Here is a 72,089-nt window from a genome sequence, read left to right on the forward strand (position 1 = left end):
ACCCAAGAAGGTTTTTAATGGGGACGAGATAGGACTGTCTGGAACAGGATGCCAGACTACAGTTACATCAGTACGGAGGAAAAGTTGACACCAGGGTATAAAGCAGCAAAGAATAGGCTAACCTTGTTGTTTGGTGGCAATGCTTCCAGAGATAAGAAGCCAAAGCCTCTCTTAGTTTATCATTCAAAGAACCCAGGAGCCCTTGCGTTCAGTCTCTCAAACATAGCCAAGGGCTTTATTCCTGTTGTGTGGAAGAGTAGCCCCAAAGCCTGGGTTACATGGGCCATTTTACAAGGCTAGTTATTCCACCACTTTATCCCAAAGATATTGTTTGGAGAAGGAAATCCCATTCAATATATTTTGCTGCTCAACAATGCTCCAGGTTGCATTCATGAATGACTTTAACCCCAACATCAAAATAGTGCATCTGTGTCGGGAGAGGGCAAACTGACCAAGACGGGTGTTCAGAATCTCTCGCCCCACGTTTTGCAAATAACTGTAAAGCTGAGATTGTTTGTAGCACTGCGCATGTGCGTCATGAGGCACGTGCTCGGTCACAGGGTGCTCTGTGCTGTAGGGATATATGAGCTCCACTTAGAAAGCAGCAGTATTGTGTTGTGTTAGGTCATGCTACGGCTGCTGCTACAGCGGCTGCACCAGCCAGGAGACAGTGAACATGTCTGCAGTTTCTCCGGCTCCTCAAGTCTTCTTCCAGCCTCCTAGCTCACGCCTTGCCTACCCTGGGTCAGTGAACAGTGCACACAGTGACATGCAGCAATACAGCTGGCGCATCGAGGAGCGTGAAGAGCGATGCAGTCTGCCACTGAATACCATGCTGCTTGTCCAGCTTATGGAGCAGGGAGTTAGAGTGACTTTCAAGAATTCTTAATTATATCACAGTTTGCCTCTGGCAGTGTTCATTGGAAGGACTGATACTGAAGCTGAAACTCCAATACTTTGCCACCTCATGCGAAGAGCTGACTCATTTGAAAAGACCCTGATGCTGGGAAAAATTGAATGCAGGAGGAGAAGGGGACAACAGAGGATGAGATGGTTGGATGGCATCACCGACTCGATGGACATGAGTTTTAGTGAACTCCAGGAGTTGCTGATGGACAGGGAGGCCTGGCGTGCTGCAGTCCATGGGGTCGCAGAGAGTCGGACACAACTGAGAGACTGAACTGAACTGAGAATTAGGAACCAACATTGAAACACTTTTGGAAGGACTATAACATCTACAAGGCTATGAAAACATTGATTTTGCTTGCCTTCAAGTTACAGCTGTCACCATGAATGGAATTTGGAAGAACAATCACCCACAGTTTGTTCACGAGATTCACGGATTTGAGAAGGTGGATGAGGAGTTCAAACAGACCTTCAACAACTTAGTGACCATCAACCAGAAGCTGGAGCTAGGTCTGCACGAGGACAGCTTCATTGAGCTTCTTACTGGGCAATACAAGAAGCTTATGAGTGAAGACCTGGTAGAAATGGAGGCCCAGAGAAAGGACAGAGAGAGACAAGAAGAATAAGCAACAGAAGGGCCAAAGAGGTTCACAATGCAAGAAATGGCAAAAGGATGTTTTTACTTGAGGAGGCCCTTTTTTGAGGCACGGGACCAGAATGTAGGACGGTACTGGAACGTTGCAGCCACTGTTCACAATGCAGTCCAGCGCTAAGTTAAGTTCAGTCGCTCAGTCGTATCCGACTCTTTGCGACCCCATGAATCACAGCACACCAGGCCTCCCTGTCCATCACCAACTCCCGGAGTTCACCCAAACCCATGTCCATCGAGTCGGTGATGCCATCCAGCCATCTCACTCTCTGTTGTCCCCTTCTCCTCCCGCCCCCAATCCCTCCCAGCATCAAAGACCCATCAGAGTCTTTTCCAGTGAGTCAACTTGTCGCATGAGGTGGCCAGAGTATTGGAGTTTCAGCTTTAGCATCAGTCCTTCCAATGAACACCCAAGACTGATCTCCTTTAGGATGGACTGGTTGGATCTCCTTGCAGTCCAAGGGACTCTCAAGAGTCTTCTCCAGCACCACAGTTCAAAAGCATCAATTCTTTGGCAATAAGCTTTCTTCACAGTCCAACTCTCACATCCATACATGACCACTGGAAAAACCATAGCCTTGACTAGACGGACCTTGGTGGGCAAAGTAATGTCTCTGCTTTTTTTTTTTAATTTTTTATTGGAGGCTAATTATTTTACAATATTATATTGGTTGGTTTTGCCATATATTGACATGAATCCCTCCCAGTTGTAAATGAGTTCCCCCTCCTGAACCTCCCTCCCACCTCCCTCCTCCCTTTATCCTCCCTCTGGGTCATCCCCGCACTCCAGCCCCGAGCATCCTGTAATATTCATTGACCCTGAACTGGCGATTCGTTTCACATATGATAATATACATGTTTCAATGCCATTCTCTCAAATCATCCCACCCTCACCCTCTCCCACAGAGTCCCAAAGACTGTTCTATACATCTGTGTCTCTTTTGCTGTCTCGTACACAGGGTTATCATTTGCATCTTTCTAAATTCCATATATATGCGTTAGTATACTGTATTGGTGTTTTTCTTTCTGGCTTACTTCACTCTGTATAATAGGCTCTAGTTTCATCCACCTCATTAGAACTGATTCAAATGTATTCTTTTTAATGGCTGAATAATACTCCATTGTGTATATGTACCAAAGCTTTCTTATCCATTCGTCTGCAGATGGACATCTAGGTTGCTTCCATGTCCTGGCTATTATAAACAGTGCTGCAATGAACATTTGAGTACCTGTGTCTCTTTCAATTCTGGTTTCCTCGGTGTGTATGCCCAGGAGTGCGATTGCTGGATCATATGGCAGCTCTATTTCCAGTTTTTTGAGGAATCTCCACACTGTTCTCCATAGTAGTTGTACTAGTTTGCATTCCCACCAACAGTGTAAGAGGATTCCCTTCTCTCTGCACCCTCTCCAGCATGTATTGCATGTAGACTTTTGGATAGCAGCCATTCTGACTGGTATGAAATGGTATCTCATTGTGGTTTTGATTTGCATTTCTCTGATTATGGGGGATGTTGAGCATTTTTTCATGTGTTTGTTAGCCATCTTTATGTCTTCTTTGGAGAAATGTCTGTTTAGTTCTTTGGCCCATTTTTTGATTGGGTCGTTTATTTTTCTGGAATTGAGCTGCAGGAGCTGCTTGTATATTTTGGAGATTAATCATTTATCAGTTGCTTCATTTGCTATTATTTTCTCCCATTCTGAAGGCTATCTTTTCATCTTCCCTATAGTTTCCTTTGCTGTGCAGAAGCTTTTGATTTTAATTAGGTCCCATTTGTTTATTTTTGCTTTTATTTCCAATATTCTGGGAGGTGGGTCATGGAGGATCCTGCTGTGATTTATGTCGGAGAGTGTTTTGCCTATGTTCTCCTCTAGGAGTTTTATAGAATCTGGTCTTACATTTAGCTCTCTAATCCATTTTGAGTTTATTTTGGTGTATGGTGTTAGGAAGTGTTCTAGTTTCATTCTTTTACAAGCGGCTGACCAGTTTTCCCAGCACCACTTGTTATAGAGACTGTCTTTTCTCCATTTTATATTCTTATCTCCATTGTCAAAGATAAGGTGTCCATAGGTGCGTGGATTTATCTCTGGGCTTTCTATTTTGTTCCATTGATCTATATTTCTGTCTTTATGCCAGTACCATACTGTCTTGATGACTGTGGCTTTGTAGTAGAGCCTGAAGTCCGGCAGGTTAATTCCCCCAGTTCCATTCTTCTTTCTCAAGATTGCTTTGGCTATTCGAGGTTTTTTGTATTTCCATACACATTGTGAGATTATTTGTTCTATTTCTGTGAAAAATATCGTTGGTAGCTTGATAGGGATTGCATTGAATGTATAAATTACTTTGGGTAGTATACTCATTTTTACAATATTTATTCTTCCAATCCACAAACACAGTATATTTCTCTATCTATTAGTGTCCTCTGATTACTTCCACTAGTGTTTTGTAGTTTTCTATGTATAAGTCTTTTGTTTCCTTAGGTAGATATATTCCTAAGTATTTAATTCTTTTCGTTGCAACAGTGAATGGAATAGTTTCCTTAATTTCTCCTTCTATTTTCTCATTATTAGTGTATAGGAATGCAAGGGATTTAGTGTGTGGATTTTATATCCTACAACTTTACTATAATCATTGATTAGCTTTAGTAGTTTTCTGGTAGAGTCTCTAGGGTTTTCTGTGTAGAGGATCATGTCATCAGCAAACAGTGAAAGTTTTACTTCTTCTTTTCCAATTTGTATTCCTTTTATGTCTTTTTCTGCTCTGATTGCTGTAGCCAAAACTTCCAGAACTATGTTGAATAGTAGTGGTGAGAGTGGGCACCCTTGTCTTGTTCCTGACATTAGGGGAAATGCTTTCAGTTTTTCACCATTGAGGATAATGTTTGCTGTGGGTTTGTCATATATAGCTTTTATTATGTTGAGATATGTCCCTTCTATTCCCACTTTCTGGAGGGTTTTTATCAAAAATGGATGTTGAATTTTATCGAAGGCTTTCTCTGCATCTATTGAGATAATCATATGATTTTTATGTTTCAGTTTGTTAATGTGGTGTATTACGTTGATTGATTTGTGGATATTGAAGAATCCTTGCATTCCTGGGATAAAGCCCACTTGGTCATGATGTATGATCTTCTTAATGTGTTGTTGGATTCTGATTGCTAGAATTTTGTTAAGGATTTTTGCATCTATGTTCATCAGTGATATTGGCCTGTAGTTTTCTTTTTTTGCGGGGTCTTTACCAGGTTTTGGGATTAGGGTGATGGTGGCCTCATAGAATGAGTTTGGAAGTTTCCCTTCCTCAGCAATTTTCTGGAAGAGTTTGAGTAGAATAGGTGTTAGCTCTTCTCTAAATTTTTGGTAGAATTCAGCTGTGAAGCCGTCTGGACCTGGGCTTTTGTTTGCTGGAAGATTTCTGATTACAGTCTCTAGTTCCGTGCTTGTGATGGGTCTATTCAGATTTTCTATTTCTTCCTGGTTCAGTTTTGGAAAGTTGTACTTTTCTAGGAGTTTGTCCATTTCTTCCTGGTTATTCATTTTATTGCCGTATAATTGCTGATAGTATTCTCTAATAATCCTTTGTATTTCTGTGTTGTCAGTTGTGATCTCTCCATTTTCATTTCTAATTTTATTGATTTGGTTCTTCTCCCTTTGTTTCCTGATGAGTCTGGCTAGTGGTTTGTCAGTTTTATTTACCTTCTCAAAGAACCAGCTTTTGGCTTTGTCGATTTTTGCTATGGTCTCTTTTGTTTCTTTTGCATTTATCTCTGCCCTAATTTTTACGATTTCTTTCCTTCTACTAACCCTGGGGTTCTTCATTTCTTCCTTTTCTAGTTGCTTTAGATGTAGAGTTAGGTTATTTAGTTGACTTTTTTCTAGTTTCTTGAGGTATGCCTGTATTGCTATGAACTTCCCCCTTAGCACTGCTTTTACAGTGTCCCAGAGGTTCTGGGTTGTTGTGTTTTCATTTTCATTCACTTCTATGCATATTTTGATTTCTCTTTTGATTTCTTCTATGATTTGTTCATTATTCAGCAGCGTGTTGTTCACCCTCCATATGTTGGCATTTTTAATAGTTTTTCTCCTGTAATTGAGATCTAATCTTACTGCATTGTGGTCAGAAAAGATGCTTGGAATGATTTCAATTTTTTTGAATTTACCAAGGCTAGATTTATGGCCCAGAATGTGATCTATCCTGGAAAAGGTTCCGTGTGTGCTTGCGAAAAAGGTGAAATTCATTGTTTTGGGGTGAAATGTCCTATAGATATCTATTAGGTCTAACTGGTCTATTGTATCATTTAAAGTTTGTGTTTCTTTGTTAATTTTATGTTTATTTGATCTATCCATAGATGTAAATGGGGTATTAAAGTCTCCGACTATTATTTCATTGTTGTTAATTTCCCCTTACATACTTGTTAGTAATTGTCTTACATATTGCGGTGCTCCTATGTTGGGTGCATAAATATTTATAATTGTTATATCTTCTTCTTGGATTGATCCTTTGATCATTATGTAGTTTCCTTCTTTGTCTCTTTTCACAGCCTTTGTTTTAAAGTCTATTTTATCTGATATGAGTATTGCTACTCCTGCTTTCTTTTGGTCTCTATTTGCATGGAATATATTTTTCCAGCCCTTCACTGTCAGTCTGTATGTGTCCCTCGTTTTGAGGTGGGTCTCTTGTAGACAACATATATGGGGGTCTTGTTTTTGTATCCATTCAGCCAGCCTTTGTCTTTTGGTTGGGGCATTCAACCCATTTACGTTTAAGGTAATTATTGATAAGTACGATCCTGTAGCCATTTTCTTTATTGCTTTGGGTTCGAGTTTATACACCCTTTCTGTGTTTCCTGTCTAGAGAAGATCCTTTAGCTGGTTTGGTGATGCTGAATTCTCTCAGCTTTTGCTTGTCTGTAAAGCTTTTGATTTCTCCTTCATATCTGAATGAGATCCTTGCTGGGTACAGTAATCTGGGCTGTAGGTTATTTTCTTTCATCACTTTAAGTATGTCTTGCCATTCCCTCCTGGCCTGAAAGTTTCTGTTGAAAGATCAGCTGTTATCCTTATGGGAATCCCCTCGTGTGTTATTTGCTACTTTTCCCTTGCTGCTTTTAATATTTGTTCTTTGTGTTTGATCTTTGTTAATTTGATTAATAGGTGTCTTGGAGTATTTCGCCTTGGGTTTATCCTGTTGGGGACTCTCTGGGTTTCTTGGACTTCGGTGATTATTTCTTTCCCGATTTTAGGGAAGTTTTCAACTATTATCTCCTCAAGTATTCTCTCATGGTCTTTCTTTTTGTCTTCTTCTTCTGAGACTCCTATGATTCGAATGTTGGAGCATTTAACATTGTCCCAGAGGTCTCTAATATTGTCCTCATTTCTTTTAATTCGTTTTTCTTTTTTCCTCTCTGTTTCATTTATTTCTACCATTCTATCTTATAGCTCGCTTATCCTGTCTTCTGCCTCTGTTATTCTACTGTTTGTTCCCTCCAGAGTGTTTTTGATCTCATCTATGGCATTATTCATTGTATATTGACTCCTTTTTATTTCCTCTAAGTCCTTATTAAATCTTTCTTCCATCTTCTCAATCGTTTTCTCCAGGTTATTTATCTGTAACTCCATTTTGCTTTCAAGATTTTGACTCATTTTCACCACCAGAATTCGAAGTTCTTTATCAGGTGGATTCCCTATATCTTCCTCTTTTGTTTGTGTTGGTGGGCATTTATCCTGTTCCTTTACTCGCTGGGTATTTCTCTGCCTCTTCATCTTGCTTATAGTGCTTTGCTTGGGGTGGCCTTTCCCTCTTCTGGCCGTTTGTGGAGTTCTCTTTATTATGTAGTTTCCTCGTTGTGTGTGGGGTTGGACAGGTGACTTGTCAAAGTTCCCTGGTTAGGGCAGCTTGTGTCGGTATTCTGGTGGGTGGAGCTGGATTTCCTCTCTCTGGAGTGCAATGAAGTGTCCAGTAATGAGTTATGAGATGTCAGTGGGTTTGGAGTGACTTTGGGCAGCCTGTATATTGAAACTCGGCTATTTTCCTGTGTTGCTGGAGAATTTGCGTGGTATGTCTTGCTCTGGAACTTGTTGACCCTTGGGTGGTGCTTGGTTTTAGTGTAGGTATGGAGATGTTTGATGAGCCCCTATGGATTAATGTTTCCTGGAGTCAGGAGTTCTCTGGTGTTCTCAGGATTTGGGCTTAAGCCTCTTGCCTCTGGTTTTTGGTCTTATTCTTGGAGTAGCCTCTAGACGTCTCTATCTGTCATTTCCAAGGTGGTTCCCTCTGTTTTAGCTTCTGTTTGCTGGTCTCTTCAGTGTCTAATTTCCGCCCTGATACTAGGGGGTGGGTGGACACTTTTTAAGGCTCAGTTGTTCAGTCCTGTTCTGGGAAGGGAGGAACGCTGCAGACGAATATCTCTGGCATCTGTGGGGAGTGCTTGCAGCATCTTGGCCACACTGGGTTTGCCCCGGCTCACAGCACGTATGCTGTCCCAGTCTACACTGCACAGGCTCTAGGTTGCTCTGCCGGAAACTGTCCGAGGCCGGCGCTCTGTATGCACTTCCCAGGTCTGAGCGGCTCAAGTTCAGGTTCTCGGGTACTCCACAAAGGTGCAGACTTGGTTGGGCCTGCGTTTTGTGCCTTCCCTGGTCCGAGCAGCTCAGGGGACCAGGTGTTTGGTGAGTGCGGTCGCTGCAACTTATCGCCTCCCCAGTCCCTGCCACTCGGTTTTCTGGGTGTACAACCGGAGCACCTTCTCAGGGGGATATCGACCGGCCCGAGCCCAAGAGGTCCTGATTAGCAACAAGCCTGCCTGCAGTTTGTATCGGATGCCTTTCTGGGCCTGAGGTTGCCCGCTCTGGCTCTGGCTGCCCTCCCTGCCTGTCTCCGCGGGGGATGGGGGATGGGCCAACGGCAGCCGGCTCGCTCTGCTCAGTCCTTTATTCTGTGAGCGGGGCTGGCAGAGTCTTAGGTTAGAGATTTCCACCTTTTCGTGGGGAAGCTATCCAAGTCTGCTTTGCTATCCCCAGTTCTCTCAGATTGCCCTCGTGGCATTCAAGCCCAGTCCTCTCTCTAAGCAGTTCAGCCGGCTCCTCCCTGCCCAGCCCCCGCTTGCTAATGGCGTATGCAGGCGTCTGTGCTGCTTCTCCGCTGGGAGTTACCGTTTAGCGGGTAATCTTTTGAAGACAATGGGCTGCTTTTCTGGGTGCCTGATGTCCTCTGCCAGCATTCATAAGCTGTTTTGTGGACTTTACTCCACATTCAAATGTTCTTTTGATGAATTTGTGGGGGAGAGCGTGGTCTCGCCATCCTATTCCTCCACCATCTTGTTCCTTTTCCTGTCTCTGCTTTTTAATATGCTATCTAGGTTGGTCATAACTTTCCTTCCAAGGAGTAAGCATCTTTTAATTTCATGGCTGCAATCAGCATCCGCAGTGATTTTGGAGCCCCCCAAAATAAAGTCTGACACTGTTTCCACTGTTTCCCCATCTATTTCCCTTGAAGTGATGGGACCAGATGCCATGATCTTTGTTTTCTGAATGTTGAGCTTCAAGCCAACCTTTTCACTCTCCTCTTTCACTTTCATCAAGAGGCTTTTTAGTTCCTCTTCACTCTCTGCCATAAGGGTGTTGTCATCTGCATATCTGAGGTTATTGATATTTCTCCCGGCAATCCTGATTCCAGCTTGTGCTTCTTCCAGCCCAGCCTTCATCATGATGTACTCTGAATATAAGTTAAATAAGCAGGGTGACAGTATACAACCTATAGTCCAGCACTGCTGCTGCTGCTGCTGCTGCTAAGTCGCTTCAGTCGTGTCCGACTCTGTGCGACCCCATAGACGGCAGCCCACCAGGCTCTGCCGTCCCTGGGATTCTCCAGGCAAGAACACTGGAGTGGGTTGCCATTTCCTTCTCCAATGCATGAAAGTGAAAAGTGAAAGTGAAGTCACTCAGTCGTATCCGACTTTGCGACCCCATGGACTGCAGCCTACCAGGCTCCTCCGCCCATGGGATTTTCCAGGCATTCAGTTCAGTTCAGTTCAGTTCATTTCAGTCGCTAAGTCGTGTCCGACTCTCCGCAACCCCATGAATCACAGCACACCAGGCCTCCCTGTCCATCACTAACTCCCGGAGTTCACTCAAACTCATGTCTACAGAGTCAGTGATGCCATCCAGCCATCTCATTCTCTGTCGTCCCCTTCTCCTCCCGCCCCCAACCTTTCCCAGCTTCAGAGTCTTTTCCAGTGAGTCAACTCGTCGCATGAGGTGGCCAAAGTATTGCAGTTTCAGCTTTAGCATCAGTCCTTCCAATGAACACCGAGGATTGATCTCCCTTAGAATGGACTGGTTGTATCTCCTTGCAATACAAGGGACTCTCAAGAGTCTTCTCCAACACCACAGTTAAAAAGCATCTGGATGTCAAATATGATGAGAGGAAAAGATCTACTACCCAGGCATCACTGGATCAATTTTTCAAGCAGGTCGATGGGACTGAATCTGGCAGGGAACCGAAACCCGTGTTGTCAGTGTGAGGTGTGGGTGGGATTGAAGCCTGCCCTCTGCTCCCCGTTGCTGCTGATTCTCCAGCTCTACAGTCTCCCACCTCCTCTCCCTCCTACAGTCAGTATCTCTTCTTACCTGTTCCCTTGAATCGGCCTGTGTGCCAGCTGTCGTCCCTAGCTACTGTCCTTTTCAAGGTACTGTACTGTAAGGTTAAAAATGTTTTCTTTATTTCCTGTGTTTGTTTTTAATTTGTATGAAAAGTATTAAACACCTACAATAGTACTACATAGCCAATTGTGTTCATTGGGTACCTAGGCTTTCTTTGTTGGACTTTCCAAACAAATTGAACTTAGAAACTCACTCTTGGAACAGAACTTGTTCATAAGTACGGGACTTACTGTATGTATATATATGTATAAGCATATATATATATATATATGTATATATGGATAATATTTGGCCATAAGAAAAGAAGGAAATCTTGCCATTTGCAACAACATGGATGGATCTTAAGGAACTGTGCTAAATGAAATAAACCAGACCGATAGATAAATACTGTTTGATCTCACTTACACGTGAAATCTAAGAGACAAACAAGCAAAGCTCATAGAAAAAGAGATAGAGTTTGTACTTATCAAAAGCTCGGAGTTGAGAGAGAGGAAATTGAATGAAGGTGGCTGAGAGGTACAAAGATAAAGCTGTAAGAAAAAAACTTACAACTTTAGTTGTAAGCTGTAATATAAACCATAAGATAAACACTGTAAGTTGTAAGAAATAAATACTGGGCATATACAGAACAAAATAATGACTATAGTTAACATTGATGTAGACAGTGCTGCAGATGAACTGTATTTTGACTAACTGGTCTACTTTTCCTTTGACCTGTTTATCTGTTTATTGTATCAAGTTGCACTTTTTTTTTTTTTCAAACCATGACCTCAATCACTTTTGTACAAAGTGAGTTATAATAAAAATAATAATAGCTATGAATAACAACAATAAAGTTATAGCTCAGACTATTGGAAGAGGCCCTCAGAGTTCACCCAGTGTAACAGCTGAGATCCAGGGGAGGCAACTTAAGTTTGTGGCAGGCTCAGGTGAAAATCTGTAATTTTGGTTCTCTGTTTATAATACTCTCTCCCCTATTCCAGGATGCCCCTTGGGTTAGATGCCTCTGATTTTTCAGGGCAATGGTTCCTGCTATCATCCCAACAGCTGGAACCCTTCTATCCTCTGTCAGAATATCACTGGAAACCATGAAAACACCCTGACCTTTTCACAAGCATGAAAATTTTCTAAACAAAGATTCCCACGTGATGCTATCCAGGTAAACATGAAAGTTCAAATTTGGAGTTTCAAGACTGAATGATAGCAAAGATATCTTATACTGTAGTGAATTGTTCACACTTCATTCAGAGTTTGCAGTTGCACTCACATCCACCTTAGAAATCTGGGAATTGTTTAAGTATTCATAGCTGGCAAAAGAGAACAGGTGGAATCCGAAATTAAGGGATTAGCTCTATCCAAGAGGCCCTTATCAAAAGGAAACTCCCCTTATTCTCTGATAAAGATTTCCAAAGTGAACAGTGCCAAGAAGGTTTTTCCTCCTCCCACCTCCTATCAAAGATTGCATCTCTATTTTAAAAGTCTAATGATGCTGGCCTCTTTCTGGATCCATCTGTGCTATATCTGGAATCTCTGTGCCAAAAAGACTCACGGTCTGGTTTTATTCAATTGTACTTTGCTCTGTGCTTTCTTTTTATGTACACTTTAAATGGTTGTTTTGACCACAGTTCTCATCAAACAAAAGACATCTATCTTTTATCATTGGGAGACATTGAAAGGAATGTCCCTTAAGGAATGTCCCTTCTCTCCCTGCCTCCCAAAGCATTTAGAGCCATTATATAATGAGAAGAGAAATTCCACAGGGACCAACTACCATAAACATGTGCGGGTTAAGATATGTGAATGTATTTTATATTTGATATATTCAGTTCAATATCTGAAAGGGCTCAAGTAAATTTATGAGGCTCTATTGCAAGCAATGTGATTTTTATAGACTCCAGGGAAATATATTCTAACTTTTGCTTCTTCATATCAAATGTATATTGAAGAAAGGCAGCTCATCTTCTAAAGGCACCTGGTCAGACTAAAAGTCTAAGTATTTAAGCTCTATTTGAAGTATACTTCGATGTTTGAAATGCTTTCATTTTGCATAGGTCTTTTCTGTCACAAGGGCAAACATAGGTAGAAGTACCATCCAACAGTTTTAATATTAGTGATTTGAAAATGCAGCTTGCAATGATCTGGAGTCTAAGAATGATGAAATGAGTGAACCTGAAGCCTGTGTAGTCAGATGTACTCACATGAGCTCACCCTAGGATGGGTGGAGACAGCAATGCTAAGGGCAAAAGGAGGAGGCAAGCAGAAGACCACAGGGATGCAGTGTCTGCTGACCCTGGTTGATCAGAAGCATTGGAGGTATTGCAAGGAGGTTAAGGGAGCTATTTCTGGTCGACCTGCGTGAGTTTGGACCCCAGCTCCAGAAGTGTACAGATGTGTTCTCTCTAAGCTCTTTAACTCTCTTAAGTTCTTTAACCTCTCTAAGCTTGAAGCTCAACATTCAGAAAACAAAGATCATGGCATCTGGTCCCATCACTTCATGGGAAATAGATGGAAAAACAGTGGAAACAGTGTCAGACTTTATTTTTTGGGGCTCCAAAATCACTGCAGATGCTGATTGCAGCCAGGAAATTAAAAGACGCTTGCTCCTTGGAAGGAAAGTTATGACCAACCTTGATAGTATATTAAAAAGCAGAGACATTACCTTGCCAACAAAGGTCCGTCTAGTCAAGGCTATGGTTTTTCCCGTGGTCATGTATGGATGTGAGAGTTGGACTGTGAAGAAAGCTGATCGCCGAAGAATTGATGCTTTTGAACTGTGGTGTTGGAGAAGACTCTTGAGAGTCCCTTGGACTGCAAGGAGATCCAACCAGTCCATTCTAAAGGAGATCAATCCTGGGTGTTCATTGGAAGGACTGATGCTAAAGCTGAAACTGCAATACTTTGGCCACTTCATGCGACAAGTTGATTCACTGGAAAAGACTCTGAAGCTGGGAAAGGTTGGGGGCAGGAGGAGAAGGGGACGACAGAGAATGAGATGGCTGGATGGTATCACAGACTCGATGGACATGAGTTTGAGTGAACTCCGGGAGTTGGTGATGGACAGGGAGGCCTGGCGTGCTGTGATTCATGGTGTCATGGAGAGTCGGACACGACTGAGCGACTGAACTGAACTGAACTGAAGATTTCTTAGCCTCATCTGTAAAGTAGGAAAACAATAGTACTTCATAGTATTGTCAAGATTTAATAAGACGATACAGATAAAGTGCTTATTCGGAGCCACCCCTATAAAATGATGGTTAATTATGCAGATGCTAGCCTTGGGGTAAGTTTTAAACATAAACCCATCACTTAACATTTTGTGAAATTCTCTTTTAGTCTCAGTTTCCTCTTTGGGAATACGGAGATAATAAACATAAGGAGCATTTTTGTATGCAGAGTATATTAGAAAATTATAAAAAGTGCCTAATGTATACTGGAGTGGGTTGCCATTCCCTTCTCCAGGAGATCTTCCTGACCCAGGGATTGAACCCGGGTCTCCCGCATTGTAGGCAGACGCTTTACTGTCTGAGCCACCAGGGAAGTCTCAAAAATATTAAATGTGATTATATTTTTAGTGTTCCTAAAAATGTTACTTGGAAAGCATCTGGGACCAAAGAAATAGTGCTCACTTTCAGCTATTTGCTTATCTAGTTCCCACCATTCTAAGCCTGTTTGTTTTGTTCCCAGGAGAAAGAAGGTGTGCTTATTTTGACTGTGGAGAACAGGGAAGGTTCCACATTAGGTTTGCATCCTGATCCTGACCCTCCTGTCTATCAATACCTCCAGGATGGGGTGTGCATTGCCCTGCAAGCTGTGAAATCAGACAGGGCTACAGGTACATGCATTTTCCTGCCTGGTATCATGAAGGACTCTCCTTTGAATATCTGAATTGAAGAGGTCTTAGACGTTCCTCTTTATTCACAAATGTGGCCTCCACTGCTAGTGAGCAGCCGCCTGTGGCACAGCCCTTGACAAAGGTGATTTTACTGGACGATGAATCTTACTGAACGTTCCCACTAAGAACTCTATTGTCTGCCAGTGCATAGGGCTGAGGTACTGCCAGGTGTTCCAATGCTGAGATAAAACAATGCTGGACTTAATGTTATCAGTTTCATAAAGCATATGCTTGATGTCAGGAATGCTTATTCTTTAAAAAATACATGTGTTCGATAATACAGTGCCTTGACTTGTGGCATATTAAGCCCTTGAGCTCACAGATTCAATTGTGTTAACGTGATGAGCATCTTATACAAATGTTAGGCCTTCTCACTCGTCACCCAAGGACAACTTGAAACAGCAAGTCTGTATGTGCGTAGGGAGAGACTGAGGTGGCTCTGGGCAGGAGAGAGGGCGTGGTGCAAAAAGACATGAGGAGCTAGATTTAGGTACAGAATAATTTTCTAAAGGACTTTTACTGAGGTTCATAATCCATATAACTTGACCTTTTTTCCCAGAGAAAAAGGACCCATGATCTTGTGAAATTGGGTATATGCAAATTTTTCCCAAGTTTCTCGGCAGCAAAATTTGTTCTTTGGCCAATTTTGCCAAGGTAAGAGACCTTTCTATGTGTCTACTTTACGGCATGTCTTTCCAGGCTAGGAATGCAGCACAGAACGCTTTACATTAACCAAGCAATCAGATGGTAAAAGAATCACTTTGGCCACTCTCTGTGTGAAAGGAACATTTTCTGATGATAAAATAAGTAATTCCATATGTACATGAACTGTTAGTATTCGATTCCTGTTTCTCTTGTAATGTCCTTGGTCTTTTGTCTTTTGACTCAATTAGGTTCGTCTCAAGGGGATTAAAAAAAAGAAAAAGAAAGAAAGAAAAACAGACCACAGTTTAAGCCAAAACATTATAATACTGTCCACTCAACATATGGTGTTTATAGATCTTGAAAACAGAATCAGGAGGAATGCTTCAGATCAGAAAGGCTTTTTCCACATTAGGAGTGGTTTCAGTTTGTTAGCCTTTTAACTCTTTGGTCCTGGAATAGTATTTATTACAGCCAATAAAATGGTCAGTGAAATAAAGAGAAAATATTATATTTTGTTAAATAAGAAGTGTATACCTCCATTTTATGCAAATATGTCACTTTACTTTTTAGTTTATATGTATTACATAAAAATCCTCCCATATATGCGTGTATTCCACTCCTCTTTCAAGACACAATGTGAGAAGGTGAGGCCATGTCAGAAGCTGTGAGGGAGAGCTAGCTAGAAAATCTTTGCTCTGAGCCAGAGTAGTATGGCTGACCTTTGACTCCACAGGAAAGTCCGCCCCCTGTTCAAACCTTCTCGGTCTAGACAGCCCAGGACAGATGGTGCAAGCATTTCTGCCAAGCCAGCCGGTAAGAACAGGCAGGCAGACATCTGCAGGTGAAGGCCGGGAGGGAATCACGGCTGGAAGGTCATTGAAAGTCAATGCACAGAAAGCCTGTTTCCCCAGCAGCAGAAATTACCCGGTAAGACCTCAGCAGGTCCACATAGGCAGTAGGCCAAGGGCAATAGACACCAAATACTTCAGCTAGCCCAAGAAGGGCCTGGTGTCTATTAAAATCCCAAACACCTGAATTGCATCTGATACGAAGATTATAACAAGCTTCCACCTAAAGGTTCTGAGCGCCAAACAGCCCCGGGAAGGAGTATATTAGCACAATAAAATCACAGGGTGAGTTGTTTAAAGTCCCAATGCCCAGGGCATATCCCAGACCAATCAAGTCAGGATTTCTGGGGGAGGATCCAAGCATCAGTACCTATCTCTAAACAGCCCCTGCAGAGGGGAGGTTACAGACAGAAGGAGTACGTCTCAAAGCACAAAGCTGGAGTGTTTTGTTTTTTTTATATATGTATTATTTGGTTTTGGCTTCATGGGTCTCTGTTGCTGTGTGTGGGCTTTCTGTAGCTGTGGCGAGCCGGGGCTATGCTCTCGTTGTGCGCAGGCTTCTCATTGCGGTGGCTGCTTTTATTGTGGCCTGCTGGCTCTAAGGTGAGGCTCGGTAGTCTGGGCACATGGACTCCGTTACCTCGCAGCACGTGAAATCTTCCCAGACCAGAGATCGAACCCACGTCCCCTGTACTGGGTGATGGATCCTGAACCCCTGGACCATCAGGGAAGACCCTGGATTGTTTTTCAAGTGGCAAGTTAGGGGTGTAGTGACTGAGATCTGGACACCCACAATTAAAACTTAAGCCACTGGCGGTGGAGATGTCATCATTTCTCAAGAAATTATCTTTTCCGGGAAAGGGAATGGGGCTAAGAATCTAGACATCCGATTATTATAACCAAAATTCCCCAGTCACTTCAACAGAGAACCTCATTTCTGCTCAATGTATAACAGGAGAGTTGAATAGAGGGATCTCCAAGGTCCTCCCATACCTCCCATTTCTGTTGTCAAATGCTGGTGTATAATTTGCATAGTCTATTCATTTCTTTCTAAAAACTGCTAATTGATTTTTTCCTAATGATTACAGAATGAGAATATTATAATTTTATATTTTAAAGACTCTCTCCCACATTTCCAGGCACCATGTAATAGTAGATAAAACATTTTAAAATGTTTTATTCTCTGATAACTTCTATTTAACGTTGTATGGGAAATAATAACCAGTGCAACAAGGGAAGAAAAAGAATTTAAAGGATTGGGAAAAAGAAATAAAACTTAAAAAAATTTTTCAGATGATAGGATTGTTTACGTAGAAAATGCCAAGAATTAAAAAAAAAAAAGAAAGACTACTAGATTTAATAAGTATCTTTAGCAAGGTCTTAAAATATAAATGGACTTCCCTGGTGGCTCAGATGGTAACGTATCCACCTGCAGTGTGGGAGACCAAGGTTCAATTGCTGGGTTGGGAAGATCCCCTGGAGAAGGGAATGACAATGCATTCCAGTATTCTTGCTGGGAGAATCCCATGAACAGAGGAGCCTGATGGGCTACAGTCCTTGGGGTCTCAAAGAGTCAGACATGACTGAGTGACTAAGCAAACACACAAGATAGAAACATCATTTGTAATTTTTATTCAAGCACCCAAAAATTTCAAATTGAAAATTTAAAGTACTATTAAAATAGCATTCAAAAAATAGAAATAAACTAACAAAATCTGTATATTAAATCTTAACAGGGCTTCCTTTTTAGGGCTTCCCTGATGGCTCAGTGGTAAAGAATCCACCTGCCAAGGCAGGAGATGCGAGTTCGATGCCTGGGTCAAGAAGATCACCTGGAGAAGGAAATGGCAACCTACTCCATTATTTTGCCTGGAGAATCCCAGGAGCCTGGAGGGCTACAGTCCAGAATTGAACATGACTTAGAGAGTAAACAACAACAAATATAAAAAAGATTTGTCCGTTACAACTATAAAACATTAGTGAGAGTAATAAAAAAAGATATGGTATCCATGGTTTAGAAGGATCGATGTTATTAAGACATCAATTCTTCTCAAACTGATAGAGTCAATGAAATTCCAATCAATAATCCAGGAAACTTTTGTAGAAACTGAGAAGTTGACTTTGATGTTTATATGAAAAGAAACAGAGGACATAAGATAGCCAAAACAATTTTGAAAAGTTCCAAAGATTCACACTACCCGATTTCAAAACTTACTATAAAGCTTTAGGAATCAGTGCAGTGTGACAAGACACATTCAATTCAATAAATCTGAAGTGGGACTCAAAAAAAATCTAACAAATTTCCAACTGATGCTAGTACATACTGCCGGTTTGGAGAGTTCATTTTGAGGAAAAATGATTTAGAGGGTTTCCTGCATCTAATTTATGATTTTCTTAAGTTCAGATCTATATTGTTAGCTAAACCTAGTATGCAAAATAATGGAAATTTAGTGTCACAAAATGAACTGTATTGCTTGTTATTCCACCATAGTATTAAAGTACCTAAAATAATGATAAAGTTTTTATGTGTTTCAAACCATGTTTGCCATAACCCAGAATGTCTCTAATGTTGTCAAAAGTATTGAGAATGTGATCAAACTTTAAGTCTTTAAACAGACCACTGAAAGGTTATTGTAAAAATAGGACTAACTACTAACAAACCAATTCAGCAAAGTAATGAAACACTCAGGAATAAACTTAAACAATGAAGTAAAGTTATACACTGAAAACTATAAATGTGGAAAGAAATTAAAGATCCAATTCAATAGAAAGACATCCATGTTCCTGGATTGTAAAGCTTAACATTGTTAAGGTAGCTGCTGCTGCTGCTAAGTCACTTCAGTCGTGTCCAACTCTTGTGTGACCCCATAGATGGCAGCCCACCAGGCTTCTCCATCCATGGGATTTTCCAGGCAAGAGTACTGGAGTGGGTTGCCACTGCCTTCTCCGTGTTAAGGTAGCAATGCTCTATAAATTGATAAATTAGGAAACTAATTCTGAAATTTATGTGTAAATGCAAAAGAACCAGAATAGCCAAAAAATCTTGAAAAGGAAGAACAGTTTTGGAAGGTTTATATTCCCTAAATTAGGACCTAAATCAAATCCTTTACAATAATACAGTGGAAGTGATAAACAGATTAAAGGGATTAAATCTGATAGAGTGCCAGAAGAACTATTGACAGAGGTTTGTGACATGGTACAGGAGGCTGTGATCAAGACCACCCCCAAGGAAAACAAATACAAGAAAGCAAAATGGTTGTCTGAGGAGGCCTTACAAATAGCTGAGAAGAGAAGTTAAAGGCAAAGGAGAAAAGGAAAGATATACCCATCTGAATTCAGAGTTCTGAAGAATAGCAAGGAGAGATAAGAAAGCTTTCCTCAGAAATCAATGCAAAAAAAATAGACGAAAACTATAGAATGGAAAAGACTAGAGATCTCTTCAAGAAAATTAGAGCTCCCAAAGGACATTTTATGCGAAGATGGGCACAATAAAGGACAGAAATGGTATGGAACTAACAGCTGAAGATATTAAGAAGAGGTGGCAAGAATACACAGAACAATACAAAAGGAATCTTAATGACACAGAAAACCATGATGGTGTGATCACTCACCTTGAACCAGACATCTTGGAGTCTGAAGTCAAGTGGACCTCAGGAATCATCACTATGGACAAAGCTAGTGGAGATAATGGAATTCAAGCTGAGCTATTTCAAATCCTGAAAGATGATGCTGTTAAAGTGCTGCCAAAGCCTTTGACTGTGTGGACCACAACAAACTGTGGAAAATTCTTAAAGAGATGGGAATATCAGGCCAGCTAACCTGCCTACTGAGAAATCTGTATGCAGGTCAGGAAGCAACCGTTAGAACTGAACATGGGACAACAGACTGGTTCCAAATAGGGAAAAGAGTACGCCAAGGCTGTATACTGTCACCCTGTTTATTTAACTTATATGCAGAGTACATCATGAAAAATGCTGGGCTGGATGAAGCACAAGTTGGAATCAAGATGGCCAGGAGAAATATCAATAACCTCAGATATGCAGATGACACCATCCTTATGGCAGAAAGTGAAGAAGAACTAAAGAGTCTCTTGATGAAAGTGAAAAAGGAGAGTGAAAAAGTTGGCTTAAAACTCAACATTCAGAAAACTAAGATCATGGCATCTGGTCCCATCACTTCATGGAAAATAGAAGGGGAAACAATGGAAACAGTGTCAGACTTCATTTTTCTGGGCTCCAAAATCACTGCAGATGGTGATTCAGTTCAGTTCTGCAGCCATGAAATTAAAAGACGCTGACTCCTTGGAAGGAAAGTTATGACCAACCTAGACAGCATATTGAAAAGCAGAGACATTACTTTGCCAACAAAGGTCCGTAAGTCAAGGCTATGGTTTTTCCAGTGGTCATGTATGGATGTGAGAGTTGGACTGTGAAGAAGGCTGATCACTGAAGAATTGATGCTTTTGAACTGTGGTGTTGGAGAAGACTCTTGAGAGTCCCTTGGACTGCAAGGAAATCCAACTAGTCCATCTTAAAGGAGATCAGTCCTGGGTGTTCATTGGAAGGACTGATGCTGAAGCTGAAACTTCCATACTTTGGCCACCTGATGGGAAGAACTGACTCATCTGAAAAGACCCTGATGCTGGGAAAGATTGAAGGCAAGAAGAGAAGGGGACAGAGGATGAGATGGTTGGATGGCATCACTGGCTCGATGGATATGAGTTTGAGCAAGCTCCGGGAGTTGGTGATGGACAGGGAGGCCTGGCATGCTGCAGTCCATGGGGTCGCAAAGAGTCGGACATGATTGAGAGACTGAACTGAACATTTTCCAATTTCAAAACTTACTAGAGAACTATGGTAATCAAGAAAAAAAAAATGAAAGAAACAAAAAACATAGTACTAGCTTAAAAACAGACATATAGAAAAATGGAATATAACTGATAGTCCAGAAGTACACTCTCAGATTTACAACCAATTGATTTCTGACAAAGATGACAAGGCAATAGTTTTTTCAACAAATGGTGCTGGGACTGCTAGATATTCACATGAAAAATAATCAAGTCAGACCCTTCAGTTCAGTTCAGTTCAGTTCAGTCGCTCAGTCATGTCTGACTCTTTGCAACTCCATGAATCACAGCACGCCAGGCCTCCCTGTCCATCACCAACTCCCGGAGTTCACTCAAACTCATGTCCATAGAGTCGGTGATGCCATCCAACCATCTCATTCTCTGTTGTCCCCTTCTCCTCCCGCCCCCAATCCCTCCCAGCATCAGAATCTTTTCTAGTGAGTCAACTCGTCGCATGAGGTGGCCAAAGTATTGGAGTTTCAGTTTTAGCATCAGTCCTTCCAATGAACACCCAGGATTGATCTCCTCTAGAATGGACTGGTTACCTTACACCATATACAAAAATTAACTCAAACTAGATTGAAGAACTAAACCTAAGTGTCATAAGCTATAAAAATATTAGAATGAATGTTAGGTCTAAACCTTTGTTAGTTTGGATCAGATAATATTAGGTGTGGCACCAAAAACAGCAGCAACAACAACAAAAGCAAATAGGTAAACTGGAAATCATCAAAATTAAATACTTCTTGCTCCAAAGAACACTGTTAAGAAAGTGAAAAGATAACTCACAGGAGAATAATTTTGCAAATAATATATCTGATAAGGGACTTGTATCTAGACCATATAAAGAGCTAATAAAACTAAAAAAGACGATCCAATTAACAATAGGCAGGGGATCTGAATAGATAGCTCTCCAAAGAAGATATACAAATGTCCGAGAAGAGACTCAGTGTCATTAGCCAATATAGAAATAAAAATCAAAGCCCCAAGGAGAATACCACTTCACAGTCACTAGGAGGACTATCATTTCACACAGACACACACACACACAGAAAATAACGAGTAATAGGATATGGAGAAATTGTAAGCATTGCTGATGGGAATGCAAAATGCTGCAGCCACTTTGGAAACAGTCCAGCTGTTCCTTAAAAAGGTTAAACATTGAATTACTATATGATCCAACAATTCCATTCCTATGTATATACCTAATGGAAATTAAAATATATGTTCACATAAAAAGTTGTACACAAATGTTCTTAGCAGCATTCTTCATAATAGTCAAAAGATGAAAACAACCCAAATGTTTATCAACTGATAGAAGCAGTATACCCCTACACCAGAACGTCGGTCATCAATGAGAATAAATTATCGATACATGCTACAACATAATTGAACCTTGAAAACTATAGACTAAGCTAAATAATCAGTCTCAAAGGACCGTGTATTGTACAGAATTGGAAAATGTGTAGAATAAGAAAATCAATTGCTTAGGGATGGTGGAAATACCAGAGGATTAGGGAGCAGTGGCTAAGGGGTCCTGGGTTTCTTTTTTCAATTACTTACTTATTTTTAACTGGAGGATGTCCGCTTTACAGTGTCGTGTTAGCCTCTGCTGTGCGGCAGCGTGAACCAGCTGTGTGCACACACGCGCCCCTCCCTCTTGAGCGCCCTGCATCACGCCCCCGGGTCCCCGCGGAGCCCCGCGCTGAGCCCCGCGCTGTGGCAGCCCGCAGCTGTCCATGTCACGCCTGCTAGTGTGTGTGCGTCACTGCCACACCCTCAGTCCGTCCCACCCACTCCTCCCCACCTCCGTGTCCGCGAGTCCATTCTCTGCATCCGCGCCTCTGTTCCTGTCCTGCAAGGAGGTTCCCCAGTACCATTTGTTGATCCCATATATACCTATGAATACACCATAGTTTCAGGATTTCTTTTCAGCCAGCGGAAGTGTTCTACAATTGATTGGGGTGATGTATGCACAACTGTGAGTATACTGAAAGCTGTTGAATTTTACCCTCAAAACATGAATTGTGTAGTATATAAATTACACTTCGATGAAGCCTTTTAAAAGAAATTAGGGCTAATTTTGTTAAGGACATTGTTCTGAAATAAAATATATTAGACATTTTGCAGGTTATTCCATTTCTAATTCTCTTAGGAAACATGGTCTTATCACATTGAGTTGAGAATTTCTTGCTTAGTTAATCTTGTAGTCCTCGTAGCAAAGCTACAGTACCACATATTTCCACTATTTGTGCAAATAACCAGCCTTTGCCTCAAACGAATGTTTCTATTAACACTATGCCTAATTATTGAAAATAAACATGTGCAGATATGAGCTTCTGCTCACTGCCTCTCAACCTATCATTTCCTGCTGCTGGCTCCCTCGGAGGGGCCTTCGCTCACTGAGGCTTGCCAGGACCCTGATTTGTATGAACATGCCCTGGAGTATATCCTAAGAATTAAAATTGAAATAGTTCTCTTCATCGTCCTGATAAGAATCATAAACATATAATGCAATAAAACAAATAAGGAAAGTTCCATTCAAAATAAAGTGTTCAGTTTATGAAACAGTATATTTTTAAGATAACCCTTTTTAATCTGAAAAATACAAGCAGAATTCCAAAATCCCAAATCAATGCCCCAACACCAAAGTCATGGAGACTTGAGTGTGCATGACAGATTATTTAAATTAAAAAAAAATTAAATGACTTAAATAATTTCAACCAGCAAAACTGACACTTTCCGAGGTGTGGCAAGAACACGTTTTCTCCTTTTCGTTTTCCCTTTACGCTTTCAATGTTTTAATCAACTTCCTTTTCAATAGTTTATACTTCACATCATTTTTGGGCTGCAGTCTATGGGGTCACCAGAAGTCAGACACAACTGAGTGACTAACACTTCATTTATGACTGTATCACAAATTCCCAACACTTACTTTCACATTGTATTCTAATACTAGGGAGATTACCCATCATGACTAACTGGAAATTGTCCTGACAAACACACTGTCTTTGGAGGTTCTATCAAATAAAGCACAGATATCCTTTGTAACAGAAAATATGGAAGTCACTGTGTGGAAACCAGTACATGAGACAGAAATATATTTCACATATTCAATTCTATAGGTGTTCTACAATTAACATGAAAGAATTTAGTGAGAAATACATGTGAAGTGATGCTATAACTTACAAAGTATCAGACAAACTTTAGTTCCTACCAGTGGGAGTAACAGTAACAGTTTCTAAGAACATAATCATCATTCAGTCAGCTCAGTTCAGTTCAATCGCTCAGTCGTGTCCGACTCTTCGCGACCCCATAAATCACAGCACGCCAGGCCTCCCTGTCCATCACCAACTCCCGGAGTTCACTCAAACTCACGTCCATCGAGTCGGTGATGCCATCCAGCCATCTCATCCTCTGTCATCCCCTCTCCTCCCGCCTCCAATCCCTCCCAGCATCGGACTCTTTTTCAGTGAGTCAACTCGTCGCATGAGGTGGCCAAAGTATTGGATTTTCAGCTTTAGCATCAGTATTTGCAAAACTCCATGGTTTGAGGACCTCTTAAGACCAAAAGGCAATCTATAGAGTTTTAAGGATATGAAATTAGAGGTCAAATCAAATTACTCATATTGAAATTTTCCTAAAAAATAAATTGTATTGTTTCAGGATAATCCAGTGGTAAAAAGATCTTGTTATCACTGAACCATTGAGACTTAAGAAAGCATCAATAAACAGTGCTAAGTAGGTTCTCTTCCAAGGAAAAAGGTCCAGTCCCCGCTAACGAGTCTTCCATACAATACTGGGCCAGCTCTGATTTTAGTTCATTCACTGACTTCACAGCCACTGGATAAGACGTTCTTGTGAATTTCTGCAGTTTAATAACTGCAAAGGTTGATCAAAATGGGGTTTTTATACAGGCAGAACGCTCTTTGGGCTTCCCTGGTAGATCAGTTCGTAAAGAATTTGCCCACAAAGCAGGAGAACTTGGTTCAGTCCCTGGGTTGGGAATATCCCCTGGATGAGTGCATGGCAACCCACACCAGTATTCTTGCCTGGAGAATCCCCGTGGACAGAGGAGCCTGGCAGGCTACAGTCCATTGGGTTACAAAGAGTCAGACATGACTGAGTGACTAACAGCACAGCACAGCACAGCACACTCTCCCACATAAATCACAGAAAGATCCCCTATGACCCCCCTTCCAGCTTAATGGAAATAAAAACAAAATTAAACAAGTGGGACCTAATAAAACTTAAAAGCTTTTGTACAGCAAAGGAAACTATAAATAAGGTGAAAAGACAACCCTCAGAATGGGAGAAAATAATAGCAAATGAAACAACTGACAAAGGATTAATCTCCAAAATATATAAGCAGCTTATGCAACTCAACACCAGAAAAACAAACAACCCAATCAAAAAGTGGGTGGAAGACCTAAACAGATATTTCTCCAAAGACATACAGTTCGCTAATAAGCACATGAAAAGATGTTCAACTTTATTCATTATTAGAGAAGAGCAAACCAAAACTACAATGAGTTATCACCTCACACCGGGCAGAATGGCCATCATCAAAAAATCTACAAACAATAAATGCTGGAGAGGATGTGGAGAAAAGGGAACCCTCTTGCACTGTTGTAATATAATTTGGAATATGAATTGATATAGCCACTCTGGAAAACAGTATTCATTTCTGTCACTCAGTTGTGTCTGACTCTTTGTGACCCCATTAACCGCAGCATGCCAGGCCTCCCTGTCCATCACCAACTCGGAGTTTACCCAAACTTATGTCTATTGAGTTGGTGATGCCACCCAATGATCTCATCCTCTGTCGTCCCCTTTTCCTCCTGCCTTCAATCTTTCCCAGCATCAGGGACTTTTCAAATGAATCAGCTTTTGCATCAGGTGGCCAAAGTATTGGAATTTCAGCTTCAACATCAGACCTTCCAATGAATATTCAGGACTGATCTCCTTTAGGATGGACTGGTTGGATCTCCTTGCAGTCCAAGGGACTCTCAAGAGTCTTCTCCAGCACCACACTTCAAAAGCATCAATTCTTCGGCGATCAGCTTTCTTCACAGTCCAACTCTCACATCCATACATGACCACGGGAAAAACCATAGCCTTGACTAGACGGACCTTTGTTGGCAAAGTAATGTCTCTGCTTTTTAATTATGCTATCTAGGTTGGTCATAACTTTCTTTCCAAGGAGTAAGCGTCTTTTAATTTCATGGCTGCAATCACCATCTGCAGTGATTTTGGAGTCCCCAAAATTGTCAGCCACTGTTTCCCCTTTGATTTGCCATGAAGTGATGGGACCAGATGCCATGATCTTAGTTTTCTGAATGTTGAGCTTTAAGCCAACTTTTTCACTCTCCTCTTTCACTTTCTAACAGTATGGAGATTCCTTAAAAAAAAAAAAACAAACAGGAACAAAACTATCATATGATCCAACGATCCCACCAATGAGAATATAACCCTCAGAAAACCATAACTGAAAAATATACATGTACCCCAATGTTTATTGGAGCACTATATAATAGCAATGAGTTTGAGTGAACTCTGGGAGTTGGTGATGGACAGGGAGGCCTGGTGTGCTGCGATTCATGGAGTCGCAAAGAGTTGGACATGACTGGGTGACTGAACTTAACTGAATTGATATAATAGCTAGGACATGGAATCAACCTAGATGTTCATCAACAGGTAAATGGATAAATAAGCTGTGGTACATGTATCTGCTGGAATATTATTCAGCCATAAAAAGGAATTCATTTGAGTCAGTTCTAATGAGGTAGATCAACCTAGAGCTTATTATATATAGTGAAGTAAGTCAGAAAGAGAAAAACAAATATATTAACACATATATATGGCATCTAGACAGATGGTATTGATGAACCTATTTGCAGCATAGCAGTGGAGACTCAGACACAGAAAGCAGACTTGTGGACACAGTAGAGGAAGGAGAGGATGAAGCAAATTGAGAAAGTAGCAGTGAACTGCATACATCACCATTGGTAAAATAGACAGCCAGCGGGGATTTGCTGCAAGATGCAGGGAGCTCAAACTGGTGTTCCGTGACAGTCTAGAGGGGGGGGATGGGGTGGGCGGTGCGAACATACATATATCTATGGCTGATTCATGGCACAGCCAACCCAACGTTGTAAAGCAAATTATCCTCCAATTTAAAAACATATACATTAAATTTTTAAAATAAGATTTTAAAGTAAATACTTCAAGCACATTGAGAATGGATACCCTTTCTCTGTAATAATTGTTTTGTGGTCAGAAAGGCTTACCCCACTCCAGTACTCTTGCCTGGAAAATCCCATGGATGGAGGTGCCTGGTAGGCTTCTGTCCATAGGGTCGCTAAGAGTTGGATATGACTGAGCAACTAACTTCACTTTCACTTTTCATGCATTGAAGAAGGAAATGGCAACGCACTCCAGTGTTCTTGCCTGGAGAATTGTAAGAAATAAGTCCTCCTGGATTTCAACTGATCTCTCTTTCTTCTCCATGAGTTTACAGTTATGGATGATAGAGAATAATTTTTAAAACTCCCTTTTATACAAAAATAGAAGTAGAGCTGATAAACAACAATCTGGAGCCCTAAATTAGGAATCATTTTCAAGGTGGGTCAGTGGTAAAGAATCTGCCTGCCAATACAGGAGATACGGGTTCAATCCCGGGTGTGGGAAGATCCCATAAGCCCCTGAGCAACTAAGCCCATGCTCCACAACTATTAAGCCTATGTTCTAGAGCCCGGGACTGCAACTACTGAAGCCTGAGCACCCTAGAGCGCCATGCTCCACAGCAAGAGAAGCCACCACATGAGAAGGCCATGAGCTGCATCAAGAGTAGCCCCTGCTCCCTGAAAGTAGAGAAAGGCCTGCACAGCGATGAAGACCCAGCACAGCCAGAAAATAAAGCATTTAAAAATGCTTTGAGACCCATATACCCATATTTGTCTAGTATGTGCAAAGGAAAGGGTAGGTTGAGTAATAGGCCAGAAACCTATTCTTGTTTCTATTTTTTTAGCCAATTCTATAATTTGTTAAATTTAATTTTTCTGAGTTTTTTTTTAAACAAGCCTCCAATGATATAGCTTTCAGAATTAATGGTTTAATTTTTAGATTAAAGATGCTAAAAATGGTTGATCTACTACAGATCTGTAAGAAAAACTAAAAAAATAAACATTTTTATTTCTGCAATAATACAACATTTTATAGAAGTTAAGACTTCATAAGCTACAAGAAAAACAAATGTTTTATATATGTTAAAAGAGAAAACCAATGTTATTACACTGGCACAATGCCTTTTGCCACTTAACATTTTATTTTATATTTTAAAAAAGAGATCTTTGAGACTTACTTGGTCATAGGTATTTATCACCCTATTCCTACACAGAAAGGAAAATATAAGCAAAGTAAGTTCATTACGGCTTTGGTAAATATTGTCATTTGACAGGCAATTCTTTAGCACATACGTCAGTAGCAAACATAAGATGGGTTCTTCTTTGGGGGATCTTCGTTTATGAGATCCCAGAGGGCACGTCATCACTGCCTCGTAAGAAAGTGTGAAACTGGCTATTCCTCTGGGCATGGATATCTGCTTCAGTATATTGCATTTAGGCTTAACTGTTCTGTTTCTGTGTCTTTCTGTTAAGTAACTTTCAATGCCAAGTCATAATGTAATATTTTAATAATATTTGTATAGCATTTAAACTGAACATATGTATCAGACTTAATTGAAATAACAATAAGACTGGCAATAACCAAGTTCAAGCAACAGCTGCTGCTGCTGCTGCTAAATCACTTCAGTCGTGTCCGACTCTGTGCGACCCCATAGATGGTAGCCCACCAGGCTCCGTTGTCTCTGGGATTCTCCAGGCAAGAACACTGGAGTGGGCTGCCATTTCTTTCTCCAATGCATGAAAGTGAAAAGTGAAAGTGAAGTCGCTCAGTCGTGTCCGACTCTTCGTGACCCCATGGACTACAGCCTACCAGGCTCCTCCACCCATGGGATTTTCCAGGCAAGAGTATTAGAGTGGGTTGCCATTGCCTTCTCCCAAGCAACAGCTACTACGCATGATTATCCTCTGACCATCCGTTATAAGATGTATGCCAATTTTTTAAAATGTTGAAATATGAAAACATAAGACTCTTAGAATTGAAGACTCCAATGACAATCCCCTATAATTTCATCATGGTGGCTATCAGAATGAACTTGGTAGCCAGATAGACATGAGTACGGACTCCGTCTTTTAATTGCTGTATAATTGATACTGCGCAAAGGACTTAATCTCTACAAGCCTTGCCAGGTGGTGGTAGTGCTAGATTCTGCCTGCTAATGCAGAGAATTAAGAGACACAGGTTCAATCCCCGGCTGAGAAGATCCCCTGGAGGAGGGCATGGCAACCCACTGCAGTATTCTTGCCTGGAAAATTCCATAAACAGAGGAACTTGGCCAGTCTACCGTCCCTGGAGCAGCAAAGAGTTGGACATGACTGAGCAGCTGCAGCTATAACCTTAGGTCATTCAAAAACAAGTAGTATAGTAGTACCTATAGTACAGAATGTAGGGATTAAACAATGTAATTTCTACATAAGCTGCTCATTAAATACTAGATATTATAATTTTTACTAGAAACATTATTTGTTTGGCTCTTCACAACCACCCATAAGGCAGTAGAAAGACAATATTATCCCCATTTGCTTGTTCTGTTCTCCTCAGAACAAGGATCAAAGATATTTTGATCTGCCCAAGATTACAAAGTCAGTAAGTGACTGGCTCTTTCCGTATAGATTTTCCTCAGATTGAGACTGATAAATGTACATCAATTTCCCATTCTCACAAAAAATGTTGAATTAGCTTAAAGAAAATAAAAATGAGCAGAGCATTGTGAATATTTTTGATTCTCCAGTAGCCCACTCATCTTTATCCTAAAAACAGTACCCCTTTCCAACTTTCAATCCATATGCTTTAAATACAGCCTCAATTCCTGGCTCCTGGGATAAGGCTCACATTCAGCTTGTCAGAACTTTGAATTCCCCTGGCTGCAAAGACTGATCCAAGAACAGGCACTTAACTCAAACCAAGTTAGTCAGAATAAATCAGAACTAATTTCAGGACTTTCACTTGAACAACACAAAGAGATATTTCAACAGAAAGGACATTTCCCCCTTGGATTTGGCTTTGATTTGAGGAGGTATGAGGCTGGAGTAGCTGCTACCATCTTGTGACCACATGGACCCTGAAAATGAAACAAAACATGGCAGACCTGGGCAACAAGTTGAAACCAGATACTAAGTTCCAATATGTGAGCTTCTGAATCCAGTCATGCTTGAACTGACCCTATTTTTTTTTTTTTACCTCTCAGTTATTTGAGACAACACATTCTCTTTCTCTGCACAAATTCGAGCCTTCACCTCCTGAACAAGGGACTCAAGAAAGGGCAGTATAAACCAAAAAGAGGTAGGTGTTTAACAAGCTTCAAGATTTCCATATCCAAAACATTATTATTTATCTTTGTTCTGAAAGTGAAATCGATTAAACACCATATTTGCCATGTACACAAGTTTAAGGACAGGAAACAAATGTTTACTGTGTCAATTTCCCTGTCACTGGCTAAGCATCCTAAGGACTTTCCATATTAATTTATAGTAAGCAACACTATGAAGAGAGGTGGATTATATAAATTTAAATATCTGGTGATGTGAGTGAGACACACATGGAATTATTTCACTGTATCTAATTCCACTCAGATTGGTGTCATCGTGGATTTGTAAATCATTGACACTATGCAATTCAATTTTCTGTCTTTTAATTCTCTAAAACCTGGCTAGTTAGAAACACAATTTACTCAACTAGTTAGCCACAATAATTCATTCAGACTTATAAAAATCTATCTAAATATGATACAGAGCAAAATCTAGGCTCTTCAAAACAGCACTAAAACTAATATTTAAATATAAAAGGGAAAAGAGGAAAATGATGAATTCAAAAGCTGGTTTAATAGTTAATTTTCTTTGCTAAAAAGTAAAATGTTTATTCAGAAGTTCAGTGTGTTTAAGTTTCTTCCAGGAGAAATTAACAACAGCTGGGACATTTGTATACATACAGAGAAATCTACATATTCCCACATTTTAGGATTCCCCTCACCTAGAGCCAGACATCCTGGAATGCGAAATCAAGTGTGCCTTAGGAAGCATCACTATGAACAAAGCTAGTGGAGGTGATGAAATTCCAGTTGAGTTATTTCAAATTCTAAAAGATGATGCTGTGAAAGTACTGCACTCAATATGCCAGAAAATTTGGAAAATTCAGCAGTGGCCATAGGAGTGGAAAAAGTCAGTTTTCATTCCAATCCCAAAGAAAGACAATACCAAAGAATTTTCAAACTACCACACAATTGCACTTATCTCACATGCTACCAAAGTAATGCTCAAAATTCTCCAAGCCAGGCTTCAACAGTACATGAACCATGAACTTCCAGATATTCAAGGTGGATTTAGAAAAGGCAGAGGAACCAAAGATTAAATTGCCAACATCCATTGGATCATCAAAAAAGCAAGAGAGTTCCAGAAAAACATCTACTTCTGCTTTATTGACTATGCCAAAGCCTTTGACTCAGTTCAGTTCAGTTCAGTTGCTCAGTTGTGTCCAACTCTTTGTGACCCCATGAACTGCAGCATGCCAGGCCTCCCTGTCCATCACCAACTCCCGGAGTTCACCCAAACTCATGTCCATTGAGTTGGTGATGCCATCCAACCATCTCATCCTCTGTCGTCCCCTTCTCCTCCTGCTGTCAATCTTTCCCAGCATCAGGGACTTTTCAAATGAGTCAGCTCTTAGCATCAGGTAGCCAAAGTATTGGAGTTTCAACTTCAACATCCACACAGTCAAAGGCTTTGGCATAGTCAATAAAGCAGAAATAGATGTTTTCTGGAATTCTCTTGCTTTTTTGATAATCCAGCAGATGTTCAATTTGATCTATGGTTCCTCTGCCTTTGACTGGACCACAACAAACTGTGGAAAATTCTTAAGGAGATGGGAATACCAGACCACCTGACCTGCCTTCTGGGAAATCTGTATGCAGTTAAAGAAGCAACAGTTAGAACTGGACATGGAACAACAGATTGCTTCCAAATAGAGAAAGGAGTGCATCAAGGCTGTATATTATCACCCTGCTTATTTAACTTAAATGTAGAGTACATCGTGAGAAATGCTGGGCTGGATGAAGCACAAGCTAGAATCAAGATTGCTGGGAGAAATATCAATAATCTAGGATATGCAGATGACATCACTCTTATGGCAGAAAGCGAAGAGGAACTAAAGAGCCTCTTGATGAAAGGAGAGTGAAAAAGTTGGCTTAAAACTCAACACTCAGAAAACTAAGATTATGACATCCAGTCCTATCACTTCATGGCAAATAGACAGGGAAACAGTAGAAACAATGACAGACTTTATCTTTTTGGGCTCCAAAATCACTGCAGATGCTGACTGCAGCCATGAAATTAAAAGACGCTTGCTCCTTGGAAGAAAAGCTCTGCCCACCCTAGACAGCATATTAAAAAGCAGAGATATTACTTTGCCGACAAAGGTCCATCTAGTCAAAGCTATGGTTTTTCCAGTAGTTATGTGTGGATGTGAGAGTTGGACTATAAAGAAAGCTGAGCACCCAAGAATTGATGCTTTTGAACTGTGGTGCTGGAGGAGACTCATGGGAGTCCCTTGGACTGCAAGGAGATCCAACCAGTCCATCCTAAAGGAAATCAGTCCTGAATATTCATAGGAAGGACTGATGCTGAAGCTGAAACTTCAATACTTTGGCCACCTCACGCAAACAACTGACTCATTTGAAAACACTCTGATGCTGGGAAAGATTGAAGGCAGGAGGAGAAGGGGACATCAGAGGATGAGATGGAGGATGGCATCACCGACTCAGTGGACATGAGTTTGAGTAAACTCCAGGAATTAGTGATGGACAGGGAGGCCTGGCGTGCTGCAGTCCATGGGGTTGCAAAGAGTCAGACACAACTGAGCAACTGAACCAAACTGAACTAAAAGGAACCACAGTACTATTTTGGTTTTCTTGTTCCTTCAACATACTGACTTAAGTTGCTTCTTTTACATAACATTTTTTTTTAACCATCTACTCTTACGACTAATCCACGTGTTATAAAATGTTTGTTCACAGAATTGGATTCCAAAGAAAAACAGATTATACCTTAAACCACAAGCATGGAGTTTAGTTGGATTTTACTTGTAATTATATACAGTATAGATAATAAATCTGCAGAAACACATGTTCAATAAATACAAATATTAGCATACACTTCAATTTAAATGTTCTTTCTCTTTCATTACAGGTTCAAAATCCAGAGGCAGGTGTGAAGGGGGAGGTGGGGAATTCCCTCATTTTTTTGCCTCAAGAAATGGTTCATATATACATTTCCTTTGAAATAGTAATTGCGGCCTATCTTTCCTTGATAAGGCAGGTGGAGGATTAAATAAAGTAGTCTTGTAGCCTGTCATGCACTGAAATGAAGATGACTAGTCTGCTATCCTTCTTCAGCCTTCATGAAGCTTTCTGTTTTTCCTTATTATCCTATCCTTGCTGTGAAGTGTGCTGGCCTGTCGATTATCTACAAACGTTCACCTTTATAGGAGTAAGTAATAAATGGGTTAAAGTAACAGCTGTAATCTGATCTTTATTTCACTAGAGGAGCTTTTCAAACTTTTTAAACCTCAGTCAATAGTAAGAAGTACATTTCCCTTTACAACTCAGGACACACAAATACTTATGTTTATATGTATGTATGTCTAACTGAAACAAGAATTTCAACCGATCTTGACCCTTACTACATGTAGTGGACTCTGATAGTCTCTATTTTATTGTATTCTAGTCTCTGAATCATATTTTTTCAACTGCTATTTCAGAACCACTAAATTGATCCCATTGATCCTTTATTAAGTTTTGACCTAAAGGGTTGAAAATCACTCTCAAGAGATGAAAGCAGCTTAGGCTAGAGCTTGAGTCTTGAAATAGGCTTCAAATCTGACTTTGCTGTTGACAGTCATGTGACCTTTGACAAGATACTTAGCTAATATGCTGTTTCTTTATCCATAGAATGGAGGCGATATTCTTACTTCACAGAATGATTGTGAGAATCACTGTGATGACATAAAAATCCAAGTCCATCTGTGATATATGGTTCAGTTCAGTCGCTCAGTCGTGTCCGACTCTTTGCGACCCTGTGAACTGCAGCATGCCAGGCCTCCCTATCCATCACCAACTCCTGGAGTCCACCCAAACCCATGTCCATTGAGTCGGTGATGCCATCCAACCACCTCATCCTCTGTCGTCCCCTTCTCCTCCTGCCCTCAATCTTTTCCAGCATCAGGGTCTTTTCAAATGAGTCAGTTCTTTGCATGAGGTGGCCAAAATATTGGAGTTTCAGCTTCAGCATCAGTCCTTCCAATGAACACCCAGAACTGATCCCCTTTAGCATGGACTGGTTGGATCTCCTTGCCATCAAGGGACTCTCAAGAGTCTTCCCCATATATCTTCTTGTGATATATGGTAGGATGAGTTAATTAGTAGTTCCTGGACCATCCCTTAAATCTCAAAAAACCTAACAGGCGACAAGCTCTGTAGAAAAGCTGCTTTTCAAACCCTTTAAAACTTCTTTCTCCTTCCTTCTCAGTCTTTCCCACAAACCCACAGGTAAACACTTGTTTAAATTCCCCAGTCTGTTAGGGGCCACTTGAGCCAGCACCATGGTCACATCGGCAAACGCTGGGAACACCCAGAAGGAGGGTGATGCTGGTGACATGTGTTGCCACAGGATCGACTTCAACAAATATTGCACAAGATACTTTGGGGAAGATGGTATGAGGTATTACCACTTAAAGAGGAACCAGAGCTTCTGCCCAACTGTCAACTTTGATCAGTTGTGGACCTTGGTCAGCGAGCAGACACGGCTAAAGGCTGCGAAGAACAAGATTAGAGCTGCTTGTATCATTGATGTGGTGCCATCGGGCTCAAAGTTTGGGGGAAGAGGAAGCTCCCAGAGCAGCCTGTCATCCTGAAGGCCAAATCTTCCCACAGAAGAGCTGAGGAGAAGATCAGCAGTGTGGTCGGGGTTTGTGTTCTGGGAGCTTGCAGCCACACGGTGGGAGATTCACTAAATGTTAACAAGTGCTTTTCAAAATCAATCCATCACTTAAAGAGTGAGAGATTACTAAAGTAAGAAACATTTAATGTCTCAAACTTTCCCACCAATTCCTGTGCAGGCCTAGATAATCAACAGTTCTTTGGAATATCAGGATAAAACCAATAGAAACGTCAAAGTTCTTGGAACTTTGTCCATCATGATCTGACTGTTCTTCACCTCCAACATTAGGTGAAACAATTTCCCTCATCTTCCGAAGAATACGTAATTGATTCCCATGATTTCCGGCCTGTCGTGCTCTGTGAAGTCTTTGTATTAATCAATGTTTCCTTTGTGCTGGCCTCAGCATCTTGCCCCAGCTTTCTGTTCTGCCACTTAACTGCCTGTGTAATCTTGGGCGAGTTACCAATTCAGTATTTCTGAACACGCTTTCCTCATCTATAGTATAATAATAATAATAATATCCACCACATGAACGTTCTCGAAAAGAGATAATGACATCAGGACTGTAAATTGCCTGGCACATAATGAGCACTCAATGAGTGATGATTGCTAATATTTTTATTATGTTTATCAGTCAGTGCTGAGTTAAAGTAACATCTGTTCCAGCCAATCTTTGCTGACCCTCCTATTTTACATCGCGTGCCTTACTTAAGGATTCTCCTCACACTCTGGGCACACAGCTCATTGCATCATGTTCTAAGCTTTTGTTTTCTTGTAGCTTCCTCCACAGGACTGGAAAAACCTCTTGAGGACAAGCAAATATCCTTTACTTCCAAATCTAGAGCATCTAACAGAGTGCCCGGAACATTATAAGGTTTTCAGTAATTTTGTTTAACTTGTTTAATTAATGACTAGACTACAAAAGAACATAATTACCACCTCTACCATACCTTTTAGAACTGGAGTACTATTAGAAAAGAAAGGGTAGTGACTGGAATAAATACTACTCAAAATAAAAATGATATTCTGTAGTTTCAAAGGCAAAGTAATGCTAAAGAATTATTTCTTCATTTTTAGCTTTCTCAAGTTGCTTTAAAAACCTGAAAACTGACGGTTCCTTTTTCCGGTGACCCCAGTAGTTATTCTCATGCATTAAACAACATTTTATTGTGTAATGGCCAGGCACACTGCTCTGTGTTGGAGATATAACAATGAAAAATAGTCCATTCCCTAGAGGAGTTTACATTCCGATGGGAAGAAAGAGCCAAATAACTTAAATGAATATATTATATAAGGTATAACATATGTGCTGTGGTTAGTCGTTCAGTCATGTCCGACTCTTTGCAACCCCATGGACTGTAGCCCACCTGGCTCCTCTGTCCATGGGGATTCTTCAGGCAAGAATACTGGAGTGGGTTGCCTTGCCCTCCTTCAGGGGATCTTCCCAATCCAGGGTCGAACCCAGGTCTCCCACATTGCAGGCAGATTCACTACCGTCTGAGCCACCAGGGAATAGTAATAGATGCTAGAGGAAAAAATAAAGCACAATAAGGAAATGGAAAGAATTTCCTGGTTTAGGAAATATGGTTCTGTTGTGAGACAATAATTGAGGAAAATCTGAATGAAACAAAGAAATAAAAAATGTGTATCAGTCTCTTAAACACTTCTACACTTAATTCTAAAATTTTCCAGGAATGAAGTCAATCACAAACTAGGAAAGCAACTTTGTCATCCCAAACAATTGAAAGGGAGATTGCTTCAGATGCATACAGTAGCATAACAAGCAGAGATTTCAACTCAAGCACTAATTGGGTTTCAGCCATGACCTTGCAGGAACACACTGAAATCTATTTATAAAAGCTATGGCAGTGACTCTGTTACTTAAAGGAAGTGGCTCATGTGACCTACAACCCTTTTATGCCATCAGCTTCTTTTATCTCTTCAAAGAAACATGAACCCTGACCCACATTGGCTAGATTACTTGACCTAGTATTTCATTTACTTGACCACTAATGTAGGTAAATGTCCACACCATCTAACTTTAAATAACTTAAAGTTGACCGGTTCCTGCATCTTTGTCAATACTGCCTATACCCTAAGGCTGCATGGCTCCAATGATAGTAAAATGAAATCTTAGCCTGATGCTTCTCACTCCTTTGACCGTTTGGTCACAATGTGCAAAGTTTTTCTATTGACCTAACTTTGTTTTTGAAAACAAATCTCAAGCTCATATTAACACAGTCATTTCAAATTATCTAAATTAACTCTTTCACTTTTTAAAACCTTTATACATTATATATGAAAGTGAACTGTTAATTGCTCAGTTGTGTCCTACTTTTTGCGACCCCATGAACTGTAGTCCACGAGGCTCCTCTGTCCATGGAATTCTCCAGGCAAGGCTATGGAGTGAGTAGCTATTCCCTTCTCCAGGGGATCTTCCCGACTCAGGAATCGAGCTCAAGCGTCCAACATTGCAGGCAGGTTCTTTACCGTCTGAGCCACCAGGGAAATCTATACTTTATACATATACATATAAAAGCATACACATATGTAAACATATATGCTGCAAAACCAGTATAATTTTTCTAAGGGAAATAAAATAAAATTTTTCTAGCTATATTCAAGTTATTAGACATACTTGCAATTTGTTTGTAGGAACTTGAATAAGTGAAAAGGACTCTCTAACTTCTTTCTGACAATATTTGAAGTAAACCAATGTTACCCAGATAGTTAAGTAGTATTTCAAACTGATTAGTATATAAATAAATTGGTGGAGAAACCACCTCAGCTGAATTTGCCTCTTATTTTGCATATTAGTAAAAATGTCTGACATAGGTGGATACTGAAATGGATACTGCAAGTTAACGTTTCTAAATTTTGGGGGGAATGTGTCTGTCAACACTATAGCAGACTTTATATTAAACTCACATCTTAAAATAGATATAATTGTTATTACTATAGCTAAAAGTTGGTATAACTGTATTAGTTCTTCCACACAACCTTAGAAATACATGCAAACCTTTCTTAACATGCAAAAAAATACTGATTGTAAAAAAAAAAAGAGAGACAAAAAAAAATACTGATTGCAAATATCTGAAATATACATATTTTCAGAGAGGCCCAAAATTCCATGTGCACACAGATGACATAAAAATATTCAGTTAAATTTTTTAAAGAAGTTCTTCTCATAGTTATTCACCAGTCACCTTACTACTGCCTTTTCTATCTTCCCAAACAAGCAAATATATTTAAGAATATATTTGTATGTTAATGAGTTGGAGGGGGTGGACAGGGAGAGGGGATGGCTTCAATTATAAAAACAATTGCCTTAAATCTTCAATTGGATATTTATGTGCAACACAGTTTTATTCAAGTTGAAAATTGTTTCTCCTATTAAAATAATACGTAAGATAAGTATCATTTTCTACTAGACTTAGTGACTTATAAGGCTGTTTTAACTGTTAATTGGCTTGGCTCTTCTGTGATGTAATAATAACCAGATAACTGTTTCCCAAATCTGTCTGGTCAGAAGGATCACTAGACCACAGTTCAGACCTATTCGTTCAGGACTTCCAGGGGTGAAGTACAAGTTTCTAACAAGATAATGAGACACAGCTTCTAATCTTTAGGCAAATCAGGGAAAATCTGATTAAGTAATTGATGAATTGCAAATAAAGACTGAGAATTGTCCTTTTTCAATTGTGCAAATAACTTCTTGCAGTTGTTTCCTGTAAGAAAGGCTTTATTCTCAAAGCTAGAATCAAGAGTAAATATGGTCATGAGGGGGAAGGAAGTGGAAGGATGGATAAATTAGAGGCTTGGGGTTGACATATTTACACTACTATATATAAAATAGATAGCTAATAAGGATCTACTGTATAGCATGGAGAATTCTACTTCTATAGTAATGAACTCACGGGGAAAGATTCTAAAAAAAATGGATGTCTGTATAACTGATTCACTTTGCTGTCCAGCAGAAAATAACACATTGTAAATCAATGATACTCCAAATAAAAACTTTTTGAAAAGAGTAAATGTGATAACAAAATGTATTAAAGACTTGAATTTAGAACTGAAATAATAAAACTCTTAGAAGAAAACATAGGCAGTATACTCTAGATAAGTCTCCTCAGGCAAGGGAAACAAAACCAAAAATAAACAAATGGGGTTACATCAAACTAGAAAAACTGTGCAGCAAAGGGAGCCATCGATAAAGTGAGAAGACAACCTACCAAACGGGAGAGTATAGCTGCAAATTCCATGTCTGTTGAGGGGTTAATATCAAAAATATATAAAGAACTTAAGAACTTACACAACTCAACAACTAAAACAAGCCGAATTTAAAAATGGGCAAAGGAAGGGACATTTTCCCAAAGAAGATGTACATTCGGCACATGTAAGGATGTTCAGCATCACCAATTATTACGGAAATGCAAATCAAAACCACCATTAGATACCACCTCATATGTTAGAATGGTTGTTATCAAAAAAGTTAAGAAATAACTAGTGTTGGCAAGGATGTAGATAAAAGGGAAGCCTCATACTCTGTGAGTGGGGCTGTAAATTGGTACAGCTGCTGTGGAAGACAGTACGGAGATGTCTCAAAAAATTAAGCCTAGAACTACTATATGATTGAACTTTTCTACTCTGGAGTATTTATCTAAAGAAAGTGAATCCTAACCTGCACCCCATGTTCACTGCATTCCCTAGTTCATTTCAGAAACATTTACAATAGCCAAGAAATTGAAACAATTTAGGTGGTCATCAACAGATGAAGTGATAAAGATGATGCAGTGTAAGTGTATGTATATACAATGGAGTACTACTCAGCCACAAAGAAGAATAAAAACTGGCCATTTACAGGAATGTGGATAAACCTGGAAGGTATTATGCAAAGTGAAATAAGTCAGAAGGAGAAAAACAAATACCATATGACCTCACTCATCTGTGGAATATGAAAACAAACTAATTAACAAAATAAATAAAATAAAAACAAACACCTAGATACAGAGAACAGACTACTGGTTATCAGAGGGGAAAGGGCAGGGTGGGGAAAGGCAAAATGGTAAAGGGGATCAGCTGTATGGAGAGGAATGGGAACTAAATGTTGGGGGGTGAACACATGGTAGAGTAGACAGGAGCAGAAATACAATGCCATCCTCATAAAATGTTATTTTAAAACCTCAAGAAATTAAAATTTAAAAAGAGTAAATGTAATTATCACTGAATCTACAGTGGTGGCAAGAAAAAAATCTATCATTCCAACAAATGGCATCACAGTTTCCCCAAAATTTACTGTTTACAAGTAAAGATACCGCCTTTCTGTCTGGAGGCAGCGGTCTGGTGAGCTGAGATGGGTGCCTATGAGCACAGCCAGGAGCCGGGGGTGCTGGGGAGAAGCAGTCGGAGGTGAGGCGCTTTCTGCTCAGGGTGTGCTGCTGGCAGTACCACCAACTTTCGGCGCTACCCGGGCCCCCTGCCCCACCCCGCCTGACAAGGTCCACAGGCTGCCATACAAGTCCAGTCCAGTTCAGTTCAGTTCAGCTGGACTCAGTCATGTCCAACTCTTTGCGACCCCATGAATCACAGCACGCCAGGCCTCCCTGTCCATCACCAACTCCCGGAGTTCACTCAAACTCATGTCCATTGAGTCAGTGATGCCATCCAGCCACCTCATCCTCTGTTGTCCCCTTCTCCTCCTGCCCCCAATCCCTCCCAGCATCAGGGTCTTTTCAAATGAGTCAGCTCTTCGCATCAGGTGGCCAAAGTATCGGAGTTTCTGCTTCAGCATCAGTCCTTCCAATGATCACTCAGGATTGATCTCCTTTAGGATGGACTGGTTGGATCTCCTTGCAGTCCAAGGGACTCTCAAGAGTCTTCTCCAGCACCACAGTTCAAAAGCATCAATTCTTCGGCGCTCAGCTTTCTTCACAGTCCAACTCTCACATCCATACATGACCACTGAAAAAACCATAGCCTTGACTAGACGGACCTTTGTTGGCAAAGTAATGTCCAAGCAAGGTTATATCATACATCCATTGGTGTGCACCGCAGTGCCCCCAAACTCCCAGGTCCTAAGGGTGCCACCCATGCCAAGCCTGTCCACTATGGTGTCAACTGGCTCAGGTTTGCTTGACGCCTTCAGTCGGTTGCGAGGAGCATGCTGGACACCACCGCTGGGCCCTGAGGGTCCTGAATTCCTCCTGGGTTGGTGAAGATTCTACATAAAAATTCTTTGAGGTCATCCTCATCGATCCATTCCATAAAACTATCAGAAGAAACCTTGGCATCCAGTGGATCACCAAACCAGTCCACAAACATGGGGGGGTGTGGAGGCTGACGTCTGCAGGCAGAAAGAGTCGCGGCCTAGGCAGGGGCCGCAAATTCCGCCACACGACTGGTGGTTCTCGCCATGCAGCTCGAAGAAGTTGCAGTCCTCTCAACTTCACCATTACTGCTAATACAAGTAGTGTTTGTAAAATTCCTACCTAATGAACAATTTAAGACGTTCTTGTCCTTAAAAAAGAGGGAAAACAAAGAAGTAAAAATACCTTGAGGATTAAGTTTGAGTGATACAGTTGAGATTAGGAGAGCATGGTAAGAAGACCAAAGAAGGCTTTCCTTTCCTTGAGTCATGATTGTATTAGAATAAGGCACAAAAGAAAAATGCCATTTTTCCTTTCATAAAATAATATTGCAATGTTTTATTTACTCTTTGTTCAAAAAGGGAATACGTTTGGCCTACTTAGTATAATGGAGATCTTTTGAACAAGTTAAAAAGAAAAACCACACGCACACACAATTGCTAAATAGAGTAAGAATGCTCCTAAAACTAGATAGAATGTATATATTTTTCAAAAATATGCATGAAGATATAAGAGCACTAACAAAGCAGTGACAACTTGACATCTCAGAGGGAAGAAACAGACAGAGGGTCCCTTCAATCCCTCAAGGAATATGCTGATTCTCAGGTATGAACTGAGAGGCTGAAAAAAAATTGGGATGTCTTATAAGACCAACCTAGACAGCATATTAAAAAGCAGAGACATTACTTTGCCAACCAAGGTCCGTCTAGTCAAGGCAATGGTTTTTCCCGTGGTCATGTATGGATGTGAGAGTTGGACTGTGAAGAAAGTTGATCGCCGAAGAATCGATGCTTTTGAACTGTGGTGTTGGAGAAGACTCTTGAGAGTCCCTTATACTGCAAGGAGATCCAACCAGTCCATTCTAAAGGAGATCAATCCTGGATGTTCATTGGAGGGACTGATGCTAAAGCTGAAACTGCAATCCTTTGGCCACCTCATGCGACGAGTTGACTCACTGGAAAAGACTCTGATGCTGGGAAAGGTTGGGGGCGGGAGGAGAAGGGGACGACAGAGAATGAGATGGCTGGATGGCATCACCAACTCTGTGGACATGAGTTTGAGTGTACTCCGGGAGTTGGTGATGGACAGGGAGGCCTGGCGTGCTGTGATTCATGGGGTCGCGGAGAGTCGGACATGACTGAGCGACTGAACTGAACTGAACTGAACTGATAAGGCTGAAGCATAAGAATTGGAGTTCAGAATGCATTAAGGAAGCGGGTCACTGATGTAAATACCCTAGTTTTTATTTGAAACCCCTGAGGGTTATACCTTAGAAATAAAGACAAACTAAAACGTGTTGGGGCCTAAAAAGATTGAAAATTGTTTTTAAGTCAACATAATTCCTGATTTGATTGAGATGATCTTCTTGATCTGATTGACACAAGTAGCATAAATATTCTGGAGGACGCTAATACAGCCAAAGATTCAATTTGCCTCTACATATATTCATATGTAATGTGCATCATTAAATTACAAGGGATACCAAGAGACAAGACCTAATGATCAAACACAAACAAGCCAAAAAAAAAAAGCATACAAATAAAATAGCAGAAATAGACTCACAGGTGATTTAGATATTAGAAGTAACAGACCCTAACTCTTAAGATATATAATTTTATCCTCAATATTTAGATGACAAAATGAAGATTTTCAGCAGAAAAGTAAAAATTCTGTTTTCAAAAAAGAACACATGTTAATTTTAGAATTGAGAAATACAACTGAAAATAAGAACACGATAAATGAAAGTAGCTGGACCCAGGAGAGAAAACAACAACCAGTAATTTGAACAGGAGAGCTTAACACAGAGAATAGTTAACTAGACATGAATTTATTAAGTGACTGAAAGAGTGGGATAAGATCCCTAAAATATCACAGAGTAGGAACTTCAGTTAGTCATGACCACACCTGCAGCAGAAACAGGGAAACCAAGGAAAGACACTGACATTCCTAAAACTTGGAACCCGTAAGGAAGAGCCCTATGAAGCTGAAACGTCGGCCTCTGAGGAGGCACTGGCCATCTGGTATTGGTGTTCCTGGGCCTGTGACTTAATCTCCGAGATTCTGTAGTCTCAGAACAAGGGATGAGCAAACTGCATTCAGCTGTTGCTACAGGAAGGCGTTTCAAGAAGTATGGCTGGAGGTAATGCTCAAATGATGTGCTAGCAGAAAGAAATCTCATAGGAAACTCACAGGACGTTAAGAGTAAGAAGCAAGCTCCTTCTTCCTCCTCCAATCTTGCACGCTCTGTCTAGCGTTTCCTCTTGTTAGATGCTAGTGCAGAACCAGCTGACAAAGCAGAAATGCGGTTTGTAGCATCCTGGCTCAGCATCAAGAAGCAGAGTACAGAAGAGAGGGCTTGGAGCCAACAGGCGATAATAGATACTGACACAGTAGAGTTAACAGCAGGTTAAACTCAGTGAAGAGAGCACTTGTTATTTGGAAGATGGGACAGAAAAAAATATCTAGACTAAAGCAGTAGAAAAGAGAGATAATACAGAAATGGAACAAATTAAGAGTTCTAATATGCATGCAATTGAGTCCCAGAAAGGGAAGAGAGAGAATGGAAGCAAAGCAATATTTGAAGCATAATGACTGATGATTCCCACCCCCGCAAAAAAGGATGGCGGCACAGATTAAAGAAACCCGATAAACACTGAGAAAAGTGTCTGTAGAGGTAGTGCACGTGTGTGTGAGCGCTCAGTCGTGTCTGACTCTCTGCGACCCCACGGACTGTGGCCCGCCAGGCTCCTCTGTCCGTAGGATTCTCCAGCAAGAATACTGCAGTGAGCTGCCATGCCCTCCTCCAGGGGATCTTCCAGGCCCAGGAATCGAACCCATATCCCCTGCCTCTCCTTTGTAGGCAGGTGGGTTCTTTACCACTGAGCCACCTGGGAAACCCCAGGGATAGTAGAGTGAAACTGAAAATCAAAGACAAGAAAAAACTTTTTTAGCATTCTTATAGAGGGAAAAATAATCAGATTTTTTCTGTGCTTTTTCTTCCTATAACTAATAAATGATTCTCATTTATTGATTGTCATCACCAGTCACTCACTTACCTGTCAATAAAATGTGCTTTATATTTCCTTTTCACTTATTTCTATACCCAACTTATCACAAGTCCATTTCTTGATTGTTCCACTGTATATTGGAAATATATTCTTTCAATGCTCATCACTATTCCTCTACTCTCAGCTGCCATTATCTCTAAGTCATAGTATAGGTAGAATTTAGAGATATTTCAGATTCAGTTTCAGAACACCACAATAAAGTGAATATCATAATAAGGAAAATTATGAGTTTTTTTTGTTTCCCAGTGCATATTAAAATTATGTTTATACTGTATTATATTTTGCATGTGTTAGTTGCTCAGTTGTGTCTGACTCTTTGCGACCCCATGGACTGTAACTTCCCAGGCTCCTCTATCCATGGAATTCTCCAGGCAAGAATACTGGAGTGGGTGGCCATTCCCTTCTCCAGGGGATCTTCCCAACCAAGGGATCAAACTCTGGTCTCCCACATTCTTCACTTTGGAAGGTTTTCTTATCTCTTCTTGCTTTTCTTTGGAACTCTGCATTCAGATGGGTGTTTTCCTTTTCTCCTTTGCCTTTCACTTCTCTTCTTTTCTCAGCTATTTGTAACACCTCCTCAGATAACCATTTCGCCTTTTTGCATTTCTTTTTTGGGGGGATGGTTTTGATCACCACCTCCTGTACAATGTTACAAACCTCTGTCCATAATTCTTCAGGCACTCTATCATATATAATCCTTGAATCTATTTGTCACCTCCTCTGTATAGTCATAAGCAAATTGATTTAGGCAGTACTTGAATGGCCTAGTGGTTTTCCCTACTTTCTTCAATTAAAGTCTGAATTTTGTAATTCAGACTGAGCCAGGGTCAGCTCCTAGTCTTGTTTTTGCTGGTTCTTGTTTTTGCTGACTGTATAGAGCTTCTCCACCTCCAGCTGTAAACAAAATATAATTAGTCTGATTTTAGTATTTACCATCTGGTGATGTCCATGTGTAGAGTCATCTCTTGTGTTTTTAGAAGAGGGTGTTTGCTGTGACCAGCACATTCTCTTGGCAAAACTCTGTTAGCCTTTGTCCTGCTTCATTTTGGACTCCAAGGCCAAACTTGCCTACTACTCCAGCTATCTCTTGACTTCCTCTTTTGCATTTCAGTTCCCTACATTAAAAAGGACAGTTTTTTTGGTGTTAGTTCTAAAAGGTCTTGTAGGTCATCATAGAACTATTCAACTTCAGCTTCTTCAGTATTTCTGGTTGGGGCATAGACTTGGGTTACTGTGATATTGAATGGTTTGCATTGGAAATGAACCAAGATCATTATGTCATTTTTGAGATTATACCCAAGTACTGCATTTTGGACTCTTTTGTTGACTATGAGGGCTACTTCAATTCTTCTAAGGGATTCTTGCCCACAGTAGTAGATATAATGGTCATCTGAATTAAATTCTCCCATTCCTGTCCATTTTATTTCACTGATTCCTAAAATGTCAATGTTCACTCTTGCTGTCTCCTGTTTGACCACTTCCAATTTACCTTGACTCATGGACCTAACATTCCCGGCTCCTATGAAATATTGTTATTTACAGCATCAGACTTTACTTTCAACACCAGACACACCCACAACTGGACATAATTTCCACTTTGGCTCAAGCAGCCTATTGGACACCTACCGACCTGGGGGGTTCATCTCTCAGTATCAGATATTTTTGTCTTTTCATACTGTTCATGGGGTTCTCAAGGCAAGAATACTGAAGTGCTTTGCCATTCCCTTCGCCATGGACCACGTTTTGTCAGAACTCTCCAACATGATCCGTCTGTCTTGGGTGGCCCTACATGGCATGGCTCATAGTATCATTGAGTTAGGAAAGATTGTGGTCCATTTGATCAGTTTGGTTAGTTTTCTGTGATTGTGGTTTTCATTTTGTCTGTCCTCTGATGAATGAGGATAAGAAGTTTGTTTAAGCTTCCTATTGGGAGGGACTGTCTGTGGGGAAAACTGGGCACAGTAAAAGACAGAAACTGTACAGACCAATATAAGTAAAAGCTATTAGGAAGAGGTGACAAGAATACACAGAAGAACTATACAAAAATGATCTTAAGAATCTGGATAACCACAATTGTGTGATTACTCACTTAGAGCCAGACATCCTGGAGTGGGAAGTCAAGTGGGTCTTAGGAAGCATCACCACGAAAAAAGCTAGTGAAGGTGATGGAATTCCAGCTGAACTATTTCAAATCCTAAAAGATGATGTTGTTAAAGCGTTGCACTCAATATGCCAGCAAATTTGGAAAACTCAGCAGTGGCCACGGGACTGGAAAATGTCAGTTTTCATTTCAATCCCAAAGAAAGGCAATGACAAAGAATGTTCAAACTGCCACACAATTGCACTCGTTTCACATGCTAGCAAAGTAATATTCAAAATCCTTCAAGCTAGGCTTCAACAGTACATGAACTGAGAACTCCCAGATGTTCAAGATGAATTTAGAAAAGGCAGAGGAGGCAGAGATGAAATTGCCAGCATCTGCTGGATCATAGAAAGGATAGAGAATTTAAAAAAAATCTGCTTCTGTTTCACTGACTATGCTAAATCCTTTGACATAAATCTCTATGGCAGATTTATGTCTGACATAAATCACAGGAGTATCTTTTTTGATGTCTCTTCCAGAATAATAGAAATAAAAACAAAAATAAACAAATGGGACCTAGTTAACTCAAAAGACTTTGCACAGGGAAGGAAACAATAAGCAAAAAGACAATCCTAAAATTGAAAAAAACTCATTTGCAAATGATGTGACCAACAAGGGATTAGTCTCCAAAATTTACAAACAGCTCACGAGGCTTAACACCATCAAAAGAAGCAACCCAAGCAAAAAATGAGCAGATGATCTAAAAAGACATTTCTCTAAAGAAGACATACAGATGGCCAAGAGGTACATGAAAAGATGCTCAACATAACTAATTATTAGAGAAATGCAAATCAAAACTTCAATAGCCACACCAGTGAAAATGCCCATCATCAGAAAGTCTGCAAACAGGAAATGCTGGAGAGGATGTGAAGACAAGGGAACTCACTTGTACTGTTGGTGGGAATGTAAATTGGTACGGCCACTATGGAGAACAGTATGGAAGTTCCTTTAAAAAAAACTAAAATCTACCATATGACTCTGCAATCCCAGTCTTGGGCACCTACCCAGAGAAAAACATGATCTGAGATGATACCTGCACTCCACTGTTCGTTGCAACACTGTTTCCAATAGCCAAGACATGGAAGCAACCTAAATGTCCATTGAAAAAGCTATAGATAAGGAACACATGTATAATGGAATATTCAGTTCAGTTCAGTCTCTCAGTTGTGTCCGACTCTCCGTGACCCCATGAATCACAGCACGCCAGACCTCCCTGTCCATCACCAACTCCCGGAGTTCACTCAAACTCATGTCCATTGAGTTGGTGATGCCATCCAGCCATCTCATTCTCTGTCGTCCCCTTCTCCTCCCGCCCCCAATCCCTCCCAGCATCAGAGTCTTTTCCAGTGAGTCAAGTCGTCGCATGAGGTGGCCAAAGTATTGGAGTTTCAGCTTTAGCATCAGTCCTTCCAATGAACACCCAGGATTGATCTCCTTTAGAATGGACTGGTTGGATCTCCTTGCAGTCCAAGGGAATATTACTTAGTCGCTAAAAAGAATGAACTAATGCCGTTTGCAGCAACATGGATGGACCTAGAGATTGTCGTCCTGAGGGAAATAAGTCAGACAGAGAAGGGGACATATCATATGTCATCACTTACATGTAGAATTTAAAGAGCAATGAGAGGCCTCCCAGGTGGCATTCATGGTAAAGAATCCACCTGCCAGTGCAGGGGACATGAGAGACTTCGGTTCAGTCCCTGGGTCACGAAGATTCCCTGGAGGAGGGCACGACAACCCACTCCAGTATTCTTGCCTGGAGAATCCTACGGACAGAGGAGCCTGGTGGGCTATAGTCCATAGGGTCGCAAAGAGTCTGACACGACTGAAGCAGCTTAGTACACACATAAAGAGAAATGATACAAATGAACTTATTTGCAAAACAGAAACAGACGCTTGACAGACTTAGAGAATGAGCTTACCATTGTCAGAGGGAAGGATGGGAGGAAGGGATAATCAGGGAGTCTGGAATCCATCTGTACACATTGCTGTATTTCAAATGGATAACCAACAAGGACTACTGTATAGCACTGGGAACTCTGCTCAATATTAGGAGGCAGATTGGGCGGGAAGGGAGTTTGGGGGAAAATGGATACATGTAAGTGTGTGGCTGAGTCCCTTTTCTGGCCACCTAAAACTATCACAACATTGTTAATCAGCTGTGCTGTGCTGTGCTGTGCTGAGTCTCTCAGTCATGTCTGACTGTTTGCAACCCCACGGACTGCAACCCGCCAGGCTCCTCTGTCCATGGGGATTCTCTAGGCAAGAATACTGGAGTGGGAATCCTATGCCTTCACCAGGACATCTTCCCAACCCAGGAATGAACTGGATTCTCCTAATAATCACCTACAATCCAATACAAAACAAATCTTTAAAAAAATATATGTTGAGTACATCTGTGGTAGTGTGCCATTTAAGGCCTGTGTTCCCTTTTTGATTTTCTGTCTGGGTGATCTGTCCATTGATGAGATTGCAGCATTAAAGCCCCCACTATTATTACATTACTGTTGATTTCTCTTTTTATGGCCATTAGCCTTTGGCTTATATGTTGAAGTCCTCTTATGTTGGGTGCATGTATATTTTACAGTTGCTATATTTTCTTCTTGGGTTCATCATTTGATCATTATGTACTGTCCTTTGTCTCTAACATTCTTTATAGTCTATTTTGTCTGAGTATTGCTTTTGATTTTCATTTGCATGGAATTTCTTTTTCCATCCCTTCACTTTCAGTCTGTATGTGCTCCTGGCTTTGAGTTGAGACTCTTGTAGACAGCATGTATTCATGTCTTGTTCTTGAATCTATTCAGCCAGTCTGTCTTTGGGAGCATTTAATCCATTTACGTTTAAGGTAATTATTGATATGAATGTCTTATTGCCATTTTGTTCATTGTTGTGGATTTGTTTTTGAGGATCTTTTTTCTCCCTTCCTCTTTCGTTCTCTCGTGGTTTGATGTCTACCTTTAGTGATGTGTTTAGGTTACTTTTTTCGTTGTGCATATCTATTATAGGTTTGTGGTTCCTATGAGATACAGTAGTTTATCTATATGCTGCTGTATAGTAGTAGATATATAGTAGTCTATCTATAACAGACGGGATGCAGTAATACTATACCGCATTTGGTGTAGTAGTCTATAGATAAACAAGGTTGCTTCAAGTTGTTGATCTCAGTGATTTCAAATGCATTTCCAATCTTCTGCATTTTTATTCTCCTCCTCTCGTGATCGCTGGTTGTGATACCGTATTTGTGTGTGGAGGATTTCACATCTTTCCTTTAGGATAGTACCGGTGAGCCTCCCCATTTGTAATTTTCTAGATTCTGGTTGTGGCCTCTTCTTTTTCTTCCTAGAGAAGTTCCTTTGTGGATTTGTTATAATGCTGATTTGGTGGTGCTGAATCCTCTTAACTTTTACTTGTCTGTGAAACTTTGGACTTCTTCATCGAGATAGCTTTGCTGAATAGATTATTCTTGGTTGTAGGTTTGTTCCTTTTATCACTTTAAATATCTCTTGCCACTTTTTTTCTGGCCTGCAGAGTTTCTGCTGAAAAATCAGATGATAACCTTATGGGGGTTCCCTTGTATGTTATTTGTTGTTTTTCCCTTGTTGTCTTTAATATTTTTTTCTTTATCTTTCATTTTTTTTCAGTTGCTTAATCTGTGCCTCAATGTTTTCCTCCTTAAGTTAATGGTGTATTGGACCCTCTACACTTCCTGGACTTTAATGAGTGCTTCCTTTCTCTTGTTATTAAAGTTTTCAACTCTAATCTCTTCAGATATTTTCTCAAGCTCTTTCTCTCTCTCCTCCTTCTGGTACCCCTGTGATGTGACTGTTGGCATGTTAAGTGTTCTTGCAGAGGTCTCTGAGACCATTCTCATTTCTTTTAACATTATTTTTTCTCTGTTCTGTTCCATAGCAGTGATTTCCACCATTTTGTCTTCCATCTCATTTATTCTCCTCCCTTAATTATTCTGCCATTAATTCCTTCTAGCATATTCTTCATTCCAGTTACTATATTATTCATCGCTGTTTGTTCTTAAGTCTTCTAGCTCTTTGTTAAACATTTCTTGTAACATCTTCGTCTGTGCCTCTGTTCTTTTTCTGAAATCTTGGATAATCTTTACTATCATTATTTTGTATTCTTTTTCAGCTATGTTGCCTATCTCTTCTTAATTTAGCTATTCATTTGGTTTTGTCTCATCCCTCCGTCTGAAGCATATTTCTCTGTGATCTCATTTTATCTAATTTTCTGTGTTTGTGGACGGCTTCCACCTGGCTCCTCATGTTTCCTGTGTCTGCCCTCTGGTGGGTGAGGCTGGTCCTGAGGCTTGTGGAGGCTTCCTGGTGAGAGGGTCTGGTGCCTGCCCACTGTGGCTGGAGCTGGGTCTTGTCCTTCTGATGGGCAGCGCTGTGTCTAAGAGTGTGTTTATAGGTGGCTGTGGTGTTAGGTTGGCTTCAGGCATCCTGTCTGCTGATGGATGAGTGTTGTTCCCATCCTGCTGGTTGTCTGGCCCGAGGCACTCTGGCACTGGAGCCTGTAGGCTATTGGGTAGGGCCAGGTCTTGATGCCAAAACGGCAACCTTTGTGAGTGCTCACGCTGACCGATAGTCTCTGGGGCCTCTGCCACCAGTGTCCTTACCCTCCACCCCCCGTGAGCCACACCTTCCCCAAGGAAACCCTCCAAGGCTTGTAGGCAGGTCCAGCCCTGGTTCCTGTGGAGTTACTGCTTTGTGCTGGGTCCCAGTGTATGCGAAATCTCAGGTGCGCCCTCCAGGGATGGAGTCTCCATTTCCCTCTGTCCTGTGGAACTCTTGCACTCAAGTCCCAACAGCCTCAAGTCCAAATGTTTTGGGGACCCTCCTCCTGATGCCAGGTCCTCAGACTGAGGCGCCTGGCGTGGGGCTCGGGACTCTCACTCTTGTGGGAGAAACTCTGCAATATGATTATTTTCCAGCTTTGGGTCACCAACCTGGCCGGTATGAGATATGACTATGTCACAAAAGCACCCTTCCTGCAATCGCATTGTAGTCTTTGAGTGTAAAATATCTTTCTTGGTAGGTTCCAGTCATCTCTATGAATGGTTATTGGGCAGTTGGTTGTGGTTTGGGTGTTTTTGTGAGAGGAGGTGAGCTCAAGTTCTACTCTGCCCTCTTTTCCAGAATTGAGGGTCTGTTTCCGTCTGGATCTTGCGGCTTCTCTCCTCAGTGTGTGCCAGCTGTTAGTCCCTTGCTATGGAGGGGGTAGGGACCAAGGCTCTTGCACACTTCTGGGAAAACCAGCACAGGGCCTGGCACCTGCTGACACATTTCCTAGCAGTGGGCATTATCTGCAGCCTTCCAGGACAGCGGGGGAAAGTTCTGGTGCATGCCTGTGGAGTTCCTGGAAGCGGGGGCTCGGTGCACCCTCCCAGGTCAGTGGGAGGCAGGGCCCTGTGCCTGCTCACGTATCTCCTAGCACCAGGCGTTTCCACGCCCTCCCAGGACAGAAGGGTCAGGGCCTGCTCACAGGTCTTGTAGTACCTGCCTCTGCAGCCCACAGGGGCAGTGGTGTGGCACCCACCCCTGAAATCCCGCAGGCAATGTCTTGTTCCCTGGGAGGGCTCACAGGAAGCAAGCTCTTATGGTGGCTCCACCCTTCTACCCGTGCTCTCCCAAATAATGGTGACTTGCTTCTTTGGTGGGCCCAGGAGTCTTCTGAATCTGCCTCAGCTGCCACAGGCCAGGCTCTTCTGGGCTGTTTCTGTGCAACCAAAGCTGGTCCTCTCCCTGGGTCTGAAGCCTGAGTTTCAGCACCCAGCCCCAACCCGACGCCCACCGACAAGTGTCTCAGGGTGGGGACCTCAGCACAGCGGGCCTGACGTTTTGTGCAGATGCCTGTCTGTTTTGCTGTCCACAGACTGGTTGCTGGGCACTCCACCTAGCCTTCAAAGCACCCCTCCATCCAGTCTGATCTCCCACCAGTGAGGAGCCTCCCCTGGTGCAGGAGCCTTTCCTGCCTCACGGCTCTCTCTCCCCCTGGGGTGCAGGCCCCTTCCTTCCTGCGTCTTTTCCCTTTTGTCCTACTTGGTTACATGGAGGGTTTTTTGGTTTTTTTTTAATCTTTTTGGAAGTCTGAGGTCAGCATTTTATTATCTTTTTTGAAGTCTGAGGTGAGCATCTGAGGTTGTTCCACTTGAAGGTCTGTTTTTAACCTTTTTGTGGGAGAAAGTGAGCTTCACATCCTACTCCTCTGCCATCTTGATCCCCCTATTATTCCTTATATTTCTTTATTGTCCAAAGTTTTTTTAATATTTTTTATAATAAGAAGAAATTACATTATAAAATAGCAAAAGCAAATTAATATTAACATAAAGCTAATCGCTACCTACTTGCAAGGGTCTGACATCTCATTTTTGTCTAATTTATCTTCTGAGTTTTTCTAATACAGTTAACAACTGAATCTAAGTCTATGCCTTGTATAGCATCCAACACACAATATGCTATCAGTATATTTTAAATAATTATTTGAGGTGAGGTATAATATCCAGCAGATGAGAGAGCTTGAATTTATTGATTCAAAAGCAGAAATTACAGGAGATTTTATGTGTACCTGTCAGCCCTGTGCTTCATTCTATCATGGTGAAACTCGCAACTACTTCATCTATAAGAGAAGAAAAAAAAAAAAACCCAGTATCTAATAATGTGACTCACTAACTGAATAATTATATTAACTCTTGGTTTACAGATTTGCAAACATTTTCTGAGGGAACTTAAACAATTAAGTATCACTTGCTAGTTATATTTGTGAGACATTAATAATGTTGCCAAGTAATTTTAATTTGATTACAATAAATTAGATATACAGATGTGTTGTCTAATTTCGGATATACTATCTCAAGACTACGATGTAACTGCATTGATAAAGAAGAGCAGATTCCCTCAGCTTCACCAAAATCTAGATAAGTTTCCCCAATTCCACATGCGTTTCTTTTTGATACAACTGTTTGTCTTACTTTAAAATTATCGTGTTTCTATTAAAGAAATGACCGTGCAGTGAACAAGCACAGAAAACGAACCAATCAAATTTGTATCTTTCATTTCTCCAGTTGTACTTTCTCAGAATTTCAGGATAATGAGATCCAATACTGCAGAGGGTTATTAATACCTAGCAAAATACAGCAAGGTGTATATTTTCTGTTTTCTAGGTAATAATTGTTTTCCATAGGCCCCCAGCCTTAGCTTTCTACTATTCTTGGAATCTTTTTTTCAGTTTTCTATTCTACGTCCTAAAGATTCCTGAATTCACAGAGGTAGAAAACACACTTATGGTTATGAGGGGGGAAAGCAGAGAGAGGGAAAAATGGGAGATTGGGATTGACATAGACACATTCAGTTCAGTTCAGTTCAGTTCAGTCGCTAAGTCGTGTCCGACTCTCCGCGACCCCATGAATCACAGCACGCCAGGCCTCCCTGTCCATCACCAACTCCTGAAGTTCACTCAAACTCATGTCCACATAGACACATTACTATATACAAAATAATTAATAAGTACCTATTGTGTAACATGACATAATACTCTGTAATGGCCTATATGGGAAAAGAATCTAAAAAAGAGTGGGTATATGCATATGTGTAACTGATCACTTTGCTGTAACCTGAAACTAACACAACATTGTAAATCAACTATACTCCAGCAAATTTAAAAAAAATAATAAATAAAAAATACGAAGACTCCTGAATTATTTTTGGCCCCTGTTTTAATGCTAGAGCTAGGGGAAAATCAAAGAGAAAACAACCTAACTGGAGTCAGAAAAAAAAATCAATGATATTTATGAGCCTACTTGGTAAGGACTCCTGGTTTAACATGCAGCTTATTTTGTGGCTTTCACTATGCCTTTCCCATGGTCTAAAGATTCTGAGGGACTTTCCTGGTGGTCCAGTGGCTAAGACTCTGTGTTCCCAATGCAGAGGGCCCAGGTTCAATCCCCGGTCAGAGAACTAGATCCCATAGGTTACAACTAAGGGTTCAAATGCCCCAACTGAAGATCCCACATGTTATAACATCAGAAATCCTGTGCGCCATATGAAGAGCCGGTGCTGCTAAATAAATAAATATTTAAGAAAAATAAAGATGCTGAGAAGAGAGAAGCTTGTGTTAAACCACTGGATTGTAAGTGGTGCTGACACAAATTTAACAGAAGAGAAAGGAGAGCGTGTGAAGAGCAGCGCCGGGGAGAACGCGGGCAGGAAGAGCGGGCTGCCGAGACCAGGCCGCGCAGCCTCGCTTGTCTGCGCCACAGGGTGACGAGGCCGCTAGAAGTACGTGTGCCATTGGAGACCCGAGTGCAGCAGAGTCAGTCCTCACGTTGGCCAGTTACCCTGTCTGACTTGAATGCGACTTGTTTCATTTCTAGAACGCCCAATAAAGCTCCCCCAACTGAATACAGCTGCCTTTGAAAATGTGAGCGGAAGGTAACAAGTGGGTTTGAATAGTGAAATACAACTAGCCTGCCAAGAAGTCATCTCTACTATCAGAAACCTACACTGGAGGCCCTCATTTTTATTCCCACTTTCTAAATGCATGTTGGTCATTCATGTCCAACTTACTGATGTGTGGGCAATAACAGTATACCAGTTAGAAAATGTTAAATAAAGTGTTTCAGTTAGAACCGGCATTCTATTGATTACATGCGGTAGTAATGGTTAATGGGACGTTTGTTGTTGTTCAGTTGCTAAGTCGTGTCTGACTCTTTGGACTGCAGCACACCAGGCTTTCCTGTCCTTCAGTATATCCCAGAGTTTGCTCAAACTCATGTCCACTGAGTCATTGATGCCATCCGACCATTTCACCCTGTTACTCCCTTCTCATCTCGATCTTCCCCAGCATTAAGGTCTTTCCCAATGAAGCGGCTCTTTGCATCAGGTAGTCAGAGTACTGGAGCTTTAACGTCAGCATCAGTCCCTCCAATGAACACCCAGGACTGATCTCCTTTAGGATGGACTGGGTGGATCTCCTTGCAGTCCAAGGGACTCTCAAGAGTCTTCTCCAGCACCACAATTCGAAAGCATCAATTCTTCCACACTCAGCATTCTTTATGGTCTAACTCTCACATCCATACACGATGGGAAATTAAGTGCAAATATTTTGCTGAAGTGTATTTTGTCCCAGGAGTGCAATTTAACTAATGCTAGGAACATTAGGATCTCAAAAAATTTAATTCAACAAAGATTGACTTTGAAAAACTTAGGTTAATAGATAAAAATATTTGCCATATAAGTTATCTTGATAAATAAGGGATAGCGGATGGCAGGAACAGCATGGTTAATTTTAATGGTAAATTTGAATTCCAGTTAGAAATGAAATATTTTCCACTTTGCCACAGTACTAACAGTATTAGAAGGTCTAACCAGCAGTTACTGGAGTTGCAGAAAAATGCAGGCTTGTATGCTATTGTACCCAGCCTTCCAATGTCAGATTTTCCCTACCCGATTAATCAGTGACTATAAAAACCAGATTGTTTCATTAATTCCGAGTTTTATAGTTTTGAAACATTCTCATTCTCATTGAACCCAACCACTTGAAGAAACACTGTGTGTGTGAACGTGTGTGTGTGTGATGTGGTGTTAACAAATAAGACTGAGAGAATTTGATTTCTCTACACATTTTTCTTCATCAAAGTGACCACAGACCAATGCACAATCCACAGACCATGATACATTTAACATTTACACAACTAAAATATATCAGGATGCTTATCTGAGTTGCATGGAAGATAACCAATGTGAATATGCATTGAAAATTCTATAAATTCTTGCCATGTAATTCTGATTACACTATATAGATTACAACCGTTAAGTTTTACACTATTTGTTGCCTAAGAAGGTTATGAAGAGATTTTTGTTATCACTTTTTCTTTGTCCGAAAAATAAAATTTCATTTGTCTAAAAAATGTACAGGAATAGCAGCAGGGACTATTTTACCCTTAAGTGATTTAACCTTTTGGCCAAGACCTTGTTCAATGTAAAAGAGTGTACTATATCTTTCAGTTCCCAAGTTCTGTCTCAATTTCTTCACATATTCATATTTGAGGGACAAGTCAACCCTATGAACATCTTTCAGTTCATGTCTTCACAGTGGCTAAAAGGAGTATGCAAGTGAAGAAAAAATTAGCCCTCGTTGACTGCCAAAAGTCTCTTCTGTATTGTTAAAAAAAAAAAATGTAATTGCATTCACTGATGACAAGTGTGGGTGCATTTGGCAGACAAGGGAAAAGGACTTTGCTGTGTATCTGCTGTTCAAAAATTCTTCTCATTCTGCTAACACTTTTCCTCTTCATGTCATCAAAAATAATTTTTTCCTGATTATGTTGACACCTTCGTAAAGCCAGAATTTTTCTTACATCTCAGATGTAACTGTCTATCATGATCTTCATTCAAGTGCGTTGTCTTTTTTTTTTTAAATATAGAATATATGTAAAAAATACTTTGTGAAACTAACAAGTTCAAGTTTTACTTTGCTTAAAGAATTTGAGTTCATATCTACGCAGGATTGGACAGGCAACACATTCATTTTCAACCTTCAAAAACTAATTTTGTCTTTCTGGCTTTTTGAAGCCTTAAATCCATGTTTGTTAGCTTACAACATGAAGTGGTATAAAATGAGACAGTTTTAGAAGGTGAATCACTTTTGTCATTTCACTAGTGAAAAGGTGTCTTTAAGAATATTTTTTAATTTAAGAGAGATATAATCTACCACAATAAAAATGGAAAAGATAAAGATTCACCACAGGTGGCTTTTATGTAATAGTTCTGTTCCTGAAAGTGTAATTGCAAACCAAGTCATATTTTCCCATTGACTTGTTTTATATTTGAAATGTGTGTTTAGGACTCTTTTGCAAATGATATATTCAATTCCATCTTCTTGGAATAACTCTTGCTTCCCTAATGTTTCTGATATCCGTACCTTTCACTGACTGGACTCTTCAGTGTGGTGAAAGTGTTAGTTGCTCAATAATGTCCGGCTCTTTGCGATCCCACGGACTATAAGCCACCAGGCTCCTCTGTCCATGGGACTCTCCAAGCAAGAATACTGGAGTGGGTTGCCATGCCCTCCTCCAGGGGATCTCCCTGACCCAGGATTGCGCCCAGGTCTCCTGCATTGCAGGCAGGTTCTATACCATCTGAGCTAATAATTTCTTCTTTAGATCACAGCATATGATTTTTGCAGCTTCTGCGATTAACTTCCCATATTTTCCTTTCTCAGTTTCTAATAGATTTAAATGGACAATTTTCTTACTGATAATCTCATGGGTAAATTGGAATTAGAAAGTTAATAATTTCAGGGGTTTTGTGCCTTTGGAACCACATTCAACTAAAGATCATTCTGAATAGAAAAATCACTGATCCAAAAAAAAACTAGTCAATAAAATTTTTAAAAAAAAGGTTGAAAAATAAGAGATAAAACAAAAGCATAATATCAAGAAATAGGATTAAATTAATAGAAAGCCTGGCCATAAACCTGTTAAAGGAAAATTGCTAGAACAGCGTGGTACTTCATGGAACTCATGTAATGTGTGCCTGCTGAATCATTAAATCTGTAGATTGATATATCTAGGAACCATCACTATAAGTAGATAGCACTCAGATCAAACAAGTGCTGAATAGAGTTTCCTTGGCATTGACCTGCTGCTAGATCAATTTTCGTAGCAAAAGGTTTAGAACACAAGTGTCCTAGTTTGTCAGTAGAATTTCCCAGTGCTGCTTGCACGTGGTTAGTACAACCAAGGGAAAGGCTGGAGACCAAAGGAGGAGAGGGTTTCACTGTAAGAGGTGTGATCAAAATGCTACAACATATCTCTGCCCTAGACACACAATCTGGACAGGCAGCATGGGCGTACACAAACTAAATTCAGGAAAATACATTACTCAACAGAAATGTTGAGCTACGAGGTACAAAGCAAATACTGATTATAATAAGGTATGTGATAGAAAAAATTAATTTCAATGCACCACACCAACAGACATATCAAAATATAATGGCTCTCCACTCATATATTAGCTTACCAAATAGTCTGGCTTAAAACTGATATTAATTTTATTAATATACTAATATTAATTTATATTGCAGTTAATTAATTAATATTAAGGGCTTCTCTTTGCACACGACTGAGCAACTGAACTGAACTGAACTGAAGGGCTTCTCTGGTAAAGAATCCATCTGCCAATGTAGGAGACGTGGGCTCAATCCCTGGGTCGGGAAGCCCCCCTAGATAAGGAAATGGCAACCCGCTCCAGTGTTCCTGCCTGGGAAATCCCACAGATAGAGGAGCCTAAAGGGCTACAGTCCATGGGGTTGCAAGAGTTGGACATGACTTAGCTACAAAACAGCAACAATTAATATTTTCACTCCCTGAAGCACTGTTTCCCCATAATCTGATAATATATTGAACAAGTCTGAAATCAGTAGGTTGACCTTATAAGTGTGTATCTCAGTTTTGTGTGTGTAAGGGGGAATTGTTGGTAAAAACACAAGTGTGTGTATATGTATATATGTATACAATGGCTCTGAGCCTAACTATTTCACTTCAGGAACTTAAGCACCCCGTGTTCCCTCCTTCCAGTTAGCTATGGGAATCATAAAAATGCTCAAAAACCATGTGGTTGCTGTCACAGGACGTTTACCACATTTTTTTTCTCTTTATTTCAGTTTCCACTTGGTTGTGTTCACTGTAGGAAAAGTGGCCTGAATCATCCCCTGTGTTGGTAAGGCAGACAGCTCTTCCTGTGTAAAGGCCAATACCTAATGCCAAGGATACTGGAATGGAGAAATCCAGTGAAACAGTAGTAGGAAGGACATACCCAGGAAGACTGGAGAAGAGGCAGAAAATGAAAGCAAATCACTCATTTAAGGAGAGAGGTTTGTGGAGTTGAGAGAGCAGGCAGGTGTTTGGAGAGAATTCTGTGGTACAGGGAAAACTAGAGTACCTGAAAGCCAACTCAGTTTTTTCATCGCAATTTCTAAAGGAATGTCAAAAAAAACCTGTTGTGTAACTCATGTCAGAATTTCTTAAATGTTTCCCTTTTAAGCATCTCTTCATTTATCGAGGGTAATAAGCCTTTGTCATATATGCTGCAAATGTTTTCCCATTTAACTTTTACCTTTTGATTCTTGGAAACTCACAGTTAATATCAGCATAGGGAGGACTTTCAAAAATCCTACAGAAGGAAAGTGTTAATTGGTATGTCCCGAATGTATTTGTCCATGTTGCCATTTTACATCTAACATTTTTCCCAAGATCATAGTAGTTAAGATGTGCTTGGTCATCCCACAGTAAGAGGTTACCCCAAAATATCAGGGGTTTAACATGATAAAATTTATTTATCACTCAGAATACTTATCTAATGTAGTTCTGGAGGAAGTTCCCTTTACTATATTCATGTGGATAAGAGTGTGAGTTGGATTTTTTTTTTCATGGTCACTACAACAACGCAGATATTTAGCAAATCATTCTCTACTTCTAAACATTCCTCCAGAAAGTGACATTCCTCTCTTTCTGTCAATCTCATTGGCCAAGGCAAATAATATTGCTATGTCCAACTTCAGTGTCAAAAGTGAAGCTTAATTCTGCCACGTGTTTCAAAGATGGAAAGCCAAATTCCTTGGTGAACAATAGGACTACCACAAATGCACTTTGGGAAAAGGTGGTCCGAAGAAACAGCTTTGGAGCCTGCTATTCAGTCACTCAGCAAACAAATACATTTACAAAATATGTACTCCCTGGCAAATGAATTATCCTGGGGTTCACCCAGTCTATCAGCAATGCCAACTTGGCTTCTTGGCTTTACCAGGTGCTTAGTGTGGTCTATTGTAGTTGAGTTGCCCCACCTGTAACGCAAAAGCTGACCTTGTCCTCTGTTGATGTTGTTTCCTGGCAATTGGTGACCATGCTAATAACATAAAACAGTCATTCACCAAGCTGCCTTGAAAGCCACGGGCATCCCAATGTATCTTACCTCCTCTGAACCTTTCTGCTTCTGTCCTTTTCTCATGGTCTCTCGTGTTTTCAACAGAAAGAAGCTAACATATTTTTCAGTGGCCACTGTGTTGTAGTGATTTCCATTCATTATAAATCCTATTCATTATATATATATAGATATATATGTCTGCTTCCTTAGCTCTAACTTTATGGGTCTAGGGCAGAGGTTTATAAAGCAGAGTTGTTTCAAGACAGGATAAGGTGCCAAGTAGGTTGGATTTGGTTCTGCTTTCCTGGCTTCATCTCCACCACTTCCCTTGCATATTGGGATTTCTTATATGATTTTGCCTATATCAGGAGTTCTGTGGTTAAAAAGTAGCTTACCTCCTAACCATATTTTCTGTAAGGTCCTTTTCAGCCTTGACATTTTAATGTATGTACCCTGATTGCCAGTAAGATGAGACTTTGATCCCTTCTACATAGACAGGGTAAATGAGGATCGATTTCACTAATTAAAGCTGCTTTCACTCGCTAAACTATGGGAAGCCTAACTTTACTCTGTCTTTCTAATTGTGAAAAAAGTAACTTGCTCTCAAGAATGTAAAACCATGCTGGTTCCCTTGGTTTGGGTATGGCAATTCTGGTCATTCTCCACAAGCCTAAGAGGCTTAGTTTATTCCCTTGAAGAAACCCAAACTACTGGGCTCAAACCAAAGCCGGATGGCTGCTGTGTGCAGGGGATTCAGACCTGTCATGTGCCTCAGAACTCCAGTTAAGTTTGCTCAGCCCCATCCAAGTGTGACTTAATGTCTGAGGATCCAGGGTCCTTGTTGAGGGCTGGAGGCTCAAGTCCACCCAGTTTCAACAATGAAGCTTCTTTGGATGTTTTTAACTTCCCACCCCTTTCAATAGTTTTTATGAGACCACCAAAGTTTAGCCCAAGGGTCATAAAACTGTTTCATCACAAGTGTTAATTCTGATATATTGAGAATGCTACTGGAGATGGAATAAGTAACGAACTCTGAGGTCAAGAATAGATTCAGCAGAAAAAGAGTACCATCACTCATCAGTGATGTCTGCATGGCAGATTCATGTCACAGATTTGTCATTTTGAGTCCTTCCCAATTCTGTGATAAACTTCCATCATCGACATGGTTACCTTGGAACTGGTTCTCTTGTGTTTTCTGTACTTGAAGATGACTGATGTCCCACGTGTCAACACTCAAAAGCCAGAGCAATCACAATTGAGTGATCAGTAAGGTATCATAAATTGGATCTGAGTGCCTTTGGGTGGGAAATGTATTGCCTGTGTTTGACACTTTCACTAACAAGAGATAACTGGTATTATTTATATTGATTTAGTGAGAATTCACACTCATCCCTTCACAGTTAAGTAGATATGTATTGGTGTTCACTTCCCATTAAAATTTTTCATTAAACAGTTTTTTTTTTAATTCCTCTGGATAAAAATTTACATGCTGACATTTCAGATCTTGGTGGTACAATTAGAGATAAAAATTATGACCACTTATCAGTATGGTTTACCGGGCCTAAAGTAATTCCTACTAAGAGAGCTGCAGTCGATTCTTTTTTAAACCCATTTGTTTCTATTAACCAGTCAATCTATAAGTGAAGTTTAACCTTTAAAATGGTGAGGATTTATATTTCTTGTAATTGCTGTTCTTTACGTCTAAATAAATAGAATCCAGGTCCCTTTCAGTTTATTTTAAAGCAAGGATTGTCTTCAGTATATGAAATCAGCCAAATCCAGTTATCATATTTTTCAGAATGAGCAAGACCTATGAATTAGCTGGTTGCTCGTCTCATATATCTTTGGGCTGGGATTTATATTTATATTCATGGTTCTGAATGAAACACACAAGGAATCTCACAGAAGGTGAGATGGTAAAATTCTAAGCAAAATACTGGGTGCCGCTCCATCCCAGTTTTGAAACTCTGCTCTATTTTTCAAGACCAAAAGAGTGAAATAGCGTGGTGAAGACAAGCTAGTTGTTCACCAAATTGTTATCCCCTTTCCTCCAGACACACAGTTGCATGACATGGTCAAGCTTTCCTTGCACTTAGATACAGCTATATGAAACTAAGCTCTGTTCAAATACAGAAAGAAACTAAGTCCTGCTCAGTAGACTATGGGGAGCAGTGATGCAGGACCCTTCCACGCTTGTCTGTTAGATCTCTCCTGTGTACAAACATCCATTCCCTTCACCTCCGTTGCCTCCATGGTGGGACTCTAAGAACTCAGAAAAGGAAGGAGACGAAAGAGGCAGAACAATCAAGGTCCCTGAGTTGCCATTTGGATGGGAAGTGACCAACAATGAATTGACTGTTGACTATTAAGCAAACTGTAAATGTGACAAGGCTCTGAAATTATAGAGTTGTTTGCTGCATCAGCTATTCTATCATGACTAATTCCGCTTGTATGATGTGAGGAACCAATGATGATCTTGATCAGATTGTCTTTATGAAAATTCCTGGACAATAACCCGTAAATAATTATCCATATCAACAAATCACAAAAATAAAAGTGAATAACTACATATGGCACCATAAGGACTGCACACTCTTCATATGCTAAGCAAACTATACTTTTGTAGTCACTATGTACAGATCATAAAAGTAAAAATCTAAACGACTGAATAACAGGATCAAGATCAGTCAGTTAATAAATAATAGACCTAGGGCTTCCCTGGTGGCTCAGATGGTAAAGCGTCTTCCTACAATGTGGGGGACCTGGGTTCAATCCCTGGGTCGGGAAGATCTCCTAGAAAAGGAAATGGCAACCCACTCCAGTACTCTTGCCTGGAAAATCCCATGGCAGGATTTTGGTATGGAGGAGCCTGGTAGAGGTTGCAAAGAGTCAGATTATCAGGATTCAAATCTAACTTTGGTTGCACCACCTAACCATTAAGCACCAAGATGTACTGACTCAGTTCTCACACTCATCCTCTTTCTAGACAATCATAGAATCAGTTTAACCTATGTTATCACTTCAGAGTATGCCTATTGCTTGATATGACTCATTGTACTTGATATTCCTGAATTCTGAACCTGGTGAAAACGATCACTTTGAAGTTTACATCTGTCACCAAAGATCTTGTTTATGAGCAACATGACCCACATGAGTTAAAGTAGAAAAATAGTTTATTGTAAAGTGTTAGAAAACTAATGGAAAATTTTGGGAGGTTCAAAGACTCACGGACAAGAACAATCCACAAATTGCACAGTAAACCTCTTCAGTAGAGGCCCTTCTGAGCACGGATGTGGCTATTAGCAGAGCAGACAGTGCATGCATGCGTGTCATCCCTGGGACATCTGCATTGCTACTTCTGGAGTGCCTGATAGCTCCCCTTCATGCTCTGCTACTCTCGTGAGAATGTGGATTCTATGCAGCAACTCTACCTGATGTTCGCTTCTTCCTGATGCTCCCTTCTGAATAAAACTACCTCAGAAGTGTGATTCCATTTGGTAGAGCCCACTTCCCTGGTGGCTCAGATGATAAAGAATCCACCTGCAATGTGGGAGACCTGGGTTCGATCCCTGGGTTGGGAAGATCCCCTGGAGAAGGGAAAGGCTACCCACTCCAGTATTCTGGCCTGGAGAATCACATGGACTGTATAGTCTGTGGGGTTGCAAAGAGTCGGACACGACTGAGTGACTTTCACTTCACTTCACTTTTACTCCTGAGCTGGAGGCTGGGAAATCGAGCTTTGACTTCAACATTAAGCAGGTAGGATTTGCCACACCATGTGGTTAACTCCCTGAACATAAAAAGTTCTGTTCAAAAGATGCTCAGTGGCCACAAACATGATGTAGGTCCACTGAAATGGCAACCCGATGTCACATGGAAATAGAAACTACAGACCTTTCAGAGGAAGCTCATTCACAAAAAGAATAGGCCAGAGGTCCAGAAAAAAGCAGCCCAAGGAAAGACAGAACTGTTGTGCGATGGCAGCACCATTTTGTTGAAGCCTGGCTGTCCTTGCTCCAATTGGTTTCTGTGTATTTTCATAAGACCAAGCTCTCCATACTTACATATCAAGATCATGCATCTATGCCAGGCAGTATACCCTTTCAAACAGTTGACATGAATAAGTTAGATTGCAGAGACTAGAGGGAGACTCCTGTTTCTAATGGATTTAGGAAGTACTCTTAGACGGGGTTTAAGGCTACTGAGTTTTGACAGCTAACACATTTGGTTAGAATCCTGGTTCTTCCAGTAGCTTTGTCACCTCACTATTGTCCAATTCCATGAAATTGTGGGTTATGGCTCACTCAAAATTTTTCCAGTTATAGCCCCCCTCCTTCAACACAGAGGTTAGAAATTCATATTTGTTGAACTAATTCTTTCAACTGGTAGTAGGAAAAAAGTGAATTTTACTTATTTAGATTAAACAGAATGTACAAGCAACTACTTAGTAATTGGGAAGAATGATGCATTGGACAGTATGGGTTTTCAACCACCCATGATTGGATGTATCATTTCTAGAAGGTTTGCTTTAGAGAATCAATTTTATATCATTTTTAATTGCCACACATGTGCAAACTGGCCTCAAAAACCCATATCATGATTATAGCAAGTATATATCACATTGACTGTGACATTGCTTCTCCTAAGGCCAAAACCTAGTTAACATATAGTGTTCAGTATCCCTCTCTCTTTCTGATGTTTGTGTTCAAGCATTGTTTCTTAAGTAGTCATATTGATCATATTGATTAATACTCCTGGTAGAAATGATGAGAAATATTGATTTGCTCTGTAACTCTCAGCGCTAACTAAAATATCTGGAGTGCTGCTTCCTTGAACTTTATAAGGGCTCTCTTTGCAAACCCCTTCATTCTTGCTGATTACATCTGCAGATGGAAATCAGGCGTGAAACTGCATTCAGACGCTGAACAACAGGGCAGACTCTGACTCCGATTGAAGTCTCATGTTCTCTCTGCCTTAATTAAGTCACAAGAACATTTTACCATGGAGAGAAAGGGACTGAGACTATGGATCTTTTCCCTTCTAATGGCATGCATTCCACCCAACTGGGGCATAATACATTTCTTACTCCATTGCTTTGCAAAGAGACACTTCGTTCTTCCAAGGGGGGAATAAAGAGCATGATTGTACCTGTAAAGAGTGCTCCCTTATTCACGCCACAAAGGAGAAATGTTCCCCCCAAGTTATAGCACGATTTTTCCTCTAAACATTTAAAACCCAAATAAAGAATAGCATTTAAGTGCGAGAATCCCAGGGACGGGGAAACCTGGTGGGCTGCCGTCTATGGGGTCGCACAGAGTCGGACACGACTGAAGTGACTTAGAAGCAGCAGCAGTGACATAGAACCTTATTTTAGAACTAGAATAATCCTTAACATTTGCAACACACACACACACAGCAGTTACAAGCACAGGCTTTGGAGTGAGATGACGTGGATTAAAATCCTGACTTCAAATTTATTAGCTGTGTGACCTTAGGCAATTGCTAAACCTCCTACACATCAATATTTTCTGCTATATAATGGTAACTATACAAATAGATAATATTATTTTAATAATACTATTAAAAGCAAAAATAAGCAAGGAACTATATTAAACTCAAAATCTCTGTACAGCAAAGAAAGCTATCAACAAACTAAAAAGACAACCTACTGAATAGGAGAAAATATTTGCAAATCATATATCTGATAAGGGGTTAACAGTCTAATGTCCAAAATATATAAAGAACTAACACAAATCAATAGCAAAAAAAATATGATTAAAAGACAGGCAGAAGATCTGAAAAGATCTTTTAAGACATATTGTTAACAAGCACATGAAAAGATGCTCAGTATCATGAATCATCAGGGAAATGAAAGTCAAGACTACAAAGAGATATTACCTCACACTTGTTAGAATGTCTGTTAACTAAAAGAGAACAAATAACACATGTTGGGGAGGGTGTCTTGTGCCCTGCTGTGAGAATGTAAACTGCTGCAATACCACCTGGTCTATCCTGGATCTTCGAGTTCCGTGACCATTCAGGGACTGGCATCAGCTGAGGGCCCAGAGGTGTGGGTGGACAGACTCCATTCTTTTCCATACAGTTCCTCCCTGTTGCCAGATGTCCACTTGGGGCTACATGTCTATTCCTGTCCTGTGCTGTGCTAAGTCACTTCAGTCATGTCTGACTCTGTGTGATCCTATGGACTGCAGGCTTCCAGGCTCCTCCGTCCACGGGACTCTCCAGGCAAGAATATTGGAGTGGGTTGCCGTGCCCTCCTCCAGGGGGTCTCCCTGACCCAGGGACTGAACATGCAGCTCCTGTACCTCCTACACTGAAGCAGATTCTTTACCATTGAGCCACCAGGGAAGCCCTAACTCCTGCCCTATGCTATTTTTAACCACTCTCTTAACTTTCCAACTACTGTCGTGAAAGAAGCAGAACAGACCTACGTGTGAAGAGTTCACGAATGAAAAGGAAGTGATCTTGTCTGTGTTACAGAAGAGAATGAAGTAAGGACAGGGAGCCAGCAGAGACTCTTCCCACTAGAAGCCCCCTGAGAGCTCTCTGGAGGAAAGAGGGTGTGGGCAAAGGCACAGAGACAGGAAGAAGATGTGACATTCCATACCAAGGCCACAGGTGCAGAGTCATCTCCAGACGTGACTGAGCCCCACAGGAGCCCTCTCATCCTTACTGGACAGCTCCCTGACCCCATCTTAGATAAAAACGCCCACCCCAGTACTTACCCTATAGCTCCTCAGTTCAGTTCAGTTCAGTTCAGTCTCGCAGTCGTGTCCGACACTTTGTGACCCCATGAACTGCAGCACGCCAGGCCTCCTTGTCCATCACCAACTCCCAGAGTTCACTCAAACTCACGACCATCGAGTCGGTGATGCCATCCAGCCATCTCAGCCTCTGCCGTCCCCTTCTCCTCCCACCTTCAATCTCTCCCAGCATCAGGGTCTTTTCAAATAAGTCAGCTCTTCGCATCAGGTGGCCAAAGTATTGGAGTTTCAGTCAGTCCTTCCAATGAATATGCAGGACTGATCTCCTCTAGGACTGACTGGCTGGATCTCCTTGCAGTCCAAGGGATTCTCAGGAGTCTTCTCCAGCACCACAGTTCAAAAGCATCAATTCTTTGCTGCTCAGCTTTCTTTATGGTCCAACTCTCACATCCATACATGACTCCTGGAAAAACCACAGCTTTGACTAGATGGACCTTTGTTGGCAAAGTAATATCTCTGCTTTTCAATAGCTCCTCAACCAATCATATAATGCCACCCTTCCAGCAGGAATCTTCTGTCTTGAGACTATAAAAATTGGCTGTGCTGTGCTGTGCTGTGCTTAGTCATATCTGACTCTTTGCGACCCCAGGGACTGTAGCCCACCGGGCTCCCCTGTCCATGGAGACTGTCAAGGTAAGAATACTCGAGTGGGTGCCATGCCCTCCTCCAGGGGATCTTCCTAACCCAGGGATAGAACCCAGGTCCCCCGCATTGCGGGCGGATTCTTTACCACCTGAGCCACCAGGGAGGCCCCAAAATGGCTACTAACATACTTGAAGTGTTGCCGCCCCCGATCGGTCAGGAGGTTGGCCCACTGTGCTTGCAGTGCTCCGATTACGCCTGCTTTGTTCTTAACAAACTCCCTACTTTCTGAAATGCCTCGGGAAATCCTTTTCCAACCTGAGCACAGACCACAGCAGAAGACAGCTCATTTAGCCACAAACAAATAAATATGGCTGGCAAGGAGACTTGTCAGAGAAGGAAACGGCAACCCACTCCAGTATTCTTGCCTAGAGAATCCTGTGGATGGAGGAGCCTGGTGGACTGCTGTCCACAGGGTCGCACAGAGTTGGACACGACGGAAGCGACCTAGCAGCAGCAGCAGTGAGGAGACTTGTCAAGGATAGTAGTGCAGTCTAGAGGTGGAGGGGAGACTAGAGATGAAGGGCCTTGAATCCAGACCATGGTGTTCAGTCTTTATTCTGAAGACAACTGAACAGCCAAGAAAGGCTCTTGTTAAAAGCTGAACTTGAGAAAGACTGGTCATTCAGGTGTGCAGTTATAAAGAGCTGACCTTTGTAAGCAAAATAGATACAAGGGGAGAGACTGATAAAATGCAAGGGCTTGTTTATAATAAATGTGAAAAATGAGAGGAAAAAATGTATTACAGAAGCCTATCTGAGTAAGTGCCGTATGAAAGTATTCACATAAAGTTTGGGAAATAACTACCTGATCATTCCAGAGCTAGACTTTTCAGATCCCTTGCTGCTGCTGCTGCTAAGTCGCTTCAGTCCTGTTGGACCCTGTGCGACCCCATAGACGGCAGCCCACCAGGCTCCCCCGTCTCTGGGATTCTCCAGGCAAGAACACTGGAGTGGGTTGCCATTTCCTTCTCCAATGTGTGAAAGTGGAAAGTGAAAAGTGAAAGTGAAGTCGCTCAGTCGTGCCTGACTCTTAGCAACCCCGTGGACGGCAGCCTACCAGGCTCCTCTCCATCCATGGGATTTTCCAGGCAAGATCCCTTAAGGCATATAACCATAGGTTGATCATTGAACACTTTTTACATTTTTCCCCCATGAGTTGCCTATTACTGACTTCTGGAACAATTGTTCCAAAGAACACGTTTTAAGAAATGCTGAGTAACCTGTAGACGAAGCTGAAACTGTTTCACGAGTAGTTTCTATTTCAGCCTTGGGTTAGCAACCTCAGACCTTGTATAAGCGCATTTGAATTCAACTTAATATTTTTGTTTCAGAACCACAGATTACCAAGTTACTGAAATAAACTTAGCTGATAATGTTGTAAGACTATTTCATAAAAGTAGGTAGTAATCACAATTGATATAAGCATGCATATACAGTATATCACGCGCACATACGTATATGTGTGTGCCTATACATGTACATGTACGTATGTGTGTTTGTATTCTTTACATTCCATTTAATTCCACGAAAAATGACAGTCATTACTTTATGCCTACTTTAGAGGGAACATATTAAATGGTAGGACAGTAGGAAAAAGTCGCTTGCTAACATTTTTCCAAGTCTTTGCTAATAGAGCAAAGAGAAAGTACTATTTGCCATCAAAAGAGATGGTTTGTATGTGCCTTAATTTTACGGTATGTTACTTAGTAAAATACACAGTTGTAATAAGGGGAATTTTAAAAGACTGCTGTTGTTGTTGTTTTTTTTTTTGTAGACTCTCTATCCTTCATTACATCTCCAGAAGATGGGTTTTAAACGGCAGTACTATTGCTTAGTTGCTAAATCATGTCTTGACTCTTTGCGAGCCCATGGACTCCAGCCCACCAGGTTCCTCTGTCCATGGGATTTCCCAGGCAAGAATACTGGAGTGGGTTGCCATTTCCTTCTCTAGAGGATTTTCTTGACCCAGGGATCAAATCCCTGTTTCCTAACCTAGCAGGAAGATTTGTTACCCCGAGACACCAGGGAAGCCACAGCAGCAGTACAGACCATGGAAGACAAGTTCAATCAGGAATACAAAAGTCTCTCTCTTTGCCGGAGAAAATGGCGACCTCACTTGCGAGCAAGCCAAGAATCAATAATGTACTTATTTACTTTCTGCACACAGGAAAGTCAAGCCGGCGTCAGTTTCCTGAGAAAGGCTATTATTATAAAACTTTGCCTCTCTCAGAAAAACAAAAAACCCAACACTGCCTCATTTCAGCAAACTTCAGGGCTGTGTTTGTTCACAGACACACCATGTTGCTTTTTTGGCTTCTGTGCTTGAACTCATGGAGTCACCTCTGCCAGGAATGTTGTCTCCTTCTGTCTTGGTTCATCCAGGCTGCTGCAACAAAGCACCCCAGACTGGGCAGTTTCTGAACAGAAATGTGCTGTTCATGGCTCTGGAGCCTGGAAGTCTGGGAAGAGGATGCCAGCAAGGTGGGGGGATGCTCCTCTTCCGGGGCACAGACTTCTCATCGCGTCCTCACGTGGTGGGTCTCTGTGGGGTCTCTTTTATAAATGCACTAATTCCAGTCACGAGAGTTTCTCCCTCCCGATTGAATCACCTCGCACCCACTCCCTCCTCCCTCACGATACTGTCATCTCGGAGATTAGGGCTCAACAGACGAACTTGGAGGGGAGACAATTTCCGACCAGAGTGCCATCGCACCCTCCTTCTCTGGCGTCTCTCTGTCCTCACTCTTGGAGCTCATCTTGAGAACGTTTCCTGAAATGAAAGTTCCCCTAGAATGAGTCATGAACAGATTTGGAGACTGTTGCTCCCTCTGCTCCCTGCTCTAAGATGACCAGCTGCCTGCCCTACCATTTGGTCAGACAGGCTTACTTCTCCAATAATCAGGGCTTCATTATCACTGGGCTTCCCTGGTGGCTCAGCTGGTAAAGAATCCACCTGCAGTGTGGAAGACTTGGGTTCTGTCCCTGGCCTGGGAAAACCTCCTGGAGAAGGGAAAGGCTACCCACTCTGGTATTCTGGCCTGGAGAATTCCATGGACTGTGTCGTCCATGGGGTCGCAGAGTCAGACACGACTGAGCGACTTTCACTTCCACTTCCATGCTTACTATGAGTGGTCCCTACGTATGGCTGCATATCTGCTTATAAGATTCTATAAGCCAGCAGTGGGGCCCAGGGAACAAACTTGTCGCCTGTGCCCATGGGGCCTTGTCAGCCTGCTCCCTGCTTGACTTGACCGCAGCCATACCATCCTCCCAGACGTGCTACTACCGACAGTCCCTCAAGCTCTCCACCTGGAAGCCTTTGTTCACATCCTTCTGCCTGGCGTGCTTGCATTCTACACCCACGTTTCATCTTAACTATCACTTTTTCTTGGCCATCCAAATTAATAGCATTGCCATCCTCAAGCCCCCCACTGTTTCTTCCCCCGTACTGCCTTGTATTTCTTTTTATCACTTATCCACGTTGTAGGGATCTGCCAGGAATCATGTGGCCAGCGTGTGCTCAGTTGTGTCCGACTCTGTGACCCCATGGACTGTAGCCTGCCGGGCTCCTCTGTCCACAGTATTTCCCAGGAGAGAATACTGGAACGGGTTGCCATTCCCTTCTCCAGGGGATCTTCCTGACCCAGGGATCCAACCCGCACCTCTTGAGCCTCCTGCACTGGTAGGTGGGTTCCTTACGACTAGCTGCACTTGGGAAGTGCAGGAATCGGGTAAATAGTAGTAACGATAACTGCAGAGGGAAGTGAAAAGCAAGGCACTGCCTCCTCCTCACCATCTGAGCAGGCTGCCTGAGCTCATCTCTTCCTCTTCAAACTATTCCTCCAGCCGATTAAATCATTCCTCTTGCTTTCTGGTCCTCCAGTCAATTTGTTCATTTCTGGGAAAACTGGTACATTATTCTAGCCACAAACTCAGTTTGTGCTAGCTGGGTGCTGGGCTCCACCGTAGGCCCTCAAAAGGGCTCCGGTTGCCAATGACTTACGTGGGGACCTACATGGTATCCAGGCAGCCTGGTCCTCCTCACTGTCTCAGATTCTCACTGTAATTTACCCCCTTCTTGACAGTCGAATACAGAACTCCAACACAAGAACATTGAGACCTAAGAGCATATAATCCTCTTATCCACTGTAAGTTTTCCCCACATTCAAGTATTATTTTTATTATAGTAAAATAGACGATTGTACTGATCTTGAGGAGTTCTCATAGACTCCCCATGTATTTTTGTGAAGAGTTTTCAAAAATGTTATCTGAATCTGAAAATTCCAAAAGCAAACGACCACAGCACCTTGGTCCTGTATCTGTGGTTTTATGGATAGAAGGGTGGGGAGATGGGAAGAAAGTTTCTGTATTTGTCTGACTCAGTTTCCCCAGTATGACTGAGAACAGACTGACGAGGAACAGCTTTGAGCAAACACAACTTTTATTTATTCATTTTGGATTAAGGGTATAGACACCCATACAGAACAAACCGCTTTGCTTATTCCTTCCCATTCCATTCCAGAAAAATGGCTGTAATGTTCTTTCATGGCAGACATATTTTTATATTATCAAATACATCATTAACACTTCTT

At 41.1% G+C, this 72,089-nt stretch overlaps 2 pseudogenes; both read left to right on the forward strand.

Annotated features, from left to right (window-relative positions):
- Positions 1–29,703: 29,703 nt before the first annotated feature.
- On the forward strand, positions 29,704–34,687 carry LOC148775208 (large ribosomal subunit protein uL15 pseudogene; annotated as a pseudogene).
- A 4,730-nt stretch (positions 34,688–39,417) lies between these two features.
- LOC148775209 (large ribosomal subunit protein eL15-like) lies at positions 39,418–54,408 on the forward strand (annotated as a pseudogene).
- The last annotated feature ends 17,681 nt before the right edge of the window (positions 54,409–72,089 follow it).

This window comes from Moschus berezovskii, chromosome 16 (assembly GCF_049115385.1).
Source record: "Moschus berezovskii isolate FMDL1 chromosome 16, NW_MosBer_1.0, whole genome shotgun sequence".
Classification (NCBI taxonomy): Eukaryota; Metazoa; Chordata; class Mammalia; order Artiodactyla; family Moschidae; genus Moschus; species Moschus berezovskii.